We start from the raw sequence: 70,801 nt of genomic DNA, 5'->3' as shown, positions 1-70,801 counted from the left end.
TGTTAGTATTTTTTACATTACACTGTGCCCCGCGCTCTATTGTAGAAGATGACACGGCCATGCCCATAAGGCCTGTCGGCATGTGCACAGGCCTTGTGTTGAGTAAACACCGAGCGTGGGGAAAACAAACGGATCAGAGCGCCCCCTATAGTTCGATCTCCTGCCCAATTGGACCCGAGCCCGACCTTCGACGCGCTGATTGGCCACGAGCCGCAGCCGAACACTGACGCAGCACTCGTGCCCAATCTCTCGCCTCGATCGATCTGACTATGATGACGCGTATGGAGGCCTTCTGTCTAGGTGGTGTTGGTCTGAATTAATGTTTAAAGCTTACTTGGGCAATGTATTGAAAACCGGGGTAACCAGTCTTGCATGCGGGCGCGTAGCGGTGCGCATCCGTCTTCTTTCTCTTCGTTTTCATTGCTTATATAGCGACAAGACTCGAACCTATGTAATCACAATGCCAAGCACTTGACATTCACGATAACAGATTGCGAAAACGACCATCACCACAGAAACCATCTGAGAACATACGCGGCGCCATATCCCATGTTACAGTAGCCATGTCCTCAGGATTTCGACAACAGCGCCACTCGCGGCAGTCTACACTTCTGGCTTCACACGGCCGGTGGGTGCCGCCGACGCTTTTTCCCCTGCCCCTATATTCTAATTCACTGTAACATGGTTAGCGAAAAGGAGCATGTTTTTTACCATGGGTCAAGGATTCCTTTTTCTTCTTTTCTTTGTGCAAGAGATCGTGGAGTGCGTGTTCCTGGACTGTTGGGAGGCTATCCCGCTCTGGAATGTGCTCGAACGCACCCTCAAAACACACCTACCGCTCACGGTTCAAGGTATACGTTTTTGTCTGTGGAGGGGACGTCTTTCCCATATGACATCGTATCTTTACTGGGCCTGCGTGCTATTTGGAGTTGCAGTATGGCAGTTCGTAATGTGGATCTGGATGCCCGTCCAGCACGGTATTATTTCATTCAAAACCTGAACTTGATAGGTGTACCAGAAAATATGTCCGGAACTGGAGTGGTTGCCGGCCTTTGTGAAGCCGGTGGCCGAGATGGCTAGCGCACACCAGCTCGGAGCACGTGGAGCGAAAGCTCGCACTGCAGAACCCAGGGATCCTAGGTTCAATCCCCCCCCCCCCCCCCCCCCCATCTCTGCCCATCTCTATCTGGATGAGCATCGTATCGGCGTGCGGTCGTCTATCACTACTGCGTGATGCACGTTAAAGACCCCAGACAAGCGGTTACCGCACTGGCTAAATTGCTCGCCTACAGCGAGTGACTCGTCGCAACATTGAAATGGCTGACCAAAAATATCCACACAACCCCAATTATTATTTTCGCCATACAAGCTAAACGATAAAGTATGCAGCAATTTTTTTCTTTATTGGGATCCTTGCCTTTTGTGGCATATTACAAACATTTCTTGACATTAAACTGATCTCGGAGGACTTTGAAGCGCCACTAATCATGTCGAGCTTTGCCTTGACGGGTCTATAAGACAGGTCAAATCGCGTTTACTGATGGCTCGTAAGTCGTGTCGATAGTCTCAAGGTCACACACACCAGCAGGGACGTCATCAGGAGTGCGGAGTCGAAGGTGCGGGCATTGCCAGGCTTGGCATCAAGCGGCTCGTCCGGATCACCTGGGTTCTTCACTGCTATCTTCCAGCCGAGATAAAAGTGAGTGAAGCACTGGTAGTACACAGTGTCCGGAGTCTTTTCATCGGGAGTCCAGGTAAACGTGCCTGACTTCACGTTGGGCTCACATTGCAACTCTAGCGTTGTCATGAACTCCGAGAACGTTTTGACGACGTCGCTTTGATCGACGGACTTGTGTTCCCACTCGCAGTAGCGCCCAACGGCTTGAGAGACGTCAGCTTTTCCCTTGGGATCCATCGTGACGCCGGCAAGTAGCAGATGCCCCGGTTTCCCGAGCAACTTCACGTCTTCCTGGGATCCGCCTCCCTTCTTACTGTCCGTGATGTAAAAGGGATGGTAGCGCGCCGAGTTAGATTGGTTGTGGCCGCCTTGGGCTACGAAGGTGTACGTCTTTCCTCTCTCCACATGCAAAACTGGGATGAGCTCGTCGTTGATCCACCAGGCGATACCCCAGCCAGCGTTGCCAGTAATCTTGGCATATCCCCTGGATCCTCCTGTGGGACCTATTCTTGCGGTGAAGACAGTCACGCCTTCTCGCCTAAGGATGTCTCTTCCACCAAACTGTCTTTCGTCCATGGTCTCTTCACGTGGTCTAGATGCCGTCAGGGGTTGGCAGTTTTTCTTAGCTGGCCGGCTGAGCTTCAACGTTGTCTTGGTTCTGGTCACGTACATTGTGTGATAAAGCACAACATCGGGCGGGTCCTCGGCCATGGGGCCCTGGGCAGCAATCACCGCTGTTTCTTCAGTCGGAGTAATAGCTTTGTCGTATCGATCAATGGCAGCCAAGGGCCGGTAGTATACGACCTTCAGAAGTCCGTTTTCGTAATTCGAGGAAACCATCGTCAAGTCGTCTGTGCCCGTCGGCGATGATTTGACGTCGGGGCACACCCCACCGCTGGTGTTAGAACACTGCGCTTTAGAACCCAAGGAGTAGTCTACGAGTTTCGCTTTGTTCAAGGGACCCTCAAGGTAAACAATGGCCACGTCACCCCCAATCATCTGGTTCTTGTCCTTGTCTCCGCTGACTCCAAAAGCAGCCCACTGCTTGGCCACGAGTTTTGTACTGAGCTGAAACAGTACCGAGTTGCTTTTCAATTTCCAGGCCACTTGGATCCTATTGGGTATAATAGTTTCGCAGTTGTCGAAATCTGACCCATCGCTTTGATCCCACTGTTTTTGGCTCTTAAGAACTTCCACTAGGGGCGGCACGTTTGGATTCTTCGGGATTGTGACACTGATGAAGGTTTCAATGTACGTTATGCAGTAGACTGCGAACCAGTCGATGTCGAACACAGTCAGATCGCCGGGTAGGGCAAGAGTTACATCCTCGTGGACGTAGCCTCGAATCACCTCTAGGCTTCCTTTTTCATCAGGAATCTTCGTACCATTCGGGTTGGGGCTTCCTTTCCCACAAAGGAAGAATGCGTCTGGAGCAGATCCATCGTAAGAGAAATTCTTCAGGAAGAGCGTTTTCACGTCTTTCAGCACAACCTCTGCAGCGTGTGTCTTGTGAGCGCCGGACAAAGACGAACCGATGGTCCTTTCTCTAGGGTAGTCGAAGTTGCTTGGTATGGCCACGTCGCCTATGCTTATCTCTGCATCTTTGCGGTAGACGCTAAACCATTTGAAGTCGGTGACGACCGCTTGTCCCGGTACCGTTAGCACAATCGTCTGCTTGCTGTACGCGGGGATTGTACCGTTGCTTCCAGCCTCATTTGCGAAAATTGTGCCATGCTTCGATGGTTGACTAGAAGTTCCCACCATGAAGTAGGCGTCAGGAGCTGTGCCATTGTAGCTGAAGTCCTCTATTACAAAATGTTTTCCCGTGGCGGCGTAGAGAGTGCCAGAAACCCCTCGTTTACCGGCAGTCAGGTCTCCGAGTTTCTTGCCCAAATAAGCCTTTCGCTGCTCGCTCAACACAGGCTCTTTAGAGTCCACTCTCATAGGGCGGAAAACAGTGAGGACGAGCAGGCTGAAACTGAAGATAGCCATAGCAAGTGCGAGAGGGGATAGGCAAGTGGTCCCCACGGCACCAAGGGAGTTCCGAGTTGCCGTCCCTGGGGTACTTTCAGGAGCACTTGTGGGCCTTGCCATCGAATTAGTCTTCTTCAAGTGTAGAGGTGTAGAGGAAGAGGAAATCGCAGAACCTCGTGTGTCGTGTCTTTTTAACCTCGTGCTTCCTTCTCGTGCCAAGTTCCAACTGACTTGGTCGTTGTCGGATCGAGCTGCTAAACGCTTACCTAAAGTCCCTCTTTCCTTTACCTGGTTTCATATAGGTTTTTTAAGGGGGCTTATTGTCACCCACTGTGAGATGTTGAGCCACTGAAGCGGGCGTTGACGAGCCACCACAAAGGCCTATGCTGGGGAGAAGGGCACAATAGCACCTAAAGTGGAAATAAACTGTCCTGCTGTGGTAATGATGAAGTGAAGCGAACTGAATAAGAGAAAAGAAAAACTGGAGGCCGGTTATGGCGGCGCCCATGCTCGGCTGCCTAAAAGTATTCCATTATACGTGTTCTCTTTTGGGTTTCCTGTTCTTACCAAACACACGTGCATGAAATAATAATAAAAAATTCTTCGATGATCAATGGGATTTATCAGATGGAAATGCGTTAGCATTGGTTCTTACCGCCTTTTCGCCCCTTTCCATTCGTTTAGGACCACTTGCCATTCGTTTATCACCACGTTTCTGTCGCGCGCAGTGCTCTAAACAGTGCTCCAAAAACTCCCAGTTTTTAGATCACTGTTAAGTAATATATTGAATTTTACAATGGCAATCGTTTGCATCTGAAGACCAGGGGGGCTATGTTGCACGTTTTGGACTCCCAGGAGACTAGGGAGAAGGAAGTGACGTCAACAACGCTCTTCGGATGTTGATTGGTGGAGTCGCTGATGACGCCTTGCGTGGTGCTGCTAAGATACGTTCATTCATACCTACGTCACTTCCTTCTCTCTAGTCTCCTGGGAGTCCAAAACGTGCAACATAGCCCCCACAGACTACATTGGCAGAATACTGACGTATCCAGCGCACAGAAGTCACATAAAGGTGTCTGGAACCACGTGACCAACGTAACTATAACTCTTGCTGAACTCTGCTGAGCGCGCGCTGACGGCGAGCTTCCACGGTTCTTCTGCATTCCACACCATCAAGATTGCCGGCCTTATACTTCCGCAGACGATGCTACAAGCGCGAGCATGTGGCCCTGAACAGTGCCATGCGCTGCACGAGCGCGCGTGCTTGGCAGGGACACTAAATGGCCCGAGCTCGCTCTTGTAGATTCTGCTACGCTTGAAGTTAAACAGAGTATTGGACAGGGGATCGAAAACTCTTAAGCCCCTGTCACATTGAGGAAGCACGGCGGAAACATCAACAAAACATGTTTCTCAACAGTCGGGAAACATGTCGGCTGTCGGCTGTGTTGCCCGATAAAGGCCCTGTCACATTGAGGAAACACGGCGGAAACATGAACAAAACATGTTTCTCAACAGTCGGGAAACATGTCGGCTGTCGGCTCTGTTGCCCGACAACCCTGTCACATTGAGGAAACAGCAACACAACATGGACGACAGCGACAATGTTGTCTCGGTGTGACTGCTTTTGGCAACGGAAACCTCGACAACTTGTGTCGGACGACACGTGTTGCTTATTTCGGTGGCTGAGCGAATTTTTTTTCCAGCAACACGGCAACATCTATATTTTTCTGTACAGATAGTCGCACGAGAATACTTCAATAATAAAGTCAAGCGTGAAGGGCAATTTCGAACGCGGCTTCTTGCGCGGCGGCAGCTGATCGTCAAAATCATCTGAATCGATGGCACAAAGAAGCACCCTGTCACACTGCGGAAACAGTTGGAGAACTTTGTCCTTCAACACGATGAAAACATGTTTTCGGGGACCCTGTCACATTGCGGAAACAGCAACAGTCCGGAAACATGTTGCTGTAGTCCGAAAACCATGTTTCCCAACTTGTTCTCCGACACTCGGGGAACATCCTGTCACACCGAGAAAGCGTGTTGGAAGAACACAAATTGCCTCCTCTCCTGCGCGCTGCCTCCCTCTCTCTCTCGCCCTCGTCTGCCCGGCCGGCTCGGCTAAGCTACAAGCGCGAGCTCCGGGCTTTCAGCATCCCTGCCAAGCACGCGCGCTCGTGCAGTGCAAGCACTGTTCTGGGCCAGATGCTCGCGCGGCTGCGTCTGGACCGAAGCTGAAACGAAGTATAGGCGGCCAGGCTCAGATCCGCTGGCTCCGCTCGCCCCTTGAATTGAAAAAGAAACGATCTGCTAAAACTGCTGTCCCCACAAGGTCCCCACTAGGGGTGTCGCGAACTTTTGTCGAACCGGATTTTTAGGTCGAACTTCCGGGGTTCGACTGGGTCGAACCGGTTCGACGAACCTTCGAAACTTTTCACCAGATTCGACAGGTTCGACTTTGCGGACAGTGTGGCCAGACCTTGATACAAGCTTGTCTAGGTTTGGAGAATTTATTTTTATGCAAAGGGTTATTTTATTTTATGAACAGGTGAAAATAAAAGAAACCAATTCTAACCACTGAAGAAGTTAATAAATTAATGTTTTTTGTACTGTATTAACTGAAATAACCAATCAGCAGTGCCCTTAATTCAACCCTTAGCCATCGCCATCCAATCCGAAGCCAACTGGCCAGCCTGTCGCGCATGCGCACATGAGTCGAACCTCAATACAAGGTTCGTCGAAATTTTCACTAAAAGTTCGAACAAGTCGAACCTGGTCGAACTCGAACCTCGGCCGGTTCGCGACACCCTACGCTTTAGTTAGTGACTAAATAAAGTGCAAATAAAGCTAATAATAATAATAATAATAATAATAAGGCTAATAATAATAATAATAAAGCTGTTTAGTGACTAAATAAAGCGTAGCTTATATGGTGACTCTAGTGTTTACTAACGCAGCATAACAAAGAAATGGAACCTCGCCATGCACGGCCTGGGCACAAGCGCTTCGCTCTGACCAGTGCTCTGGTCGCATGAGGAGCGGCCTTCGAATCGTAATCTTCGATATCGCTGATCAAAAACAGACAAGAAAATTCGGTTTGATGTCCCGACAGCTGAGGCGTACCGGTAATTTCGTGACTGTTTGACTTCGTCTCCAATACAGGTTTGCAAGTCCGGCTTCAGGGCGCTACCATCTTGGTCGGCTGGGGGGTGCGCTTGGACGAGTCCTAATCCGATTACAAAGTCTTGCTAAGGCGTCGTAATCGTATTATGGCCGCGCCCAAGAGCGCATCCCACTGAGGAAGATGGCGGACCTAACTTGGAAACGCTCATAGCAGCCTATGATTGTGAACTCGTTGTGAGCATGCGCTCTAAACGTCGCCCTCAAATATGGCATAGCTTGTAGCATCGGCGTCGCTTCACATGAGCGATTGACGTTTTAGCGAACAGCGACATTTGAGCGAATCGACGTTTTAGCGAATAACGGGTGCGCGCTTGAACCCATCCGCCGCGCTGCGCTTACGCCGCTTCGCGGCGACAGTCTGCGGCGGCTCATTACAAAAATGTGAACCCATTTAGCCCACCCGAAAACGCCGCTGCGCGGCGTCCGACTATTCGCTAAAGTGTCGTTCGGGAAAACGTGGGCGTTCGCTAAAACGTCATTCGATCAAGTGAGTGCCTCCCGTCAAGCGTCAACACGCACCATTCCAGACCTTGCGTCTGAGCGTTCTCAGCATCTTCATCGCCCATCCCGTCGTCATCCTACGAGGCGCTCTCGCCGCTGCCACTGGAACTGGTCGCCATGGCGTATCAAAGTCAAAATGACCAGCTTCAAACAGATCTTCGTAATAATCGCTGCCGTATCTTGAGATGAAAACGAATATAGTCAGATACAATGCGCCAGAAACTCCTCCCACAGCCTCATCACCGCCAGCTATAGTGTTCCTCCGCAATGCGCGCAAAGAGTCCGTTACCGAGTGTAGTATTTCTGATCAAGCGGCGGCCAGGGGCCCGTCGTTGAAGCTCAAAGAAGGAATGACAACCGCCGGCTGCTGGTCATGGTCTCTGAGTCTCGAGCACCCCGAGCGCGGGTGCCCGGCCCTGTTTATTTCACGCGCGGCATCGGCTTCTTTTTCAGTGTCGGCATTATGGACTATATACAAATACTACATATTCTCTCTCTCCCTTGACAGAAAAAAAAAACAGAAAAAAAAAGAGGAAAATGCCACATAGCATGTTACCTCCTTCCCTTCACAAAAGAAAAAAAAACAAGAAAGGGAAAAAATACCACTACTTCTTGAAAAAAAAAGATTGCACTTCACACTGCACCAAAAGTTTCAAGAAAAGAAAAAAAATTAGTCCAAAGATTCAAATGTCCATGATTTCATGAGATGTGGATGATGGGCTCATGTCCAAGATATTCATGACATAGTCTTTAAATCGTTCTGGTAAACGTATATGACGTCTTGGGCGTCCTTCTACTTGAAATGTCAAGGGTAGAGGTGTTGAAACAGGCGTGGCGAAGCCCGATTCAGTAGGCGTGCTTGCAGTCAGGTGTGGTGGCGATGAGCATGATGGTGCACCAAAAACAGCATCCGCGGTGGACGCGGCAATTGTATTAGGCGTAGCTGAACCTTCGGGCTCAGGACCAGCACCCGAAACACAATCAGGCGCAGAATCAATTGGGGACTCATGCACTGGAGACGTAACGCCTGCATCGGAGTCCACAGAGGAGGGCCGTGCTGATCTGCCGCTTGAACTGGAGTCTGGCAAAGAGCTGCAGTACCCAAGTCCAAGCAGTGAAGAACTTGGACCATTAGATGAAACAGGAGTCGGGTTTGCAGGCCCAAGAAGGTGGCGAACAGCTCCGTCAATGCATGGCGGAGAAGCACGTGGCGGGGATGAGCCACGACCATGAACATCTGGCGCCTTGAAGCCGAACCCAGTGGCACCAGCAACCTGAGCACGTGGAACCGCTGAACCAGGAACCTCAGGAACCCCACGAGGAGGGCAGCCAGGAACATTTACTGCAAGGGGTGAGGGAGATTGGGGGAAAATATTGTCCTCTAGAACCCAAGAATACTTCTTCGAAGGCTGCAGCGTTGTTCGAGTGAGCCTTTCAGCGTTCCACGTTGTTCCATCGTCGAGTTTGTATGTAGACGGACCAATCCTTTCACGGATCTCCTGCGGAGTTGAATATTTATGTCGCATTTTGCCTTTTCGTTTTGACTTGAAAATCTTTACAAAATCTCCAGGTGCAAAAGATGGAACCTTCACGGCTCTGCGTGAGTCAGAGTACTGCTTCATTTTTTTCTGATATACCTGGACCCTATTCGGTAACCCCTGTCGAACTTCAACCTGTGGGATTGAAGGCTCATTGGTATTCCTTCCTTGAAGGTGCAAACGTGTACGATGATTGCGACCATGTAAGAGAAAAGCTGGGGTTTCTCCCGTGGCAGCATGGCGTGTGCTTCTATATACACCAAGATACTCAATGATTGTGTCGTATATAGAACGCTGTTGTACAAGGGCCAACTGAATAGTAGATTTCAGAACTTTGTTAAATCTTTCCACTTGACCATTCGCTTGCGGGTGGTATAACGCAGATTTGGTGTGTTTTATTCCATTTGTCTCGAGGAACTGTGAAAATTCCCTTGAAGTAAATTGAGGTCCGTTATCGCTGGTAATCTCCTGGGGTAGTCCCTCACGAGAAAAAATCGACTTCAGGAAACTGATGACCGAACCAGTCGTGACACTGGAGACAGCTGCCACTTCCGGCCATTTGCTGTGGTAATCCACTACAGTGATGAAAAATCGTTCCTTGGCAGGTGCCTGCTCGAATGGGCCGACGATATCTATGCCAAGCTTGGTCCAAGGATGTAATGGAAACTCTACCGGCTGCAGAGGCGCGGGAGATGACTTAGCTGGCTTGTCGGTCGCTTGGCAGACTGTACAATGCTGTACGTAGTCCTTAATTTGCATGGAGATGTGAGGCCACCAGTAAAGTTCTTTAATAAGGCTTGTGGTCCTCGAAATTCCTTGATGCGTTTCGTGACCAACCTCAATCACTTGATTCCGAAGGCTAGATGGAACTACGATTTTCTCTCCTTGAAAGAGAAGTCCATCGATCACGGAAAGCTGCTCGCGAACGGAAAAGTATGACTTCAGCTCTGAAGACAGCTTGTTATGCTCTGGCCATGATGAAGAAATAAACGTCATAACTTGAGGGAGCACGGGATCTCTAGCAGTTGCTTCTTGGAAATCCTTCTGGTTAAGGCAAGCACAGATGATAGAAACGACCTCTTCTTTAAAAACTGTGCCGTTCTCTGTATCTGATACTGGAAGGCGAGACAAAGCGTCTGCGACGAGATTGTTGCTGCCTTTCTGAAATTCCATGATAAAATTATAATTAAAAAGTCTGGCAACCCAACGGCTGATACGATGAGGCCGGACGCCAGTTCCTTGAGTTGTCATCAGGGTGACAAGTGCTTGATGGTCAGTACGGATGGTGAACTGCCGACCCCACAAATAAACATGCCATTTTTCACAAGCCCACAGTATTGACAGAGCTTCCTTTTCGCCAGTAGAATACTTTCGTTCAGCCTCCGTGAGAGAACGGGACGCGAACGCAACGGTTTTCAGCTGTCGTCCGTGTTGTTGTTGGAGAACAGCCCCTAAACCGTAATTAGAGGCGTCGGTTGAGACTATGACAGGAATGGTAGGGTCGAACATAGAGAGTATTGGTGCCTGCTGAATGCAGGACTTGATATTTTTGAAACTAACAGCTACATCAGGGGACCAGACATAAGATACACCCTTGCGTAGAAGACGACGAAGGGGTTCAACGACCGTGGCACAATGTGGAAGAAACTTACTATAATACTCTACAAGACCCAAAAAGGCCTTCAATTGTGAAGGTTCTGTTGGCTCTGGAAAGTTGAGGACTGCGTCTATCTTCGACGGAAGGGGTGCTATGCCTTCTGCAGACAAACGATGACCCAAAAAAGAAAGTTCATGAACATTAAAAACAGCTTTTCGATTTAATTTCATTCCTGCCTGAGCGATTCTTTTGAGTACGTCTCGCAGGTTATGATCGTGCTCCTGTTGGGTTGACCCATATACAATGACATTATCTAGATAGAACTGGACGCCTCGACAGCCTTTGAGAATTTTGGACATTACTTGTTGGAAAGCCGCAGGGGCGGAAGCTAATCCAAAACAAACACGTTTAAAACGGAAAAGCCCCTCATGGGTCACGAAAGCGGTGAGGTCGCGACTATTAGGGTCGAGGCGGACCTGATGGTAGGCGGATGCTAAATCCAATTTTGAAAAATGTGATGCTCCTCGAAGCGAGTTTAACAACTCGTCGATATGTGGGAGTGGAAAAGAGTCAACGACGATAGCTCGATTCGGCGCTCTCAAATCAACACACATCCGGATTCCGCCGTCTTTCTTTTTTACTACGACGATAGGTGAAACCCATTCCGAGGCATTAACGCGCTCGATGACGCCTTGTCGCTCAAGTTTCAGAATCTCTGCTGTGACCGCATCACGCAGAGTAAGCGGTAAACGACGGAGCTTTGACTGTACGGGTGGAACATGGTGCCGTACAGTAACGGTATGAGTGTGATTTTTAACCAGTCCCAGCTCAGAACTGAAAAGATCTTCAAATTCTTCGAAACCAGGTGGCAGTTTGGAGAAATCACTCACCGAAGAAGACTTTGATTTCTGTTCTGAAGTATCAGAAGAAGGAGCACTTGAAGATGATGGGAAATGGTCGCTAGCGGAACCAGAAGGACTTGAAGTCTTGTAAAATGATGGTGTGAGTGGACTACTTGGAGCATCAGATGAGCTCGGAACTTGTGATGTTGAAGTAGGGGAACCCGCGGTGCGCGGTGACTGCGGGATGTCAGCCGATTTCACATGTCCGTGGTCGGCCGATCGGGAGTCAGCTGCATTAATATAAAAACATTTCAGCTGTACCCCTGACAAAATAAGCTTGAGATCACGGACGGCGTCTGTGCCGAGCAGAGAACGTCCCTTGCTCACAACGTAGAAGAGGATGGTCGCGAAGCGATCGTTGAAAGCGACATTTGCATGAAAACAGCCTAAGACTGGGATGGATCCCTGAAGGTAATGCACCAAAGTGCGCGGTGGTTTCATTAATTGAATTCGACAATTCCTGGTAATTCTTTGGAAGGTGGGTTCAGAGATGATAGATACTTCCGATCCAGTGTCAATTAACAAAGACATCGGGATGCCGTTTACCTGTACATCGGCAATGAAGTTTTGTCGTCGTCGGCTGGCTGGCTGCGGCGACTCATCGTAAGACCCAACAGTGTACACGCTGGGTCGTAGGTCGTCGTCGTCGTCGTCTGGGAACGTCACGATGCCATGGATGGGAGTGCTGGCATGACCAGCTCCGGAACGCTGGTACCGGCGCCCGAAGGATTGGCCACGTCCAGTCGGCAAGGCTAGTTGACGTCGATCGCTGCCGACGGGTGGAGGCGGGTAACTCCGGCAGACGTTAGCGAAATGCCCGGACTTGCCACACGAGAAACACGTTGCCCGCGAAGCAGGGCACATCTCTCGGGGATGGGGCCGACGGCCACAAAATTGACATGGCACTTCGTCACGCGGAAAAGTGTGTGCTCCCGGAGGTGCATCACGCGCCGAACGACGGTCCGAGGTACGGGTCAGTACCCGAGATTGGTGAAAAGGTGAGTAGGAAACGCCTACAGCATGCCAAACCCCGCCATCTTGACTAGGGTTAGCGACGAACTGCTGTGGAGAGCGGCCATTTTGACAGGGCGGAGCGACAACCCGATCAACGGAGGAGGACAACTGTGATGTGCCAGAACGCGAACCGGCTCCTAATCGATGGTACATATCGCAGTCTCGAGATGTCTGCTCGAACTGTTGTGCAAGGGAGACAGCACGTTCGAGGCTCGGTGCGGCAGCCCCCACAGACTCTCGGATCAACCGATCCTGTACCTCCGATGATCTAAGTCCCGTCAAAAACATCTCCGCGATTCGATCGTCAAGAGAGTCACCATAGTCGCAAAACGATCCGAGGTGCCGGAGCGCTCCAAGGAAATCCAGTACGCTTTCGCCGGGCGCCTGGACACGACTGTGAAACTTTTTCCGCTCAAGGACCACGTTCGTACCAGCAGCGAAATAACCGTCAAGAGCCGTTAATAAAACGTCAAACTCTGTTACGTTCTCGTTCACGGCGGGTCCTGCCATGTTAAATGTAGCTACTATTCGCTGGCCCTCCTGGCCAAGCAAGCTTATAAGTAAGGCACGTTTGCGCTTAGCCGAATACTGATCCGCTTCAATAACATCGAGGTAATTCATAAAACTCGATTTCCATGTCTTCCAAGGCTGTATGGGGGTGCCTGGCGTTGGCAAAAATGGCGGGGGAGCTGGGAATGGAACAGCCGCCATGTTGGGACAGGCTCGAACGTTGAGCACGAAGTAAACTTAGCGATAAATGGATTAGCGTACTTGCCAGTGTCGGCCACCACCCATCCGCGGCGCGGAGTTCGTTAACAAAATCCCATCCTCGTCGCCAAAATGTAGTATTTCTGATCAAGCGGCGGCCAGGGGCCCGTCGTTGAAGCTCAAAGAAGGAATGACAACCGCCGGCTGCTGGTCATGGTCTCTGAGTCTCGAGCACCCCGAGCGCGGGTGCCCGGCCCTGTTTATTTCACGCGCGGCATCGGCTTCTTTTTCAGTGTCGGCATTATGGACTATATACAAATACTACACCGAGGCCACCGAGGCGCACGTCGCGCTGACGTCTGTGGGTATCGGTGCGCACTGCTCTTCCGCAAGAAGGACAAGACGGGCTGGACACGGTATGAGCACACCTTTGTCCGAGCAGGCCCAGCAATCGAGAGTTCCCGCCTCGCGCACTCCGGGATGCTTCAATATGTGGTGACAAAGCAGCAAAGAGCAACATGTCCATCGGATGCAGAGCTAAAAAACGACAAGCAAAAAAAAAACAAAAAAAGAAACAGTTCTGGCCCGAATTTTGTGGTGTTAATTCGGTTCCTTTCTTTTCTCCGCCACCACCGTGGCCACAACTAATAATTTTCTTTTTCTTGCACAAGCCACACGTCTCATAACTCGTCATACCCGCCAACTCTTCGGGTTGGTCTGCGAAGCGAATCGATGCCTTGAATGGTACGTGGTGGAGTGTATTTACAAATACACACTATTACTTACGTACCTTGTATTCGACTGTTGTCTGCTCGCTGCGTCTATCAGGAGGTGACGCCACCCACACAATCCGATCTAAAAAAACACTGACACTTAAAAAAAAAAAAATATTTTTTTCATTTTGGTTAGGCGATTTATTATGGTGTTGAAATACTACCCTATTAATATTTTTCGACAGAGTCACGTATATTTTTAATGAAGCTAAAAAACGCAACTGCTCGAAACCGAAACCGAAACCCTCACACCGCACAGAGAAGAGGAGAGGAGAGAGTGGAGTGGGCGGAAGTCACGTGACTACACCCAACCGTGCAATTTTTTTTTTTTTTTTTTGCGCGCGCTGCAGACGAAGTTTGTTGCGGGATCATGAGAGCCCTACTACCCAGAACACAATTTGGGCTCGAAATTCGTTTTCTTTCAGCCCGAAAATCGTCCATCGAGAACTGGCCGGTTTGAGTCGCGCTCACTCTCTTCTCCGTGGTCACGTGCCGTTTTCTACGGTTTAGACACAACCACCAAATGTAGTCAAAGTTGTGGATCACTGGAGGCACACATTCAATGCTAAAAATAGAAAAATAATTATTATACCAATTTTTGTGGCTTCTAAAAAACTGCAAATACGTTAATTGAAAAAAAAGAAGTAGCACAGCCACGTGAATTTTGGCTACGTTCTCCTCTATATTTCTTTTTCCTCCCTAGTCCAGTTTCAGTTTCCAGCAGTTGCCTTTTTTTACTTTATTAAAAAATATGACTGACGCTGTAGCAAAATATTGACTGGGTAGTCTTTTGACCCAATGATAAATCGCCTGGCAAAACAAAACACGAAGACAAATAACTCGACGCTAGCGCTTAAAATGCCGAGAGTACAGGTCACAGCGCCATTAAAGTCTAGGAACATGTAAACATCGACATGCACTAAAAGCAAGTGTTTGGAAATACTTTAAGTACATTGTACTTAAAGTAGGTTTAGAAAACTTGTATTGTAATTACTTGAAGTATGTTCTTTGAGTATGTACCTGTACTTTGCTTAGAGTAATTTTTCTGGTACTTGGCAAGGAAAGTACAACTTCAAAGTGCATTACCTAATTGTTTCTTGCTAAATTTGTTTTGAAAAAATTATGTTTTGTCAATTAGAAAAACAATACTTGGAGGGATATTCTACTCTCACCAGAAACGCGAGCAGAAGAGGCATCGCTCCGCTTGTACTGGGAGCGGCTTTCCCGCAGCATTTTGTACTCTCGCTACTTCGCGCTCGGTCAGCTCAAGCGAGGAGGTTAAAATTTTTAGGAGAGGACTGTCCTCCACCTCTACGAAGGAAATGCTTGCAGCAGCTACGGGGCGGACGTCATGCTCTCTTCTAGCCACGCTCTCTCCATCGTGAAAGATCACGTTAAAAAGTACCGTATTTTCCGGGCTATAGTAAATTCGGGGCCAAAATTAAAGTTCTTGTTTAGATAGTTCGCACCCGGTGCATAGTCCGCACGCCGTGTATAGTCCTTAGTCGACAGGAAAATCTTCTCATACAAATGTCTGCTTTCTTAGCTCACAAAGAAGCTTGTGTTACACATAGATCATCATTAACATACTCTTTCATTCACAAATTCCGCCATGTCTCGTCAGAATGAGCACACGTAGATTGTCCGCACAGCCAGAAATTTCAACTTTTAAGCATGTATAGTCCGCGAAATATAGCCCGGAAACTATGGCGCTTTTACTTGAAAGGAAATTGTATTTATAGCACTTTACTTCAAGTATACTGCACCCAGTGTACCTACTATTTTACTTGAAGGAAATAACCTCTCATTTACTTTGCACTTTTCTTCAGGTACTTTTGTGGTGTACTTTCCCCAACACTGCTAAAAACACACGTGCACTGGCTTAATTGCTTTAGTGTATGATAGGTAGCGTAGTGTACCGTATGATGAAGAATGCAGTGACGTTTCAGTTTTGGCAGTTCGATCAGTTCGTAGCGTCGGTTGCGCTTTCTAGAGCACTATATAGCTCCTTCGGAGCAGAGTAGCGCAATCTAGAACGCCGTCTCTCGGCGACTAGCGGCGAACGCCCGGAGGTTCCAACTGCGGTCAGAAATGCATGGAGAACGTGAGAAAATCGTTGTTTCTTCAGTTGCGTGGGGATGTGCGGAATGGAAATCATTTTTGACATAATAATGAAACATTTTACAATAATATGCGATAAGTTTTGTGCCATACAAGGACGTAACTTGTTTTTAAAAATTGCCTGAGCGGCATCATGCAGCAGACGACACGGCGACGTCACACCATTCACGTGACCCGCTCCGGCCAACCCGAAAAGCCCATCTCCGCTGCGAGCAAAAATCGTCTGCTTCAAACGCCATTGCCTTGGAAATTGCCTTCTCAAAATTTGCACACGCATCCGATATTATTAAAACTTTGATAAAGTGTTTAGTGCTTTACTAACTTCACGACAGACTAGTTTTGAAAAGTGTGAACTCGCCGTTCATTTTTTAATCAGCCGTGTTGTATCGATCTCCATGTATTCTCCCATAGGGCGGGCCGCCTCTTGGAACCCTGAGTACCACGTGACTCGCGCCGAGCCGCTCTGTCGGCCATCTTGTCGGCAAAACACGAGGTTCAAAGGATTGCGCTACTCTGCTCCGTAGGAGCTATATAGTGCTCTAGCGCTTTCTAGCTACCCGAAAACGTAACCAACTTTAAGCAGGGGCGTCTGAGTAACAATATTCAAATAATAATAATATCTTTTTCAACCCTGGAGGGTTGCGGCACCACAGAAAGGCCAAAAGTTGTATCACATTTTTAATGAAATAAATTTAGTCCAGCGTAACACACTTTAAACGGTATGTTAATGCAAATACACTACTTCACTGAAGGCTGCTTTTAATCGCAGGACTCCGCTGAATTTAGCGTTAGTCGACCATTCGTCTGCCTACAATGCAATCAAGATGGCGGCTTGCAGAGTATTTGTTTCTCTATCGTGCTACGGAATGTAAACGGTGAATTTCTGTGTTCTTGCAAAGAAAACGACATATAAGACATCGAACATTAACCAGGAAAGCAGGTGGGGCATATCTGCGCAGGGAAACAGGACTTCCTTCGCTCAAAGCGACCTTGAAAGTGACCAGCTACTCTCACAATGTGATTGCGCTGGAAAACGCCCCCCTGCCCAAGTTTGAGTGAAAAAGTTGAGTGTATTCGGATTGCAGTTGGTAGCTGAGCCTTCTCCATCCGAGGAAACCAGGCGACAAAAACAAAGAAATGGCGTCACTCTTTGATCAGTATGAAGAGGTCACATCACAGTCCGCAGGCTACCTGAGCAGCGGCCGCAGCGCATTCCCCGAGTTGGTGAGTTAAAAACAGAAAGTCGTTACGAAATGCAACGAGTAATATCTCGTATAGATCTCTCTTCCCCTTCAAAATAAAACGAATATTATAAATATTAAATAATTATTAAAAATAAAACAACTTGGATAAAAAGAAAAAAACAACTATGCTTGTCGTCAACTATTTTATGCTACGTTGTCAAAGCTTGCCTAGCTTCCACAGTGCTCCAACGCTGTCAAAGTTAGTTTCGCGAGCACTTGCAAATGAGGCGCAAAAGACAAAGCTACTTGCTCTCGCAGCAGTGCGGGGCTGCTGCAAATTTGAAGCTACGCCAGCTTTGCTTCCCACGAACCGTCAACTTGGTATGACTTGCATTGAAAGATTAAATTTCGCTACAGCTACACAATAAAAAAATTCGGCATTCTTTTTTCTTTAATTTAGTTCTTATTTACAGCACTGGTCTTTAACTTGATGTAGCTGTTTCCTGTTGCATCTGACCTAGTTATGTTTTATGTTTGTACCCAAAAATATTAACCAGACAAGTTCCTTGAAAATGACAGTAAAACGAGCGGTTTGCAGTAATATTGGCCTGCCTTTTTACTCGACAGCAAAATCAGCCCCTCGGTACACAATCATAAATAAGGACTCTTGTATTTTCCACGCATAGATAGCCTTCGGTATGCCTCCATGATATTCGGCGTGTAGCACGCATAATTCCGACACATCCATTCTCCCTTTGCGTCGAAACAACGTACATATTGCATTATATCTAATATTTACACTACTGGCTTTGTGGGTTATGATATGACTGAGACATGAGGTGACATCAACGTGCCGTAAAATACCGGAAGAGCATGCATCCCACTTTCACTGAACACCGGATTAATCTAGACATGGGAGGTTGTTTGGTCATAGTAGGCGCTTTAATGAAGTGGGTGCTTCCCGGTATATTACGGTAACCCTTAGAAGCGCTTTGAGTACATTGTATAGGCAAGTTAATTCATTTTGGCCAAAAACATGATATTTAGAACATCTGTATCACTTTTAGATTGCTTCTTTAGAAGTGTTGTCTTACATATGATGCATGCATTATACATTGAAAAACATGGTGCTTTCTGCCGTAGAGGTGTGGTGCGGTGCAGCATAGATAAAAAAATGTATCCACCCTGCCCTTCTTGAGTTGTCTGCTACGATAATGTGATCCCTGCGAAACTTGCAGAACTTGCAAACGGGATACATCAATGCGTGCCTGGAAGATGAGGCGCCCATGTTCAAGAAGACCAGGATTACATTCACGTGAGCTCTCGTCATTTTTTCGTCATTCATTTGAACAATTGCACACTGAGGCTGGCTTGGATATTTGCGTTTAAGTGGGGTCGGCTGCGTTGCGACTCCTTGCATTCTACTACAATGTGTTGCGTGGATTTCGGTTGCCGTGGCAACCGTCTTATCATAAGCAGTTGTAAGGCAGTCGGCTGCTATCAAATGCAGATGTCTGAACCAGTCTTCTGCATTACAGCCACGCTCAGACAAAAGGGAGGTTTCTGTCGAGAGCTGCATTGAAAAAGTGCTAGTACTATTCTTTCAAAGTAGTTTGAGTTTCGTGTACAGGGTGTCAAGCATGAAATACAAATAGCATTTTTGACCACAAAAGTCAACTGTGCATAGCCCAAGACTTGCACTCCGCCAGAATGTAGTGCCAGCGGTTGCCATGCGATGCCAAAGTTTTAAAGCTCACCATTATTACGGTAAAACATTAGGAGCGAAAAACTGGTTTTGTCTGCTAGAAGATCCCGATCTCAGGTGGCACCACTGTTGTCTGCTCCGGTGTTCGCGTCCACTTGTTACTTCTGTATTCGTGTATGTATATTTGTCGACACAATCTGTTTGAAGCGAGAATCATTAACTAGAGAAGAGATGCCAACACCACCATCATCGTAGACATTGCCACCATCTGAGAGATGCAGTGAAAAACGTTTGCACCCTATCTCTCTTTGCTGCCCGGTGGCATCTTCTCACGGGCAAAAGCCAGTTTTGCACTTCTAGAATTTTACTTCAGTAACCCTTAGTTTCGAAACTTTGGCATCTTATCCCAGCTGCTAGATAGCATCACATTCTGGAGAAGTCCAAACTCTAGACAATGGGCACTTTATTTCCGGGGTGTAAAGAAGTCTTCGCTTCTCTCCCCCAATGCCCAGTAGTTCACTTGGGGTGCGTTTCACCCTATTGGAAGCGTGCGACTCCTAGCGGAAGCATTTTGCGTAGGCATTCTATGTAGCAGCCAACCTTAATTTCTTGTCAGTGTTAGCTTACTAGATTACCTGAGCACAGCATTATACAAAACGTTCGGACCACAGCCGGTGCTAACGGTTTTTTACACAGGGACCCAGAGATCGAGAACACAGATCCCCTCCGTGAGCCGGCAAAAACAACAGCAATCATCTCAATCCCTGTGCGACTACTCTATCCGCCAGTGAGCGAGGAACAATCTGGCAATAAGAAGAACAAGAAATACTTCTCACGTAGATTTCGTCAACGACTGGCTCCGGTGAACGTCGTCCCGTAGTGATTTCTGGACCGTCGGAGCGCACAAGCGCTTCGTAGAGGCATATCTCGGGGCAGATAGACGAAAAACGTAGCTGTGCGTTACCGCCGTCGCTGGGGGAGGGGACACGGTTAAACCTGAGCTCCGAGCAACCCCTGCGAGTCGAACGACATGAGAACGCGTACGGAGCGACGCTGGACGTGAAAAGGTTTTCGAATGTCGGGTTGCCAAATCTTTACTCCGACCGACATACAGAAACACGACCGCGGAAAGGCGCGGACGTGGCCAAGACGCCGCGGGCATATTAGAATGCTTCGGAGCAAACAGGGCTTCACTGCGTGACGTGGCACGGACTCCGTCGTCAGTGGTGACACTGTGAAAAGCTGTTTAGGGTGGCGAAATGCTAAGTCCACCTTTGACCCTAAGTGAATGTTTCTCGGCACTGAACTCTGTGCAGGCCGTCCCAGCCGCTCACCCATCTCGTGGCCAGCAATCAGATGCTGGTCTTGGCGATGGCCCACAAGGTTCTGCTTCGCATAGACCTCAGGGACCCCAACCACCCCGACGGTGAGTGCTTCTTTTTACGTAGGGGGTTCAGCGGTAGAGCACCACCATTAGCAACATTTTCGGCGCACGTGTTTCGAGTCTGCTTCTTTTTTCCACGAAGTGTTGCCAATGGCGGTGCTCCAGTTGAAGCACCACCGTTGGATAAAGTTGAGACTCCTCCAAAATATAGTGCCAATCAGGATCTAGCCAGATGGCATTACTCTCAAAGCACTTGCTCCACAGGCATTGTCTGCTTACCAGCTTCACTTTGACACTATAGAAAGTGTGAGCATGGAGGGATCAAAAAGGACGGAGGGTGCATGGAAAGATGCCGAGGAAAGAATAGAACTTTGCTAGCCCCTTGTAACCAGGAGAACTGCAGTTCATGATCGGCTTGTGGATGCTCAGCAACGGGCAAACGGGCAGCTTTATGCATAACGTACGGATTGCCCACTGTCACTACACCGAGTTCAGCTGAAACGCCCGTCTTAGTCTTGGGTACTTGGTGGACAAAAGGCTTTGGCAAAAGATTGGGGCGGTGTTGGTGCCCCCGGGGAAGACGAGAGATGCCGTTTCTCGAGAAAGTTCGATGACGCCTTCTGTTTCTGTCTGACGAGACAAGGGTGGTGATCCCGGTTGTCACCGTCCCTGCAGAGATCGACCTCAACCGCTCGCTGGGTGACAAGGGCCACTCGGCGAGGATCTACCAGATGTTCCTGGATCCGCTGGGAAAGCACCTCTTTGTCAGCGTGGTTCAGGCCGAGTCGGACGCCTCGTTCGACAACTACTACCTACGTCAGAACGCAGCCAAGGCCTTGTCCATTCAGAAGCTCAAGGTTGGTTGTTTTTCTTCTCTGTTTCTGATTTTCCACTGGGAGAATGGAAGTGCATGGAGTTTAGGTTTGGGAAGGTTTCCGGTGCAAAACAGACTGCAAGTTTCGACAATTGCATGTATCAAGCGTATTTCCCTCGAATGTGCAATTTCACTGGTTTAGTCATTATATTTCAATTTCGGAGGTCAACTTAGTTTTCCTCAAAAATAAGGAACAGAAAACTTTTTTTTTTTTTTTGGTACAGCACAGTATGACAGTCAATAAGGGTAGATCGGTGACTGGCTGTCCCTGCATGTGCTTCCAAAAATATGAAAATAAAAAAAATTCTTTTTTTATTTCGAGCTTGATTGGCTGCCTTCATGGTACCTTAATTTTTATGTTCCGTGGAATGATCAGCTGGAAGATTTCACTCTGGGTCATGTGCCACGCATAATGTCGTGGCACTGTAGGGGTCTGATTTTGGTTCCTGGCAAAAGCGAGAAGTTTCTCGTCTGCTAATTGGTTCTGATATCCCGGCTCTTTTCTAAACAAGCATTTTTTTTCAATTTTTTTTTATTTTTTTTATAAATTTATGATGTGGAAGTATTTTGGTGGGAACTTCTCATCAACCGAAAAATGGTCATAGCGGTCCCACAGCCTGTAATGTCCTTGTCCCAAGTGCTTCTATTTCATCGGTGGATATCCCTTTTTCTATACCAAAAAAAAAAAAAATTAAAATTCGCAATGGAAGAGTGAGTTGTCAATTGCTTTTTTCGTAAATCACTACATGTTCGCAATTTACGCTTTCGTTTGATCCTGTTGTCCGTCATGCTCGATTTGTAGCAGGCTACGCAGCTTTCCTCGACTCCTCTGTTGACGGATAACACATAGAAGTATTTTTGTTTTGTTTTCGTCATCCGCAAATGACACTTTGGAGCAGGCAAACCCCTATTCTTCGCTCCCATTATACTCTACGTTCACCCCCGAAGTTGACGGGGCGGTGGGAGCTACGAGCTTGCCTGACCAATCAACCGCCAGCTTTTCATCGCCCGACCCCGTTCTGCATGTGGGTAGGGGTGGGAGCGTGATCCTATGGCAAAAGATTGTCGTACGATACCCTCCTGCACGTAAGTCGCTACTCGGGGAATGGGAGAGGCTACTCTGAGCTTTACGGGCTAACACATTCCCCCACCCCACCAGAAATCGTTCTCATAGCCCCTAAACGATTTTCCCCGCAATGTCGCTTCTACGGAGAACTTGGGTCCCTTAGGCATATGGTAGGAGGCTGCACACAAACACCGCTAGAGCCCCCTGACCCTTACCTCACCACCGAGCTCCAGAAGAGAGCCTCGGCCAGTTCCGACCTCGAGGACTGGCTGCGGCCGGTCGCGAAAGTTTGGGACGCGACCCGAGCTCGAGGTGTCTTGGAACAAGGACGCCTCCCAAAGCCTCTTTTGGATAATAGAGATGTTTATTCTCTCTCTCCACCACCCTGTCAACTTGGTGGTGAAGAAAGTATAGCGGACATTCCACCACCTAACTATATTCTAGCTCGCTCCGCAAGAATCAAATCGGATTGATCGCTGTCACGGTGGTCGAAATGGGACCCCAATGTGTCGTTGTAAGCATAAAAGCGGATGTCTTTGTTTCCTAAGACGAGCTTGTTCGACGCAGGGCCATGTCGTCAGCGCGGTTGGGTGGAACTACAACAACGCTCCGGAAAACACGTCCACCGGATACATCCTCGTCGGCACCACTAAAGGTAGCGGAAACCACTTGTATCTTTCCTCGTTTCTGCCATAAAAGTCCATGTGTGTGCATCTTAGGTTTGAATGTCTGCTTAACAAACACACACACACTTCGTTGCGATTGTTTCGCAATATTAGAACCTATATGATGTCTAGATTGTCCCAAATGTTTTTTTCTTCTTTACCACTGCCCATGTAACGGGCTCCCACACCCCATCAAGCTGCTCTCTATTCGGAGAACAAGTGCTCCGAAATGCCTCTTTGGGGCGTGGAAATGCAGCGAGTGGCACGCCAATCAAAGGGCAACACAGAGAATGCGCAGCAAACGCGCGACGACGAGGCAGCTTTCACATGTGGGCTCGCCTGCCATTTTTTTGCTAGTCCCCGATTTGTCCGAGGATATGCTAAACGCATCAACAAACATAGCTGATATGGTATCCCAATTATGAATCACTGGCCGACCACCTTTACAGCGTGGATTGGAGCCCCAACTTTTTTTGTCGGGGGGACCCTTCAGAAATATACCTGGAAACTAGAGTTCTGAATTTGAATGAATTCAAACATTCTGAAATGTCTGGTGCTTTCTCTCAGGCTGTACCGACTCGTCTAAGAAAAGCCAAGAAAGCTGCACTAATGCGGTAGGTGCGGGCGAGTTGTACGGCCGTGGAGACACGATATTGGGGGCTAACTGTCGCGGTGAGTTTGTTGGCTAATTAATAAAAATATGGTAATCAACTCTTTTAACTGGGAAAAAATATATGTGGGGTTCTAACAACAAAACTTGCTGAGCGTCGTTGAAAACCACTAAATAAGCAAATAGGGGAGAAACCACGCGGGAAGCACTGTGGACTGCCAAAGTTGCCGCTCTGTGCGACGGTGCACCTACGCGGTTTTTTCTTTTCTCATCGTCCGCGTTTTCTCATCGTATGTTCCACCCTGGTCGTATAACTTAACCACCTGCCTGTTGTCCCCCTGGCTTTACAACTCACCTGAACAAATTGCATTAGTGCTGCATTTGTGGCATTTTTTAAAACAAATCTGTAAAGCTTCAAACGAACGTCCAGTATGTTTTGTGGCTCTCGAGTTTCCGCGGTTGGTCAACGAGTGAGCATCTTTTCAGGTCTTATTTTCGAGGTGGAGCTGGCGTCGGCGGACGACCGTTTCTTTCTCCAAGCTACGCCGGAGAAGTACTGCAAGTTGGTACGTCCTTAGGCCCAGACTTCTAGCAGAGGCTTTTGATCACCACAAACGAGTCGATTCTCGTCGGAGCCTGGCGATTCTCTCGAATCTTTCTTTTTGTTAAAATATTATTTAAAGTTTTAGTGGTCGCTTTTAAGAAATATTTTCACTCATCCATTCGGCTGTTGCCATGGTGTTAGTTTCTCAAATATACCCGGTGTTTGGCAAAGGCGTTAAAAATCCCTAAAAATAGGGATTTTTGGAACCCTTTTGGAAAATAGGCATTGAGAGAAAAAGGAACTCTTTTTGGGAACAAACTGCCAGGTATGGGAGACGTCAAAGATTGCAGAAAGCATGCTAATTAGCTAAATAATCGACTGAAATTTACTAATTATCTTTTTTATTTGGTGAAGATAGACGTATGGATCTGGTTAGAAACATTCCGAGTTTCCAATCGGAACCATGTCAACTAATTTTAGAAATATTTAAGACGTGTACAGTATTTCTATGCGTTCCAAAAGAAAACTCGGTTTGAACTCGCATTTCTAGGTTTCGGTTTTCTATAGGAGCGCATCTTTGCACCCTGCGGTTCTCTCCCCGCGTGGCCGAGGAGTGAAGCTATTGCCTCGCCTCTCTCGTAGGATGGATGGAACCTCCAATCTTTCATGGGAGCCTTACATAGAGTACATCATTGCAAAGGCTAACAGGATACACAAGCAGGATACTGCTTTTGTAGGCCAGCAATATTTATATGTATTTATAAAGTTAATAAAAAAGTGAAAGCCGTTTACAACTCCCTGTAACACCGAACTGGAGCGCAGCTCTTGTGGAGGAGGAGGGAAGGGTACTGAGGGGAGGGTAGACCCCTCCTCCTCCTCCTCCCCTCATTCTTTAATATGCTCCGGGGGGGTCACCTGACCTCGAGGGGGGGTGGAGGGGGGGGGTCACGTGATCTCGGGGAGGGGGCCACGTGACCTGGAGGGTCACGTGACCTTGGGGGGTCACCTTGGGGGTCGCGTGACCTTGAGGTGACCTTAGGAGGGATCACGTGACCTCGGGGGGTCACGTGACCTTAAGAGGGGTAACCAAGGTCACCCCCCCTCCAAAGGTCACGTGACCCCCAAGGTCACCTGACCTTGGGGTGACCTTGGGAGGGGTCATGTGACCTTGGGGTGACCTTGGTTACACCGACGGTGACGGCGACGTCGACGGCGACGGCGACGCCGCTCAAGCCGGAAACGGGCGCCTAAGAGCTGCGCTCTAAAAAACATTATTATTATTATTATTAACCCTCAGTTTCCTGAGTCGACACCTCTACCTTGCAACACGGGACACAATACTAATTGCATACTATTCACCTCTCATTCTACCCAAGCTTGAATATGCATCTGTCATCTGGAAACTGCATCAGTCATATCTAATCGACGAACCGGAAACCACACAATACTGAGCGACTCGCCTCATACTTTGCAACTACACTCTCACAAGCGTTACAGCGCTGAAACAGCAACGTAAGCTTCCACTTCTTGCAGACCGCCGGGAGATGTCACGGGAAATGACGCCCGCCGTGGCTGGCAGTTTGTTCGCACAGTGTTGATTGTTTTTCTCGCCCACTCTATTTCTAGGGACTTTGGAAGTCATTGCTGAAATACCCAGAATGTTACAACCAAAATTAGTGATTGGTGAAGAGGAAATGGATAAATAAATTGTTTAAAAAAAAGTTACATAAAATAAATATTTTGATTCAATGCTTAAGAAGATGTGTTGCTCAAAATATTTTTTAAAGGTGGCTCGACACAGTGGGAAGGCTGAAAACTTGCACCAGTGGCTTGTTTTAGCTCCGCATCAAAAGTGTCAATGAGTGCTAAAATCAGTTTTTAAAATATTCTTGACAGTCTTAGATTTGGATTTACAAAAGACGCTGAGCACAATGGACTCACTTGTACCATTTCTTCGCATTAAAGGGCACTAGCAATCAGAATTCGCTATCTCTTTTAATCTAATAAGCAGCTGAAATGGTCAGTGCAGCGAGAGCCTACATTTTCTGTTCCTCAAACAGGTGTACCAGCTAAGCCAGGACACGAGCATCGGGCCAATCATGGGCCTAGAGTTCCGTCACTTCAACTCCGGAGGGGCGGAGCCAAAGTGCTTTGTCGTCGTCAGCACTCCACGGTAAGCGCTGTCCGTCCGTTATGGCTGGCTCACGCATTTGCATTTCTGTGCCAACGAGTGCATCCATTGCAACGGTTGTTTTGCTGCTTACAACGAGAAAACGTGCTGGCACCACCGTCGGGTGCCATTCTTTCACCGTGCACTTGAAATACAGTAGACTGTCATTAATTCAAACTCCGGGAAGCCACGAATTTTGCTTGAATTACCGGGAGTTTGAGTTATCAGAAATTCATCTAAACATAATGCGAGATGAAATTGTGATTTTTTATATGAATGGCTACAAGCAATGCAGATATTCAATGTTTTTTTTTTTTTTTTTGCATGTCTACTAATCATAAGCAGGTGCCATCTGAAATATGGTGAAATGTATGAGAGCAGTTTATTCATCCCTCAAAATTGTTGTCTATTGTGGACTGTTTAGACACCACATAACACCTCAAAACAAAATTAAGTTTGTTCATCCACTGTTCTTCCAGAGCTCCTTGGTGTTGCTTCTCCTTGGTGTAGCGGTACTCGGTAAGAAGCGCGCTCACTGGGGCCGTGAGAGCAAAAAATATTAATTTCACGAAAACGCTGTTCGAATTAAGTGGCTTTTAAATTACATTGCAAACATAGCAAGCTAACCAAAATTTTTAAATTTGTTTGAATTAAACGGAAGCATGAAATATCAGGGTTTTAATTATCTCAAGCCTACTGCGATTCCGACAATGTTATAAGCAACCATTTCTCATTAGATAGTACATACGTTTGTCTTCGCAAATATTGGAAAACCTTTAATCTAGTCATACGCAGGTTGGAATTGTTTTGGGGCTGCTTGACAGATGGCACCAGTGGTGTGCCAGCGTGTTCTCTCGCTGTAAGCAGTCGCAAGTGGTAGCGTCGCGCTCGGCTACTCCCAAATGCGAGTGTGCGAGCCAACTTTAAGACTGCCCGTTTCATTATGCCGCGTGCATGGCCGAGAGGAAACGCTTCTTTGTACTTCTAGAAGATTCCTGTTTACTCTTACCCCAAGTGTAATAAATAAGGATGCCAACATGACCTTGCTGAGTCAGTCTCTCGAGCTTTTGAACCTCGAACATTCCAGGCTGAATGTTAGAGATAACGAGGGTGAGAGATAAGGAACCCAGCACAGCCTTGCCGATTCACTCTTGCACTCTCGCGCTAACCAGTTGTTGCACCCTGGGAAAATATCGCTGAGCTCCTTAAAAGGATCCGCGCTGAAGAAATCATGTTGCCACACAATGGAAGCCAGCTTCTCGATGCAGGTTGAAAGACTCAGAAAAGCCAGCTATCCGTTACCACTACTGGCTAATGTAGCGGACACCTTGTTGAAAAGGGCAAAAGGCCTCCAAGCCAACAAACAAGATGTAGAAAAGACAAGACCGGTGGTAATCCCGTACCTTCACAAGACGTCACACAATTTAAAGAACGTGGCAGGTCGGTATGGGGTCCGAGTGGTATTTTCAGCCCCGCAAAAAATGAGCAAAATTTGCTCCATAGTCAACTCGCAAGCCGAAGGTGCCACAAGACAGAGGTGCACAAAAAAACATGCTAAACCTTTTGTTCCGTGCACTTCAGGCGTGGTATACAAGATTCCACTCTCGTGCGGCAAGGTCTACGTAGGGCAAACAGGCAGGTGTCTTAACGACCGACTTCGCGAGCATGATTATTCTTTGAGAGCCACAGTGGGAGGCCATCTTGCAACACATTGCAAGGAGTGCAATTGTAATCCGCTGTTCGGGGAAACAATAACCCTAGAGAGGCACAAGGATAAAATGACCCGCGAAGTGGTAGAAGCCTTCTACATCATATCCGCAGCTACTAAATGCATTAGTGTTGCATCGGTAGCCTTGACAAGCAAGGAAACAGACTTTTTAAGACGGACAATGCAGAACTCGCATGAGTCACGGGTGCCGCGAGACATCAGGCACGACGACCCAGCGGCAGCCGACCATGGATGATGTGTTCGTCTCCCCCCTGACACGGGTGACCAGGCGCGAGCGAAGACATGCAAACACACCCTGCACCACGACAACGAAGGCACAGCCAAAAAAGGTTTTAGGGTTTAATCAAAGAACCAGTGTATCAAGCCTGTGCGCGCGAGGGAACACCCAACTTTGTGTTTTATATTCCTGTTTTATATTTCTGCTTCCTCTTCTTCCTTTTTCATCTTTATGGGGAGCTGAACGATGTTCTTTCTTTTCTTCATCTTTGTAAATACAGTTGTGAGTAGCGCTCTTTTCTGTCCCTTCTCTCTTCCTCATACGTGTGCGCTAATGCCGTTAATATGAGCTCCTTAAATTCTTTTCGCAAACAGTGCTGAAAACAGTGTCTGGATACGACTCGCCACAGAGGTTCCGGTGACGTTCAAAGGGTATTTTCTGAAGTGAACTTCCAGGTTTTTGTTTTATGGTTTGAAACACCCATTGATACTCACCAAACCCGTGTTCAGGCTGATGATCCCTTCGTGAGTACAATGTTGAAGAGTCGATGGACCAATCATACGGGTGGCAGTGCGTATGATGGCACAAGGGAAAGAAAATGGGCTCGCGGCGCAGTCGTTGTTGAGGCACGTTTTTGAGATCGTGCCGTGCGTTTTTGACGTTTGCGATTATGTCGGTTTCAGGCGGATCTACCAGTTCGTTGGCCTGCTAGGGGCCCCCGGGGAACAGCCAATGCTTCTGAAGGTCTTCAACACCAATGACGACGTCTTGGGTGCGTTGTAGCGTGGGCTTGAGATCCTCGAGTTCTTTTTAAGGGATGTTTTGGGGTCGCATTCACCCAGAAATATTTCTAAGAATATTTCTGGAAGTAGTATTTTCTTCAGAAATATTTTGCAGGCACTCCTAGGTGCTTCCTAGATTTTAAAAATATTTTGCTGGAACTTGAAAACTCTGGGTAATTTTTGGGAGGGGTGAGGGAATTTAAAAGGGGCTTGTTTGTTATAATCTTTGCCAAAGTGGTTGAGAAATGTCTGAGATAGACAAGAATTCAAATGAGCTGGTATGTTTGGAATGCTTTACTGCGACCTGATCTGCGAGTATCCAAATTGTCTTCGGTTTTAACTCCAGGCAGCCAAAGTCGGCTGGCAGCAAAACATAAATTTTTGTTTTCGTTTTTTTTTTTTTTTTTTGTAGTGGGGCTTGATGTTTGATTTTTCAAACAGAAAAGAGGCATTTTATGGTTGTATATTTTTCTTTCATGAATAAAAAAGTGTCATTTGCTGCAGATTGAGTTTGGATGACTACGAGAGCATCTTTTTGGCTGTGGCTTATCTTCGGATGGCTCAAACAGTATCTTTTTGAATGTGCACCTTGATTTTGGATAGCAAAAAAAAAAAGTGTTTTGTGGCTTTAGCTTTGTCCTTAGATCTTTCTTTGACTGTGGATCCCCTTTGAATGGCTACAATAACCTCTTTGGCTTTAGCTTTGTCTTTGGATGGCGACAGGAGTGTCTCTTTGACCGTGGTCTTGACTTCGGATGACTACGAGAGTCTCTATGACTGCGGCTTCGTCCTGGATTGCAGAACGATGCAAGGAGATTCCAAGCCGGCTGAGGTACAGCGTCCTCCAGCTCTGGAGTCCGAGTCCTCAGGACTGCCCAACCAAGTTTGCCTTCATGCTGGGTGAGGCGAGACCACAGATTCTGTTCTTGTTTTCTCACTCGTCTGCTGTCGAACGACGGTCTGCGATGACGCTTTTACAGTGCCTAGAATGCATCTTCGACTGGTGTGTTTGGTGTCTTACACTGCCCATGCATACAAAGGGATCCCAAAGTGTCATAGGAGCTGGAGTGCCATGTTGTCGGATGTCGCGATTTTGGCAGACAAGAAGTAAGAGCAAATGCGAGTATTGCTGTCGTCGCAGTGTCCCAACTTGTGGCTGCTGGGGCTTTCGCGTACTAGTGCCAGGCTGGAGAGCGAGCCACAGCAGAACATGCGTCCACCACATCCATTGCCGCCATGGAAGGCAACAGTGTACGACACAAGTGTGACATCATCAGGCAGAAATCGAGGGATCACAAATGAAGACACAGTACACACACCTGTTATGAGATGGATTACATAACTCCGGGGTTTTAACTCTCCGCTCTGGTTCTTATTTTCTGTATGCAGAGCCTGGGGTCTACTTTGGTGACATTCTGGTTCCAAGTTTAGAGAAGGATTCCAAGAGGGACTCCAAGACAGTCATCTTCAACCCCAAGCTGCTGGAGTATCCTTTCTTACCTTAAACAGTGTGCACCCCTGCATTTGTTTAATTTAAAGCCAGCTGATTCGGTGCTCCGTTCCTTTAAGGGTAGGGAGCAGCAATATAGAGTGGCATAAAAAGTGCAATTGGCCATAAAAGAGACCCGGAGGAACCGGTGCCAGTTTGTAGAGAGCCCAAATTTGCTCCACGGTTAGTGGTGGGTTTTTACTACCCATCGAAATGGTTTTTTTTTGTTGCATGCCGCCACAATTTTTGCCTTGATCCTGCTCGTTCCAAGCACAAAGATATGTCGTCCTGAACTCTGACGGACAGATATGCGAGAGGTTCCGCAAAGCCAGCTTCGTCGGAGAAGCCGCTTTCCATGGTGCTTACGGAGTTTCATACCATGGTGCTCTTCCACGATAGGCAAGTACTGTAGCAGTAGTACACCTCGGGACGTTTCTAGTAAGCTGGGTTGTCGGGCTAGTTGGTGCATATTTCGGTACAAAGTAAAATGATGCAAAAGAGGCGAGGGATGAGACAGGACAGGCACTAATTTTCAACTAGCTTTATTCAAGATGTTATTTGGGTTGTTATTCAGGTACATAACCACCTTGTCGGTTGCTGGCATTATGTTGACTTGCACAATGGCATGTTTGTAATACTATGTGTACAATTCTCTATGGGAAAGGGACATGGACATTTTTCGTTCAAGCCTTGCAGAGTTTGTAATTCTATTGACTGCTGCGTGAGTAAGTTCTTGGTGATTGTTTATTGGGGATTTGTCTATTTATGAGTGCACAGAAAAGGAACAATTGAGTTGAGTTGATGTAATGGCGGTAGTATGCATGCAAAATGCATCAGGGTTGTCACATGGTCGTTGTCTTGGTAAGGGTGATTTAGTATGATAATCAGAAGTTTGAATTACAAGATAATCATCTAAATATGATGTAAGGCAAAATACTGATTTACTATAGGAATAGCTACACATTCCAAGCTGATCTTTTTACACTTTCATCTACACAGGCCTATTTTTAAGCGCGCATAAAACATTCGTGAAGTTCGAGGCGAGTAGTTATTTTAGCCAAATATTATCTAACTGAATATCGAATAGTTTCTCCGAGCCTTTTACTATCGTTGTACCACACTTAAACGAAAATTCAGCTGAACTCGTGAAATCTAGGAAATTTATAAATCTGCTCACTATATGCAAATATTCTTTCTTTCATCTCGAATTTAACCCTCTCAAAAAAATAATAAACAAGCGCAGATAACGAAAGCAGATTGTACAGACAGTTCTGCTTGCATATTCGTTGCATGTTAGTCCCATCTAAGTTACCTCGATAAACGCTTTGCTAAGTAGAGACAGCGATTGACTTGCCGACACGCTCTCCCACTGGTCCGTGCCTGCGTTCTGCAACCATTTAGGGAGAGCATGGCGGATTTGACTGGACCTCACTTTCGAGTAACGGTTTGATACCTCGGCATTCAAAAACCTACCCGTGTCCAGCGTTGTTGTATCTGGATTGTCACATGACATGACCTCGTACGCAGCCACGATGGGCAAGTTAGGAAGAACACGACGGACGACAGGAGTGAGGGAGGAGGGCGGGGGAGGAGGACTTGTAGGGTTATCTAGGGACGTTAGTTCCATCGAGTGCGCTTCTTAGCGAGCACCTGCATACTGCGCAGAAGCAATGATCGCGAGCTTCATGGGTATGGCTTTCCTGCAGTACGCGGGTGCTCCGTGAGAAGCGCATTCAACAGGCCTAACCCGCCACGATGAACAAATAGTATGAATTAAGCTAAAATGCTGTTTGAATTAAGAGGCTTATAAATGCATCAAAAACATAACGAGAGAACCAAAAATTTTTTATTTGTTTGAATTAACCGGAAGTATGAAATATCAGCTTGAATTATCGCGAGTCCGCTGTGCCATGTTTACCCGTGTAATTGAAGCGCCACTAATCAACCTGCGCATCCACTTTCCTACGTAGCTTGCGGGTAGCCAATCATTGCAGTCGACGGAAAGGGCCCAGCGACGTATGGGACATGGATAATGCACGAAAATGCTGTCCGCACAGGTTGCAGTTCTACAGGACATTGTTTTCTTCGCCTCGTTTCTCGCCGTGTCACTTTTGTTGAACGGGATGATTTTTTGTATGCGTGCCGTGCACAAAAGTGGACACGCATTCCTTGTTCGTAAACAGTGCTTTGATCACTCGAGCAATATACGGCGGTGTGAAGCGATGACGAGAAAGTTTCTTTTACGCGTACGCGCGGAGGTTTAGCAGCCATTTGTTTAACCGCGGTAATGTCCTAAGGCTTCATTATTTTCTTTGAACAGGTTAAAGGTTTACTGCCTGCTGAATCAGGAGCTGGTCTTCGAGGACGTTTTTCCCGAGGTGACCTTCATTCTTCTTTAGGTGGCTTCCTGGGGTTGCGGAAGTGCACGAGTAGCGGATGACGTGAGATCCACGTGGGCCCAAGATGCTGTGTCGTGTAGGCTGAGAGTAGGCCCCTAAGGGACCTAGTCCAACAGGGGCTGTACAATACATCAGCATTTGAGGATCTCTGACCTGCCCCATGCTGCAAACACGCTGAAGTTCAACGAAAGTGTGCGGTTAATTGGCAGACGCTTCCATTTCAGCGGCATTGTCTGCCATCGTTGTGCTTGCAGCGATGCGGACACAGGCTATAGGTGGCACCACGTGAATCCACCAGTGATGAGGTTGAAGGGGGAAAGGTGCAGGCCTTCTCATTTGGGTGGTTGTGCCTAGCCGGGTTTTTTTCACTCTTCGCCGCTGGAATGGCGGCGAGCTTTTTGCTATAAAAGAAAAGTTCACAAGGAGAGATTGGATTGCCTCGGCTGTTCCAGGCATACGGACGGACAATTGGCGTCGCCAGAGATCCGGTCTCGGGAATGGTGTGGGCGTTCTCGGAACTGGTCGTGTATCGGTACAAAATCGAGAGCGAAGACAGGTGAGATTTTTTCGTGTGCTGCAATGCATTCTGTTTCGAAGAGAGGTTGGCCATAGCATTTTGTGTTGTCGTTTTAAGGCGATAGCGTTTAAAAGCTTGTGTTGCAGAAAAGCTGATGTCGGTGGCGTTGTGACGGGAAAATCCGGATTGGTCAATAGGGTCATGATGTCACGGCCACATGACCTTGCGCGGGAATTTCGAACAACCCACAATGCTCACGTGAAACGTAACGTCACGCGTGGAATAAAAGTGATTAAAACAAACGTTATACTGCGAATTAAAGGTTGCTGCATGTGTCAAATGATTTTCACTTTATAGAGTAATTCATTTGACTTAAAAGAAAAATTTGAAGAATTTTAGGCAAGGACGGGATTCAAACCCATGACCTTTCGGTTGTGAGCCAGACGCGCTACCGACTAGACCGTGCAGACATACTTGCATGACTTTTTTTTTGTATTGTAAATTGTATGTCTCGCCTGCATGTGGTTTGATGCACTGAACATCAGAAATATGTTTCATCTTGCAGAAACTGTTGAATGCTGCCTTTGTATGATTCTTGCATTTGAATGTTTTGACAAAGAATTTTCTACAAAGATTGTTGTGTCTGTGTTTGCCAAGCCAGCAAAAGGCACCAACATTTCTTAGCATGCAGATTCTTTTACTTGGAATATTTTGGGGGAGAATCTATTTATCTTTTCCACCATGAACAGTCAAAATGCAAGAACCCTAAGTGTTGGCCTACCTGGAACATTTTATGCATGACCAAATTACGACTTTCTTTCAAGGCACGTGTGGGAGGTGTACCTAAAGGACCGCAACTATGAACTCGCCAAGATGTACTGTAAGGTCAGTTGCACTCTAAAACCTTTATATTCCCCATTGATTAGCGATGCTAAGCAGACTGCCTGACATAAATGGGCGTACTACAACTACCCTCGACTTCCCAAAAAAAGTACCGAGTACTTTGAACAAAGTACTATTTGATGGATCAGTGGCTGATGTGAAGTAAATTTTTGATCGATTGATATTCTGTTTTAGGGTGACCCACAAAAACTGGACCAGGTTTTTACCAAGCATGCTGAAGACCTCTTTGAAAAACAAGAGTGAGTGAAGGTTTATGAGAAGCTCATTAATGAAGAGGCTAGGATTGCCCTTGCATGAAGAATGTTACCTTTTTTTAGTCTGTAGGATTCCCGGTTATGCCTCCATTGTTTTTATGTATGGTGTGCTTGAAGCTGATTCCTTAAATTGCTTCTCGCCTCATAAAACAACAGTTATATGGCAGCAATGCTTTTAGGGTGTAGAACCAGTTCATATTTTTAACTATTTGCTCAAGTAACGTTACTGGCTTCAGTGTGGACAGTTCGCGATCTTGTACATAGACGTAAAAATGACGGCTGCATAGACTATGCACTGTAGCTACAAAACATACCTGTCCATTTGCTTTGCTTGTCTTTTCCTGGGATGCCGACGACCTTAAAGGAATACTCCACCGATTTTTTTAGCTACCTCAACTAACTATATTTTCTGACTCCCCGGCCTTTACTCTCTCCGGTATGCTATTTAGAATCGCGAAATTCATAATAGTTATTGCGAAATCGGCAAATGAAAATGATGCAAAAACCAACATTCAAATATACGCGCGCTTTTCAGGGCCGTGACGTCAGTGGCAGGCAGGCTTGCCAGTCGAGCAAGCAGCCAAAAAATAGAATATGCCTATCATTTGTTCCGTGCTGGAGCGCGGGTACTGCAGCGAGCTTCCCAAGCATTCATTTGACACCATGAAACTGCTTCGAATCAGTTTAAAACAAAATCTACAGCCCAAAGAGTGAACTCCTGCCTTCCACTGACGTCACTTTTTCATTGTTGCCAGTAGAGACTTCGAGCTTGAAAAACACGGTGAGGACCAAAACTGTAAATTCAATAACTTCGTGAAAAAACAATATTTTGACCTAATATTTGGGATACTATTTTCGCGATGTTTGTTGGTTAGTTTAGCAAAATTTCAAGCAAATCGGAGACAATGAAAAAATCGGTGGAGTAGCCCTTTAACACATGCTTCGTATCCGAGCTTCAATTCCAAGTATCCGTGCATAGACTGTCGCAGTGTAAGATCTGCAGTTGAAGCTCTACCTTCAATACAAGGTTTTTACATTCAATGAAGCTTTGGCACGTTTGCAGCCGAAGCATGATGGAAGGCAACGAGTGCATGCTGGAGGGTAGAGCGTTTCCCACGGGTCTTTACATTTTAACAAATTACCTTGAAGTACTGAGCAAATACTCATCCAAAAGATAGAGGTAATTGCAAAAAAAAAAACGGGGATGGACAGTTGTTAGTTCTGAGAATGGAGAAGGGTCACACGGTACGACAAGCTCTTGCCTGGCCCCCGTTTGATTCACATAATGGTGGAAAAACAGTTTAGGGGTTTGGTGGAACACACTTTTTAAACAGCCACACCGCTCTTGTCGACCTGGCTTCATGCCGCCACTCTTGCATCAAGCTTCACTGCTTCGCACCGATGTCCGCATGTAAAGCTTTACCGCTTCCCACCAACGCGCGCATGTAAAGCTTCACTGCTTTACATCGACGCGCAAATGCAAGGCTTCACCACTTTTCGCTGGCATGGTCATAGGAGCGCCTCTGTTTCCTCGATAGACTAAAAAGTTTGCTGGGATGGAAAATTGCCAGTGGTATGCGCAAAAACGTTTTTTCATGGAGAGTGAGGAATGGAGTCGCTAGAATGTTCATTTTCTTGGCTATGCCTCTTCTCTATGCGACTGGCACTCACTTGATGCGTCCTTCGCTTACATTCCAAATGTTCAAAAAAGTAGGAGGTGCATTCTCATCGCGACATTGGCACGTGCTCGGCATTTTACGATATAGGTACTGGGTTTGCTTTGTCGGCATGTGCCGTGCTTGGTTGCGGCTCATCATCATCATCATTGTGAACGCACTTTTTGCAGGTACCTCGAAAGTGCTCGGATCTATGCCAAGACCTGCGCCTCCTTCGAGGAGGTCTCCCTCAAGTTTCTTCAACACGCGGAAGAAGACAACGAGGAGGCGCTGCGGTGCTTCTTGTCCAAGAAACTCGAAGGCCTAAAGGCAAGGAAAGCATTAGCAGAGAACAACTGCTTGACCTCGTCTTTCGAGGAACAACTTTTAAGCTAATGTACTCGAACCCATGCATTTATGGTTAATATTCGAGACAACTCTATGCCGTCCAATGTAATTACTGATTGGAAGAGTACCTGCTGAGATAGTCTTCCTTGCCGTTAACAGAATCGCTTTCCCAGATCTCTTGTTCTAGCTTGAAGAAACCTTGATACCAGGTACTATTTTAATTAATATTTTTTATCCATCTTAGCACAATGTGTTATTGGGCAGGCTCTTATGAGACGAGCATAACATTATGCAAGAGTGTGTCGAATACGACAGCCAGTGTCTTGAAAATATAACGTCGATTTTCTCTCTCTACACCTCTGTCATACGGCCGCTAAGTTTAGCCGACTTGCGTCCCATTGAATTTAGTAAGTCGTGCTAATTAATTATTCTTAACTAATAATAAAAATAATGATTATTATGAGGAAAGAAATAGAGGCATTCTTTCGATGCACGCTCTTTCCTTCCTAACTTCATCCGTAGAATTAAGATGCATATCCTGACGAGGCAGCCGTCAAATTCAGTCCCATTTGATGATGATTATTTTTCTGGTTAACACTGTGTTGTCCAGTGCTGTTGCTAATCGATGGGTTACCTTGTTAGGTGCAGTGTTCCTTACTAGGTATTCACAGCATCACCCTCAAAGTCTCTTGTTCTAGCACTAAGGTGCAGTAAGCGGTTTTTAATATTAAAATACCCCATTTTTCAGTGCATAAGTCACATTTTTTTCCCCAATATTTTTCGTCGGTGCATCTTATAAAACAGTGCGGCTTATATGCATTTTTTTTTTTTAAGTGTGGAGCTTAATGTGAGAGCTGGCCATCGGAGTTATATTTCTCATTCAATTCATTGGTGAGAACATTGAAAATGCCTCCTGTTTGTGCACATATTGCAATCATAATACATATGTGCAGGTTTATCAATGCAGTTTCGCCGCACCCACCAAAAAAGTATATAAATGTGACTACAAAGTTGCAATTTACATACCACGTTTTTGCATAAACGGCTGTTTATACTTACAGACCGGAAAATACGGTAGTTCAGGTGAGGTCAGCATGCATCAAGATGTTCCCTTTCTTCGTGTCTCTTCCTAAAATTCTGTCTTTGCGTTTGTTTTCATCCGTATTCATTCCTTGCCGTCCCTGAAGGCGTCTGACAAGACGCAGACGACCATGATCACCCTCTGGCTCGTGGAGCTGTTCCTCAACCGCCTCGGCATGCTGAGGACCGCCGGGCGGCAGAACGAAGCCACCTACAGGAACCTGGCCGCAGAGTTCAAGAAACTCCTTCAGGAGGATAAGGTCAAGGTCAGTTCAAGGTCGATCCAAGGTCACTGCAGATAGTGCGTTGATTTGGTCTCGCAAATATTGCAAAACCTGCGGTCTAGTTGTGCGCAAATTGGAAGGGTTCGAGCACTACCCGATAGGTGGCGCCGCCAGTGTGTTCTTTTGTCATAAGCCATCGAAAGCGGTTATTGCGGAGTCACTCACAGTTTAGTGGAAATGCTTGAGTCCGGGGCAAAGTCAGAAGACTAAAATGTCTTTGCTTCGTTGCTTGTCATGGAAACTTTTAGAAATGCAGGCCAATGCTGGTGCTGTTTCTGGTTTTAGCTTGTTCGTCTTCAGGGTGGGCTGATCACTTTTGCACATTGAAGACCTGTGCAGGCAAATCAGTCAGGCTCTTGATTTGGGTTTGAACCTGATCTGGGGATCTTGCGATGAAACCCTCATTTGTTTTATTGTCTCGGTTGTCGGCGAAATGACAGTGCTTCCGTATTTCTCAAGGACTGTGTCAGCAACAACAGGAGTGCGGTCTACAAGCTGATCTCCAAGCATGGGGAGGAGAACATCCTCATCGACTTTGCCAACATCATGAAAGGTAGGTTGAGCTTTCGATCACTCCTAGACGAGATTGGTGAGCATCAAATTTGCAAGTCACTGTTAGTTCGCTTTGCCATGTCGTTGACGAAACTTTGTGATTGGTGTGACCTTGTTCTTGCAGACTTTGAGAGGGTCATCCAATACCACCTCCAGAACAAGAACTTTGTGCCTGCACTGGAAGTTCTGATGAGACAGGTGTGACCTTGGAAGCTTGTTAAGCAGCCTTTGAGATGCTAACAAATGTTTGTATGTGTTCTATAGTGCATAATTGTGACCTGAGGTCCACTCATTTTCTGTGATTTGTGCTTGTGCTTGATTCAGTGTAGACGGATGTTTTATTATGCTTTTGTTGAATACATTTCATGATGCGTAAAACGTCTCAGAAAGGACACTACGTCGATGCTATGGCCCATTTCTTCCTTTGTGCAGCTACTGGTACTTACAGTTCTGGATTTTTTACTCGGTGTTCTAGAACTTTTTGGGTTATTTTCTAAGCTTGGAATCTATAAATTGTGTTTTGTTTCCTGACTAAATTATGACACTTTTCGACGGCACAAGCATTCCTATCTGCACATGCGTCTGCTGAAGTTTGCCGAATCTTTGCTGAAGTTGTCTTGGAAAGTCCGGCAAAGTGCAAAATCTCGCAGAACGCAAACTTTGGCCGCTTTGGCTCGTCGCTGCTAAGCAAGCGTGAGGTTTCATCCGTTCCACTTTCCCGTCTGCTTCAGAACGACGTCGAGCTGGTGTACCAGTTCTCGCCGACGCTGATGCAGTGCATCCCGAAGAAAACCGTCGACATGTGGATGACGTGGAACGCGAGAGAGCGGCGGCTGGACCCTGCGAGGTTGATACCGGCGTTGGTGCAAAACGACAACACGCGGGACAAGACGCAGGTACAGTTCATTACTTCTTCCTTAAAGAAACACAGCCATCCATTAAAATCGTCTACATGGTTACCTAATTTGAATTCTGACCGACTTATTTTTAAGTTTCCAGGTTTTCAGTATGCACTGATAAACTCTAGAAAGTAATCCCTCAATTTTTTTTTTTTTTTTTTTTTTTTAAGTTGGGGAGAAGCAAAACTTCAATTTGAGCTGTCCTTCAATAACAAAAATCAAAGCTTTCCAGGAGAAAGAAGTTTTCCCATAGTTTTATTTCGTGCTGACTAAGTTTCTTCAGCATCAACTGCAATAAGCACAGATTTCTCCAAAATCTTCCGAACTCTGAAAACACGGAAGGAAAGAAGGAATTAATGCTTCTTGGAAACGCGGAAGGCTGCATGTTATCATGCGCCCTGATCACAGCTCCCACAGTTGTTTCCGTCAGTCGCAGTCTCCCGAGTCTGTTTATCTTTTAATAAGAGGCACGAACGAGCCATTCGATGTTGCGGTCGTTGCAAAGCGTGCATGGTTACCGGCAGGGCTACGAAGCCATCCGCTACCTCGAGTTCTGCGTGAACAAGCTGGGCAATCACGACGAGGCAATCCACAACTACCTCCTCGCCCTCTATGCCAGGCTGGAGCCCGAGAAGCTGATGAAGTACCTTCTCATCGAGGGACACGTGAGTCTGGCATTTTTCCTCTATAGCTAAAGGTATGCAAAGATCAGATTTTTGACTGTAAATCAAATATAAATATGGGTGTGGGACTGCGAATTGAATTTGAATATTTTGAAATAGAAATACCTTACGTTTGATGTGAATTGAATTTGCACAGTTGGAAATTTTTTCTAGAAAGCATATTCATGAAAAGGAACAGTTTTATTAATTGAGAAACATTCCACATTAAATGAGAAGCATTCTAAGAAATGTATCTATGAAAAGAAGAAGTTTTATTAGATGAGAAACGTTCCACAACCCACAGAATAAAAAGGCCCAGGAAGAAAAGTTGGGTAAGACATAATTTAATATGGGAAAGAAAGCAATGACTACTTTAGCTTTTGAACATGGCTTGAGAATTTATTTTCCAGCACCGCCTTTGAAAAATTGGGGTTGAGCTATAATTTCGAAGAAAGCTAACCTTCAACAGTTAAAAGTTAAAACATTTCTCAAGGTCATCGAGCCAACCAGCACGTTCCGTTTCTCCCATCACGTCAGCGCAAACCAGTGAAGCTTGACATGCGCACGCTGGTGCGAGGTGGTGGAGCATGGCATGAGAAATCTGAGAACTCTGAATTACATTATTCGTAATTTTGGAACATTTTAGAAACTTGATTATTTCTAACAGAAATATGTGCCGCAGATTGAGTGGAATAGTAAACACTATTTGTAAATTATTCCAAGTTTGGAATATTTGACACCTTTTCTTTTGATTCGTATCGTACGAGGCGCTTAGCACACCGTGCTTGTTTTACTGGGGGTCAGTTTCATTGAACAACTTATTTTGTCCAGTGCTGTCATCGAAACTGCTACTGTGATGGAAAGTGGTCACTTGGGACACTAACCTAGATGGTAAAATGTGGCACCCACCCCTTTTGAAGTGAAGCGTGAAAAAGTGCCTGCGTCGTGTTCACGCTGACAGTGTTGCTGTGTGCGCTTGGTGTGACATCCATGTTTGTAGCAGCAGCCAAAATGTACCCTAAAGCAGGGGGCACATGGGCAATGAAAACGGGCACCACACGGCAGTGCATGCCAGTATCCATAGCAACCAGTGCTGGCATCCCTACGTCACTTCCTCGTGGCTCCGCGGCGCTCGAATCTGCTCGATACAGATAAAGCCGCACAATGCACTTGTGGCGCCTCTAGCGGCAAGTGCTGCGCGGCGCCCACTTTCATTGCTCGTGTCTTCCATGCTTTAGTGCCACTTTGAAAGTGCAGCGTATACCAAACTCTGTCCGAAATGAATTGTTTGTTCCTTGTGCTTCTCGGCCACGTAGGACCAGGTGACTGTGCCATACGACCTCAAGTATGCCCTCCGCGTTTGCTCGGAGCTAGGCTTAACGGAGGCCTGCGTCCACATCTACTCCACCATGGAGCTGTATGAAGAGGCCGTCGACTTGGCCCTCAAGGTGCGCTCCCCTTTTTCTGTCTGTGAAAGAGTCACAATTGGACAACCACTGACAGCAAGCGTCGTTTTGCCAAACCAGTTTTTTGGTTGTCGTGTTATATACTTGTTTCGTTTTTAGGGGGAAGTGTATGTTTTTAGGAGCTGGGATATTGGAGGCAAGTGGAAAGTACCACCACAAAAAACTAGCACACGCCCTTTAAATTTAGCGGACGGCGTTCACATCATTTCGGTAACGTGACGCATGGCCCGACGTCATGTGACATACTCACGTGACACGAACCACGTGATGTTGCATCACATAACTTGACGGCACTTGACATCGCTAAATTTGCCGCCTTAACTTTGTGTCCGTGTCGGCACAGCTCAAAAACATGCTTCCCATTCCGTGTCCCCCAACTTGATTTATAAGATGAAGATACATTATTAATTTTTTCTTACTCTAGGTTGACATTGAGCTTGCCAAGACAAATGCAAACATGCCGGGGAACAACGAGGAACTCAAGAAAAAGCTTTGGCTCAAAATTGGTGAGGCTGCAAGTTTCCTTGAACAGCTCAGCAACTTCTAACGACTTGCAATAGAGCAGGTCATTTGTTTTATATTTATTTGTTGAGGCCTGAATAGAATTCTGTTTGCTGCATGTGAACAGGCTGTTCCAGCCCTTTTTTCTGTGAGCACCATTACTTTTGATATTCTCGCTTTTCGTTTGAGCATTGGGAACATTGAGGTCTCATTCCTATGCCAAATCAGTGTGATGACCTGACTTGTGCACTTTGCTATCTACCCTTCTGACAGGACCTAAAGTTAACTTTCTGTACGAGTGTTTATTGAAAAGTGCAAAATTTCCTGTGATGGTGAGATATCGAGTGAATTAGCTTTTGATAAGGTTGTTTTTTTATTTTATTATATTTACTTCATGATTTGGCAGCTTGTCTGACATCAAGCTCCTCCTGATAAACAATTTCAGGGCAATTGTGCCATAATATTTTGAAGCGGTGCTCGGGACTTTTGTCTATTTTCGAGGTTGTCGGGGATATAAGAGGTACCGCACACTGTGTTGACCAAGTTCTGATCCAAACCACATTTAATCTAATGCGTCATACTATTTGGCCATAGCCGTAGACATGGGGAACAGAAATGTGCATGTGAAGTTGCATCGTTTCATGCTTGCCTGCCCCGAGTTTGTGCAGAACGTCAGATTCTAGCAGAAGTTTTGTTTTCGATGGTGGCCACACTGTTTTGTCTAGAAGCTCCGTAGAAATATCGGCAGCATGTTGGGGCTTCTAGGAACTAAAAAACGTCACATAAAAAAATAACTCAATTTTTTTAGTCTTTTTCCCGGAAAAATTGTTTGCGAAAGTCGGAAGGTTTTTTTTCTTGATTTCGGGCCACCATTGTTTCATGCGTGCCGTCTGCTGCTGTGTGCCGTCTGCTTGCGATGCGAAAAAGTTGTCTGTCACATCCAGCCGAGCACGTGGTCAAGGAGGAAAAAGACATCAAGAGGGCCATGGAATTTCTGCAAGAGTGTGACCTCATCAAGATTGAAGACATCCTGCCTTTCTTCGACGAATTTGTCACCATCGATCACTTCAAGGTATGTGGCCTTGGAAATGCCACAAATCGTTTGTCTCTCTTTCTTGTAATTGGCACCGATCTAAAAGGGAAGCTTTTCTTGTCGTCGTTGCAGGACGCCATCTGCTCGTCGCTGCAAGAGTACAACATGCACATTGAGGAGCTCAAGGTGGAGATGGAGGACGCTACGCAGAGCGCCAAGGAAATACGCTCAGAGATCCAGGCCTTCCGCAACAAGTGAGGGCCCTTTGGTCACTGTTGCTGAGCAATTGGCAACTGTACCTATTGCATTAAGGGGTTCAAACCTGATGCCTAAGTCTCAGAACTGACCGTTATCTCTGTCGAAAGTTATAAGCGGTTTTCTGAAAATTTCTGTGGGATAATTGGGCCCATTTTCCCTCTGAAATTTTCAGAAAACCGCTTATAACTTTTGATGGAGAGAACAGTCAGTTCTGAAACTTTACCATCCGGTTCAAACTGCTAGCGCTACATTTGGACGAAAAATGAGCATTCAACAATGCAGAGTTTATTTTTGCGGTGAAAAATATGCTGTACATTTTTTTGGGGGGGGCGACAGGCTGCACTATAATTACAACTGCACTATTGCAGTGTACTTTTTCAGTGGTTTTGCATTGTACGTATTACAATGCAAAACCACTGAAAAAGTGCACTACAATGGTACAGCTACATGAGGATTATTTCATAAATTGTGTTGCTGTGCGCTCTTGCAAATGCCTTGGACCGGAGCATTGTTTCTAGCATACTGCTGCAAGGTGTTCTTGCAGCCATTGCTTTGTTCCACTGATGAATTGACATGTAGATATAAATGATGCATATAAGCTACCATTAATTTTTATTTTATTTTGAAAAAGAACTTTTATACATATATAGTGTCAGATACGTTAAACTTTGGCACTTGGCGAAACTTGGCGAAAAAATGAGAGGGACGGCGAAATCGAATTTAGCTTTGCATTCTATTAAAAACACTACTAGATATGTTTGCTTCATTGAATGAAACTGGGAACTCGCTAATAGATGACAGCTCGACCAAACCCAATTCTAAAGTTTTTTTGACGCTCTTGTCCAGGTTTTCGGTAGTCAGAGCCGACCAGAAGTGTGCAGTCTGCGAGTATGCCGTGATGAACCAGGCCTTCTACATGTTTCCCTGTGGGCACATGTTCCATGCTGACTGCCTCTCCAGTGAAGTGAGTATACCACTTGTTTAGTTTTCTGTTTGCCCTTCAGACACGAAACTCTTTTTTGTTGTCTGTTCCCTCGCCTTTTGGTCTTCGTGGTCATGACAGTCTCAAGCAGGAAAGACCTACAATTTGCGAGGAATTCTGGTGGTCTGTTCTCTCGCCTCTCTGTCTTCGTGGTCATAGCAGTCTCCAACAGGGAAGACCTGCAATTTGCAGGGAATTCCGGCGACACCTTTTAATGAGCTAGGGAATCATCAGGAACTGTATATAGGGAAAGCCTAAAATCCCTAGTCGAGGACATTGGGCATGACTTACCCAAAGCAGCTAGGGAATTAGAGGGAGAGCCTGAAACTCTCACTCTGGAGCATACTTGGGTAGTAATTCAATTACAGTAATTCAATTACTGTAATTTAATTACTTTTCCTGGTAATTTGTAATTGTAATTTATTACTTTTGGCTAACAGGAATTGTAATTGTAATTTAATTATTTTCTAGCGTCAGTAATTGCTAAATTTCAGGCACAATTACAATTACTTTTGCAAGATTTTGCGGCGGCGGCGCTTTTCCCCCCTGGCCACGGAGACGACAGCACTGCCAAAGCGACAGGGGAAAAAGTGACTCCCAACCTGCTCAAAAAAAAAAAAAGGGAAAAGAGGGATGGGAAAGAGACGCTGGGATAGAACGGAATGAAGGATTTTGTAGACTTTAAAACGATTTAATGAAGGATTTGAGAAATAATTTGATAAATGAGGGCTACATTCGCATCCGTTTTTGTTCCTGTCGTAGTTGAATCTGACACTTCGTCTCGTTCGCTACCTGTTACTCCTGTTTCTAATGGTCTTTCTTATTTCTCATTCCCACACGGGGGCATCGGGGGTCGAAGTCGAGCTGGTTGGCTCCGATCACATCATCCGGTCGAGGCGGGGAGGTTCGAGGCTCTCCTTACGCGTCTTCGCCGCTGGCATATTCACTTACATATTTCAGTCAAGTTTGGGGACTTTTTTGTTCATGAAATTATTCTCGTTTCTTTATGAGTTTTTTACGTCCTTCTCTGCTATCTCGTATGCTGGTACCACTAACAGTAAGTCGTGCTACTCTAACATCGAGGCAAAGAAGCAAAGAAGCAGCAGGTCTCATTAACACGACGCACCCTGCCTTACTTCCAACTGTTGTTGCTACACTGCTCTTCCTTCTCCCAATCCTCGTCTGCCTTTTTGTATAAATCTTCATTATTTAGTGTTCGCTCTACCTAACCCTTTCAACCGTTCGTCAGCCTGATTGGACGAGATTCCAAAACTTACAAACCGCGGCTTTAGACTGTAGGGAGCTTGTTTTTACATTTGTTGTTCGTTGAAGGCTTTTTTTTTTTTTTTTTTTTTTATAGAGGGCTTGACTTGCACTTTGTTTTTACACCTCTATCATGACCCTCCACGCGTTGTCCTCTCGTCCTGGCCTGTGGAGCCGTTCCGAGGCGCGCAGTGCTGCTTTGCATTGAGAACCTGGAACAGTCTTATCTACAATGGAAAAGGAAAGGCTGTCGGGGCCTTGTTACGAAAAATTCTTTAAACAGATTAGCAGCAATGCAAAAAATATAATCGTGAGGTGCAAACTCTCCGCACCGTCTCTGAAAACAAATTCAACAAATCGAAAGGCGACCTCCAATTTGCGGAAACATTTGCAGGTTAGCAACTTTTTTGTCACTTTCAATAATACTTAGTTATAAAAAAAATAATAATAATGGCTCGTCTATATCTTCCAGCTGAAACACGCTCAAGTAAATTATGAAATTGAGGCGTCCAAGAGGCCGCAGTTCTGGAATAATTCGCGGATTCTAATTTTCGCGACGCGGTGGGGTTGCACTATAGATTCAAATGTGTTTACATTTTCCGGAATTGCTCGCGGGACTTATTTTTCGCGAATTGTAGGCGAATCGCGAAATTCGCACAAATAAAGTCGTTTCAGGGCATTATGAATTTTTCGAGGTTGTTCTTGCCATGCTAAATTCAAATCGGTCTTCTTTATGAGACGAATAACATCGATACAATCATTGCTATCCTAATGATTAGCTGTATGACAATCCTAAATTTATTATCTATATCAGGAGCTTTTTGGGTGTTAGCGTGCAGTGAATTAACCCAGAATCCCTGGCAATAGAGTTGCTGCTATTGTGACACTAATTTTGTAAAAGCGACCACAGTTCGCGTGCTACGGTTACCCACATCCGGCATGTTAAAAGTCCACAGACAGGGAGAGGAAGCGAATCATCGTGGCTGAAATGTTTTCGTAAGTTGTCGTATTCTTTAAATGTTTGACGTCGTTTACAAGTTTCTCTTATTAGCTATTTTTACGTGAGTTTTATGATACCGTACTGCCGCATATTTGTTTCCTTGTATTATTTTTAAGTTTATTTTTTGTTGGTTTGACTTGGATACCGTTTGCATAAGCTCTAACGAGATTCACATCGCACCTGTGAATTTTGTCGCCATTTTTAGTTTTTGAGAATATAAGAATGCAGGAATTCATTACTCCAAACTATTAAGTTCTGTAATCCATTTAACAAATTTCATAAAAGGAAAGTACAATGCGTGGCATTTATACAGCGGCCATATAACTCGTTTACAGTTATATGGCCCAAAGTGGGTAACTCTCAGAAAGAAGTAATTGTAAAGTAATTGCATTACTTTTAAAAAGTAATTTGTAATTGCAATGAACTACTTTCGCGTAGTAGTAATTGTAATTGTAGTTAAACTACTTTGGGAGCTAAGTAATTGTAATTGTAATTAAATTACATTTTGAAAGTAATTTACCCATGTATGCTCTGGAGCTGTGCCTGTAGTCTCTTGCAGGTTTAGAAAAGCAGGTCAAGCTGCTCCCACAAAGCCCTCCTCCCTTTCTACTTTGGCAAAGCAAATGCTGGAAAGGGGCGAGGGGGGGACGGGGGCTTGTTTTGCTTTTCTTAAATTGCAATAGACTATAGAAAGGTTGGAAAACTTGCAATTGCCAATAAAAAGCAAAAGAGATTTGGACCATCATAATATGCCAGACCTTTCTGATAGCTCATCTTCAGGCGTGTTCTTCGCGTAGAGTGTGGATTTGTTTTTGCCAGAGGCCGCTCGATGCCCGTTTCGTGCAGGTCCAGCAGCACTTGACGCCCACGAAGGTGAGCCGCATCGACGACATCCACCGGCAGTTGGCCTCCCTCGGCGGCCACGACGACAACGTGTCGCTGTCGTCCACATCGGGGATACCCACGCTCAGCACCCGCGACAAGCTCATGGTCAGTAATTCAGTAATGGGGATGGGATAACAGGGTGGATAAAAACCAGCAGGATAGTCGGTACATACCCAAAGCACTAAAGGTGCCAAGGACACGTGAAGGACATGCACCACCATGTGGTGTGTCCTTTTTGCGTGTTCTTGTCTTTGTTTGTTTTTGATTTTTTGGTTGTGATCAGTACTTTCTCGATTCAGTAGGTGACTGCTTTCACACGACTTTGGAATTGATGTGCCGCTTCGTGGCGTTTTAAATAAACAAAGAGCAACAATGAATTTGATATTTCTGGCTAGGATTCTGTGTTTTCGGACAAATTTGAATAACTCTGAAGAACACTTGCCGGTTAAATTTTTTGTCAATTCGGATTTATTCTATAAACTCAGAATTTGAATGCCCCATGCCAGAAAAAAGAAAGGTGGTTTTCTACAATTCAGCTTGATCAGAGCACAGGGTTAATGTTTCTGTAAAAGGGCCAAATCCCGGACTGAAGCTCACCGGACAAGCTCGCCGGACAAAACATCATCAGATTTTTCACAGATCTGGACAAAAGCTCACCACTTTTACTCGTGAAACCGGAAACAAGCTCACCCAGATAACACTGTGTGCTTTTCTAAATGAGCTTAAATAATACAGGCTTGGAAGCGCTTTGCCAATTGCAGCATTGTGAACCATTCCACATTTCGCTGTGCCTTCCTGCTCCCCCAAAAAATTAGTATGTTGCTTGTATATTTAAACAGCCTACATGCTAGTACACCTCCACTGGTGACTTCTCTCTTACCTGTAGATGAGAGGTTTAGCCAGTGCAGTACAACCCCTAACCTGGGGTCTTCAACATGCATGTCACGCAGTAGTGATCACACGAACGCATGCCAGTACGAAACACATCCAGATCGAAACGGGCAGGGGGTGGGAATCGAACCCGACAGGTTCTGCTGCGCAAGTTTTTGTTCCACGCTCCAAGCTGAGACGCATGTTGCACCAAAACTAACCAAGAAAAATTTTTTTGTTTTGCTTTTCAAGGTTATTAAAGGAGTTGATATTTGTTTGGTGAGAACAGGCGCCAAGTGGCTATTTTCATCAAACGAGAATGATCATGATTTATTCCGGACCAGGTAAATAGACGGAGTGTTCCGTTTCGTTTCATGATCTCATGTTGATGAGCTGTCAAGCGCCAGCAGTGCGAGGGAGAACAGCGCGAGTTGCTTGTTTAAGTCGTCCGTTTCAAACGCGAGGAAAGATACACCATATTTGGACGAATATGAACGACACACAATAAAGGTTGTGCGTTTATTTCTGTTCTCCATACCAATGCCTTGTAAGCACTTATTTGGGCGCGTTGCTTTGCGCCCTCAGTGCCACAGCTCAGCCAACAATGGCGTGTAGGTATCTGATTTCCGAAAATGGGATATGCATAGGTGGCTTTGTCAGAAGTACTATGCTAAAATATCAATTCGTTGTTTAACTTTTTTTCTTTTATTATTTTTGCACAAAGGCATTCAGCATTTCCACGTGTATTCGAAATACCGCACGCATTAAATCACGTCTACTGTAATGTCTCTTGTGAACACTCGTCCCCAAGAAATCACCCATCCTGTTCCTTGGGCTGAATATCCATAACATAAAAATTCCAAAACATCGACCCCTCTCCTTTTGATTCCCGCCGGATATCGATTGCAGTGTCCGACGGGAATCACATGAACGTCGCGACCTGCAGTATCAGTATGTGTGACGAGCGTGTTCGCCGCGGGTTCCCTCATGCTTATCGCATCATGACACGCAAATTTGCATCGTCCGCAGTTAGCGGTAGCCGTTCCTGTGACGTGCAACTTCCAAACTCGATCCCGCAATTTTTTTTTTTTTTTTTTTTCTTCCTTTTTTTTGCGATTTGCGCGCGCGATATCGTTTCCCGTGACACCCGACTTCGTAACTGTGAAGCGTGAATGCGCTGCGTCTGCGTTCTGCTGCCGTACCCGTGACAAGGGACCTCATAGTGAATTCCCACACTTATCACACCTGTGCTTCACCAATTTTTAAATGAAATTTTGCTGTCACATCTTCGATTACCCCATATTTTTCGCCATTTATCTTTTCATTTTGGGTGGGCGTTCTTTTTGGACTTTACGGTATATAAATATACCTAGGAGCCTGCTGGCAGGTGTTCACCTATCTAGTCCCTGGGGAAACTGTATGAAGTGGCTTTTTACAATATTCCCTTGTCAGAGGGAAAAACTAAGCTTGCGGCATTTAAAATATGTATATAAAATATAAAATAAAATTTCAATGAAATAAAAAGTAATTATCTTAAAGAGTCATACAAGTCTTTATATGTATACACCACATACGTAATGGGGGAAATTAGTAAAAGTCCACAAGAAGTAAAAACATTTTTTACTTAGTTTTTTAGGTGAAAACGAGCACTACTGAGCTCAACATTGAGATTTTACTGTACCTGGTTTTTAGCACTCTACAATTTCATTGTTTTTGCAAGACCCAATTCGACTTTTTTTTAAGTTGGTGTGCAAATCTAGTAAACATGTTTTGAATTGAGGCACACCCCTACCTTTGATTCTACCATTTAAAAATAAGATGGGCAGTTCTTAGTTTGTTGTAAATAGGGTATGCAAGCCATCCTAGGTTATCAAGTTTATCCATCCTAACCAGAGATTTCCCAGAATGATGCGAGATTAGGTATGATGATCTTGGTGATCTGAAATTTAGCTCTGGCTACTTTTTTTCTTTTTTAATTTCAGAATGAGCTGGATGATCTGATAGCTTCAGAATGCCTTTTCTGTGGAGAGCTCGCAATAAGGTAAGGGGCAAGACTTGCAGAATTGTTGCTTGTGGTAAAAACTCTGCAATTCTGGAGTCGAAAAGAAAAATTTTTTTTTATCTGTTATTTTTTATTGGAAATTCAGTTTTCCAAGGCTTTCACTTCAGAAAACACTGATTGTTTCTTTTCTACTTTCTGTGTTAAGTTTATGCACCGGTTTTGGAGGTGTTTTTATTTTTGGCCTTTCAATTCTGTATATTTTAAGGTTTCTTTTTTTTGGGGGGGTGGGAGGGGGGGGGGGTGGCCAAGAAAATGAAATGGGAGGAAAATGTGCAGGTCTAGTGAACTTGGATTGGTGAAGAAATACATGCTGTATATCATCTCTTAATACAACTCCTCAAGCGTTAAGCAGAATTTTTTTTACAGAGGCAGGATGCTCTTTTTGAATATATACTATATATAGTAGTAGAATTTGTGATCTAAAATTCAACGAATAAATTACTTCTCATTTAAAGTATCCTATAAGCACCTGCTTGTTGTCACAACACCAATCAATTAATCAATCAAATGTTTACTTGATCCAACGATATAAGCAATGCCTCGCATCATGTGTTTGAATATCTACTCACCAAAACAGGCCTCATCTTCTGTTACAACACACATCAGGTGTATGTAAAACAAGGAAAGAAAAAGCCAAAGAAACCTCTCGATTTAATTTATGAATATCTTTTTTTTTTTTTCTTTTTAGCTGGGCAGTTTTTCACCTTTTCTATGCACTGTAGAAACGTCAGTCCAGTTTGTTGTTGGAAATGTGTCGCGAACGTGGAACTAATTTGTCCATCTCTATCTCAGGTCTGTGGACGAGCCTTTTGTAGACCCCGAAAGGTATGAAGAGGTCATGAGGGACTGGCGATAGCTCGAAGCAGTCAACCTGCCGAAGTGTAAATAAAGTTGAGAGGGCCTATCTTGATTGAGTACCAACATTCCCTTTGAAATAAAACCAGTATCTCTAAAGGTGATATTCATGCTTTCCTTTTTTTCTTTGGTCAAAACATTGGAAGTGTATTAGCAATGGGCCTGGTAGGAGACAGGAGAGCAGGTTGCCAACATCTGCACTGCTCACAAAACTCATTTCCACTTTAAGTGTGAGCGAAGTCAGAGTTGCAGGCAGGAGTGTGTTGCCCTGAAAGATGCTTGTACACGACCACAGATGCTTTGCAGGGACGTTGAGAGACCAGAGGTCACTTTTACAGCTTCTGCTACGTTTGCACTTGAAGTGAGACGGAATGTAAGCTCTTTGTGTTTCTACCTGCGGTTCTAAGTTCAGTGCTCCTGAATTTCAGGATTTTAATGGCTGGTATAGCTTAAATTGTGGATTTCTTGTTTGTTTGTTTTTTGTGCTTCAGCATGGCCTATGTAGCTTTTTGCGCCATTAAACTTGATAAACTTTTTTGTTCTTTTTTGTTGTGGTTGTTGTTTTTAAATTGTATATTTTTATGGTTGTTTAGAGAAGTACCTTGACAGTCAGGTTTGTTTGCATTCTAAAGGTTTACAAAAGAGGGACTTGAAAACGGGGGAGACGATATTGAACTTAGCTGACATGCAAGAAAATGAGGTTGGGAACTTCTAATTCTTACGGTGCCAAGTTATCAATTTGGTCGCAATTGATGCTTGTGGTGGGCGTGTGAATTTTTTTTTTAAGGTAGATCCAGGTTATCCAAGTGATGACTTGGATCTATAAAACGTAAATAGAATGATCTACAAGAGGATCTGGGATCCAAGGAATTTTTCTGGCCATGTGAATTTATCAGTGTCCTGATGGTGGAATGCTGGTTGGAAGATAAATTATTGTTTGAACTTGTCAAAGAAAAAACTCCTTGCTAAATTCTTTTTTTTTTTTTTTTTTTTTTTAATCTTTGCATGTTGTGATTTTCTCAATAAAGTACTAATCTGGTTCGTTTATGCTATTAACCACTGTATCCTGTATTCAAAGTGTGTTGTAATATGAAAATGTTTAGTAGAGCCGCTTTATGCAATAAATAATAGATCGGGGGAGTTTTTGAAAGAGGCATCTTCACTATAAGTAGTAAGTACAATCTGAACAAAATGTTTTATCATTTTAATTGTATTTATTGCAACCATCAACAGGAATGAAAATATAATTTATAGTGTATTTATAGAGGGACACTAGGTAATATAATAAATGGCTAGTATAATTAAACTAATAACAAAGATGTGAATGCAAATTGGTAGAGAGCAACTTACTTTTTTATCGTTTTGAACGTTAAAATATGGTAACTTACCCCTGCCCCTTACAAAACACCTTATGAAAACAGTGCCTAACCTTTAGTGCTAGTGAGTAAAAAAGAAATGTAATATAAGAACAAGAGCACAAAAGGCAGAATGGAGTCATTCAAATTAGTCATTTAAAAAGTTTCACCTCCCCTGAAAAAGCAAGTTATTATTATTTTTGTTTTTTTTAATCTCTCGGCCCCATTTTCTCAGGGTAGCGTCGCAGCTGGCCTTGTGTTTCGCAGGGCTGCGTGTTTCATATTTTCCAAATGTCGTTGTACACTGAAAAAAAAAAAAAAAAAAAAAAATTAGAGATGGATGCGCAATGTCATTTTCGGGATGTCTTTCTCCACGCTCCATCGGCATTTCACCAAATTAAACACTACTACGCTCATTTGCATTAGACAGTGCACCTACAGCTCCAAATCCTTCCCTAGCAATAGGAACAGCCCGCGTCCAAAGAACAGATCCGCATGGAGTTGTCCACGCTTTCGCGCCGCGCCGAGAGAGAGGGCTGCCGTCGACGGACCGAGATACCGGAATCGCCAAGACAGCAGAGACGGCTGTCTCGAAGGCTGTCCACGACGATAGACGGCGGCAGCCACCTTTCCGAATTCAAAGGGGAAAACCCGGAGACTACGCAAAAGCTGAAGGCACCAAGGCGATTGGATTTTCGCAGAGAAAAGGCGCGTTCACACTTGTGACTAGTCGCAACAGTCGCGGGGATTGACAAGCGGCCACAGCGCGAGAAAACACAGATTTTCTGCCAGGCCGAGTTCCTTTTCTAGCGCCATTAAAATAAGGGTGGGGTGCTGCTGTAAAGAAGGTTGTTTTTAATAGCGTTTATTGGAACCTCCAACCAAGGCATTGGACGGACATGTAGCAGCATGCATGGTTGCATAGGCGCCGACTACGGGGGGTAAAAACTCGGAAGCAGATCGAAATTTCCCGAGACGAACAGAGCGTTCCTCCCCCACCCTGGAGCGGGTCCCTATCATTTCGTCGAAACTCGTTTCGTGGAATTACGTTTCGTGGACAACTTTTCGTGGACACACGTTTCATGGACACACGTTTCGTCGACAGTGTGACGTTTCGTCGACAATCGTTTCGTCGACAGCACCACCGTAAAACGTTTCGTCGACAAACATTTTTTTTTTTCGGTCCCGAAAGGAATGCCGGAAACTTAAGGTATATGCGCTTGTAACAGATGAAAAAGACGATGCCTAGCGCAGTTGCTCTCCAAGGTGAGCAACTGCGTTATCCTCTCGCTCTCATTCGTGTCAGATAGAAAAGCAAGACCGCGCAGGACTTCGCGCGCTGCCTATTTGGATATTTGCAAGTTCCGATGCCCGTTTATAGAACCGAAAGTTACTGGAAGAAGAAAAGCGGTGGAGAAACATATGCGTAGGCACAAAGCAAAACTTCGATCCAATGGTGGGTTGTGGAAAAGGGCGTAAACACTGTTTTTTTTTTTTCTTCTTCATATTGGTTATTTTTAAACAAAAATACGGCTTGCAGCCTTCCATTGCAACATTACAACCCTAATATTTCAATTGAAATTAAGCATGTTCATTACCCTCAATTATTCAAAAGGAAAAGTGATGCAGTGTTTTACTGGCCAATGCGACTTATACGCGAAAAAAAATTGTTTAGTCACACTCGTTTCATCGTCATTTAAGGGCCGATTAAAAAGACATTACACAATAAGGGGGCTGTAAACATTGTCAAATAAAAATAAATAACAAAAGCACGAAAACCAATAACACTCGCACTACCGGGCGCACGCTGCCCGCGAGTAAACCTAAAGAAAACTACATTGCAATGCAAACAATAAATAAATAAACACGAGAATCGATGACAGATAAATAAAACAGCACACCAAGTTTAGTCGTATTACACAAAGTAAACCAAAGTTGATATCGAATGCGCATGGCGGTCCATATCACAAGAGCGAATGACATTTTATCGAACGGCGACATTTGAGCGAATGGTTGTTTTAGCGAATAACGGGGGCGCGCGTTAACCCTTCCGTCGCGCTGCGCTTTACGCCGCTTCGCGGCGACAGTCTACGGCAACTCCTTACAAAAATATGAACTCACTTGGCCCACCCGAAAACGCCGCTTCGCGGCGTCCGACTATTCGCTAAAGTGTCGTTCGATGAAACGTGGGCGTTTGCTAAAGCGTCATTCGATCAAGTGAGTGCCTCCCACATTATATAGCTTCTCTCGAGCAGCCACCAGATGCAAGGCCTTGGAGGCGGTAGTAACACTAGACGAAATCTGTCGGCAGCAGCCGACTGGTCCTCACACGCGACATTAAATATTTCTTTTATCGATGCCAGCAGACAGATACCTCGGGCAAGTTCTTAGCTCTTTTTATAAAAGAGCGGCTTCCAAATCTATTGTTCTTTGCTCACATATTGGATTATCTGCATGCAAAATTTCAGTACAGGCATAACCTATGCAGAACTATTGTGTTATTCATTATCCAGAAGCTAAATATGCTAAAGACCAAAAATCGTATGTGGTCTGGTAAGTACAGTACGTTGAATACCCAGTGTTTGGAGGAGAAAACAACCGTGTTTTCTCACCGTAAAAGTAAACCACGCGTAGGAAAATGCTTAGTCTCCTTCAAAGTTTATTGCTAGCGGCTAAGACCAGATGCCAATTAGCTTGAGAACCGATTTTATGCCATTTTTAACGGTAGGAAAGCTGTGTGCACCGCAAACAGGCCTCGTTTATTCTTTCAAATGTTCTTTAAAAGCTTCAGTGTTTTGACGTGTGGACTATCTATGCTATGTTCAGATGGCTCTTGAGCATTATGCCAAAAGACGCGACGCGCGGAAAGATAAGCTTGCTCTGGTAATGACCCAGCCACTTTTTCAAAACAGTCGGAGTGACGGCGGCCAACCCGCAAAGGGTTGCATTCGATAACGTACAGACACCTCGATCACGTATGCTGCCGAAAGCGTAGCCCTCAAGAGCAGCGCATATTGTTGAATGTTTTAAAATGTAATTGGAGAAAGGACGCTGGTCGATAGCGAAACTTCCCGGCTTTGACAACGCTTCCCCAAAGGTTCGGGCAAATACACGAGCGAAACCATTCAAATCGTAAGTTCCGAAATCAGTGCAATCGGCGAGCCCTTCCCCCCGCCCCCCCCCCCCCCCCCCCCCCCAAACAAAGAAAGAAAAAAAGAAAAAAAAAAGACCAAGCAAAAAAAAAAAAAAAAAGTTAAACTTGAGGAAGAAAACGAGAAAGGACGGACAAACACAAACTTCCTTTCTCGTTTTCTTCCTCAAGTTTAACTATCAATACCAACCCGCTCGTTCTGTCCCTGCAAAAAAAAAAAAAAAAAAAATTGCGATAGTTTAAGTTGGTGAGGCAAGATGGCTGCGCACTGGTTCACCATACTTGAACCAGTCGACCATCTTTTGTCCATCCCTCCATCCAACACAAGGCCGCGCGCCGCGCAGGCGCAGAGGTCGCCTAGGAGGAGCAGCTGGCAGAGCGAGCTGTCGACGAAACGTCGCAACGTCTGTCGATGGAACGAGCGGGCGCTCGTTTCCACGAAACGATCTGTCCATGAAACATCGCAGTGTCGACGAAACGATTTGTCCATGAAACGTCGTTCGACGAACTGATTGCCACCGCCCTGGAGCTCATGGGGCCACTGGCATACGCACACGGGGGAGAGAGGTTAGGCAGGTTGGACGGATTTCTCGGGCCCCAACCCTCTCCGGGAAATGTTCCGAAAAAGTCCAGGATGTAAACAAACGCGGGGCGCCGCTGATTGGTCCAGCCGCCGGGCGACTTGGCGACCGGCCCGCAAAATCAGTCTATCGCAAACTCAACGATGAAGTTAACTCAATCGGTCGCTGATTGGCTGCCCTTTTGGTCACGTGATGTGACGTTGCGATTGAGTTTTTTCCTACGGATTCCGATGGAGTTCGAGCTATGCTGTTGAAATAATGAAGTTCGCGGTGACGTCAAAATGTCGTCACGATTGAGTTTGGCGATGGAGATAACTTTGTAGTAGTCGGGCAGCAAAAGTTGCCAAAGTCAACGAAGATGGCGACGTTCAAGCTCGTAGACGGGGCGGACCAAAGCGGACTATCGCTATGTTTTTATGTGTTCGCCGTTCAAGATTCGTCAGGGACGTAATCGGGGAATACTGCCCGACACTCGCTGGTGCTGACATTTGCCGTGGAAGCTTTGGCGGCGTCGCGAAGGGCCCCATATGGTGACCGCCGCGCAGCAAGTGCTCTCTTTGAGCGTTGCTGGTGGCAAATTTTGCTGCGACGAAGACGTCGCCGTGCGTCGGTGTGCTGCGAGTCGCATTCTTTGGATGCTACAGAGGCGATAATCGATAACCCGGGGCTGAAGGTGGGTGGGCTTCGCGCGCCAAGTGAAGACGGAAAGACGACGACCAAGAAGTTCAGCGATGCGAATTCAGCGGTGTTGTCGGTAAGTGCTCAATACACATTTTCTCAATGCGCTTGCACGAGAGCTCTCGGTAGAAAACGGGTGCCTCGTTCACCGTGATGAGTGTCGTGTGAGATAGTCGCACGGATTCAAGCTTACTCGTGATTGCATGTGTATCATCCAAATGTCTCGGGCCTCAACATCTGGAAATTGTTCTGCTGCAGCACGTTGTGTACGTTTTCATTTTACGATTGCAGGTTCAAACTGGTACAGTATCTTGTTCTTTGCTTGTGTTGTCTGAAACGTTTCTGCTGCTTTTCTGCCACACCGGGTAGGGCGCCTTGTCAAGCTGCAAGCCATGCAGCTTGACGTTTGACATTATATGCCCCATCTCCCACCTTTGTATATAAAGGAAAATAAAGAGATTATAAACTCAATTGACACCTCTTTGCTCTGAAGGCATAATTTATGGGTATTGTGCAAAACAATTGGAATATCTCCACTTTTTTTTCAACTTTTTTATTATTACATTTTCAGCCTTTTTGGGATGATATGCAACTATCTCCAAGTATGCATTAGCATATAGAATTTCTATCTAGTCTTGATGTGCTTTTGGACAACTGAAAAGGTTATGAAACATTCATGTCAGATACCGCCTCACTGTTATGTGCAGGTGACAGCGACAAAACCCTGAAGCCATGCTTGCACACCAATTCCTCGCAACCCCAATGGATGCTCTGCTGTTCTGAGGCCAAGCTTAACAAAAAGCATTGCTTAGGATTCTGTCGTAGAGCAGTGAATGGGATGCTGAAAAGCAGGTTCCGGTGGCTGCAAAGGGTGCTAGGCACAGCAACATCATTTGACTTTCTGCACAATGCGGGCTCGTATAGCTCTATTTTGGGGCCTCTCCCTTGAGCCCCAAGAGTCCGAACCCGAGGACGGTGTAAGCTTTGACAGCAGAGGACACGCTGTGCAGTGCTGAAAATCTGAGAGGTGGCCACCTCTGCAAGTATGTGCTGCCTACCAGGGTCTCCCTGCTCAAACTTGAAGCCTGGCAGCTGTTGAGGCTACTACGAGCTTTGTCTCTCGTCACATCTGCGAAATATACTTGTCTGTATCCGCTTGCAATGTTTTGTCATACTTTGTAACTTGGCAAATCAAGTAGACACGGTAAGTCCGTTTGGCTGCAGAGTGGTCTACCTAAAAGACAGTTCAAGTGGAGTTTTGGTATGGCACCTAAAAATGGAAGTTTGTAATAAGGTGATGTTTCTGAAAAAGCTTTTTAACACAATGTTTTTGGCAGGTTAACCATGCAAACCGCATAAGTGAAACGTCGAGGCATTAGAATAGAGAATAAAAGAGGGCCTCCTCATGGTGGCATCTTGTTTCCCATTGACTGCATAAGCATTCTGGCTCTAACAGTATATTGTTCCAAGGATAGAGGAAGAATAGGTGAACAATTAACTGTGGTTGCTGGCATCTGGACGATTGAACTTGCACCGCCGTGTCACCGTTAATTGTGAAATTTCTGGTTCCCTGTATATGAAATATACATCGACATCTGAAGTCGAGATACGAGTCCCGGCACATAAACAATTGCACCGAGATTTCCTGACCCAAAATTTGTATTCAATGTATGACAATTTTGTTGGGTATGACCAAGGTAGTGCTGCAAACCTTTTTTCCATGCTATACTGAAATCATGACAGATGCAAAATGGTGCCTAGGGAGCGTGTTTTATTGTGCATGGAAATTCTGCACCCCCATGAGGGGCAGCACGAGTGTGGTCAGTGAAGACGACTGCTGGCTATCTGCAGCTGCTTGTCCCTCCACAGCCTGCAAACAAAGTACACGAAAAGGGTGAATGTTTATAAAAACAAGCATTTTTAAAGACTATGTTACAGAAATTACATAGAACAAGAGAATCCCAGGGGTGTGGTGAGCAGTAGTGTATGGCATACCACTGCTTTTATCTTCTTTTTTGGAACTCTTATGCAGTGCTGGAAATATCAAGAATGCGAGACTCCTGAAAGACATTTTGTTTATGCGGGCACCTTCCTAACCAAGGAACTGCTCAGACCAGCAAGCTCATGCTGTGGGTCTTCCAGTACAACGCGCAACCTATGAAGCAAGCAGCCTTGAGCAATGTGCACCTAGCATGATTCAATTACTTTGCAGCAGACAGGCCTGCTCTGTCCATCACATGAAAAATGGAAAGCGAAAAGTTGGAAATCACTCACTTCGAAACACAACACAAGGTCCGAAAATGAAAAGGAGCGAAAACAGAACTCCTGCACTCACTTTCCTTTATGCTATAACTGTCTGTCATAACTGATTCCCAGTGACAAGTTAACTGTTGTTCCCGTCAATGTTTTTGGTGCTGTGGAAGTCCAGCTCTTCTGCATTGCATTGAGCAAACAACAAAAACTGTGAGCCCAAGCTGCTCTGGGTGTAACTCAATAAAGCAAGGACGAAGAAACTTGGCCTGGAATAATTCATTAGTGCCATATGACAGGTTTTCTTTCGACGGTTCTCCAAACAATGCTTGCCAGCCAATTTTAGATCTTGACTGCACTTCTCTACATCTAGGGCACTCATGCTGTAATGTTGGGTGCCCAGCAGCATGTGCAATGCAGCCAGCTGCTCCCGCTGAGTGGGCGAGAGGTCCTAAACAGTGCAGCTGGGGGCAGTTCAGGCCCTCACCATCCAGTGTGGCAGTGTACAGCTGCAGCTGAAAAAGATTAGCACAAGTGACCTATGACCGGAGTAGCAAAGTTGCGACAGGCAGCGCTAATGTTCCCGAGCGCGCCGATAGCAAGTGCCAGTCATGTTCCATGTCTCAACGTTGGTGGCTGCCAGAAAATTGAGGGATAAGATAGCTTTCGGAATGCAAGCTTTAGGATGGGCTGCTTTGTGCCGCCCACCACCGTGTGTCGCGATTTTGCTGCTCCGGTTGTTGGTCGCTTGTGCTTATCTTTTTCCGCTGCAGCTCTACCTGATGACTGGTGCACAGCTGACATGACACAGTTTCAGTAGCATGCATAAATGGTTTGCAGGTAATGTCATGTCAGTATAAAAGACAAGACCTTTGAGTACTTCCAAGGGCACCGTGTTGGTGACCACAACTTGGTACATGTCAGATGTGGTTAATGGCAGAGGCTGCTCATATTGCCATGCACGTCTCCGAGCAAGCTTGCCCGTGGCCGAATGGTTATTGTGCTTAGCTTGCACACAAAGGGCTGAAATATGATGCCTGGCTGCACATGCACCTTTTTGTTTTTTCTGTAAATGTTGCATTCTGGTTTAATTCAAGAATCCCATTGCTTGTTCAAAGTCAGAATGTTCTACGCACCGAACTTTCTATGCCGATTGTTCCAGAAGTCCACGCATATACATGAGGGGCTCTGCGTGGCGATAAAGAGAGAGTCTCGCTCTTGCGCTCGATCGTGCTACTCCGCCAACCTTCGATGCCTGTGATGCTACCTCTTTGTATTTTTGTTTTTGGCACAAGTTTGCCAAATTAATCGTTTAGTTTCTGTTCATTCGTCACCTGACCATCTGTCATTCGCGAAATTTTGGTGGATGTGTGGGACATTAACAAAAAGGTGCATGCGCGGCCAGAAATCGAACCTTGGCCCTTTGTGTGGGAACCACGTACGAGAACCATTCGGCCACGGGCGCACTTGCTCGGAGATGTGGGAGGAGATATGTGCTAGTGCAGGCACTTGGGCTAAGCCTAGGCAGAAGTTTAAACCGTCAAGTGATGATGACAAAGTTTGTCCGTGTTTGTCCAGTTCAGTACGCAGAAAATATTGCTCTGTGTGGTGGCGAGAACCATCTGCTACTTACTCTCAACAGTGACAGATTGTGATATCTAGCCAGAGGTGGAGGACGTGAATACCTGAGTGCAAAAAATGAAGAGAAGTATACGAAACTGCACGCCGATGATTTTGCCGAGTTCGACAGGCAATGCCCAGCCAGGTGCGTCCTGCTTCCACAGCCCTTTGCAGCAAATAATTTTAGAAGTGGACCTTTTATATAAATAGCAGACACCGGTTTTGGAATTGGTGAGCCAGTTTTGTCTTAGTGTCATTTCCTTGTCAATTTCAGGGCAGTCGGTAGATGTGGTGATGCCGGGAATGTTCGGTGGAAGCAGGTCACTGTTGGGAAACAGGACCGGAGGCACCGTCTTTTTCCTGACACAGTCTCATTAATTGGATCTGTGTCTTGTCCGACACAAAACTCAAGTAACCATGAGTGGATTGTCTCTGCACCATGTGTACACTTAAGTTTTTGTAAGTCTTGCTGAGGTGTCACCTTGCTAGAAACATCAACACGGTTGGACCTACAGTCACCTTGGGAGCTACCGACCAGGCACAATATGTTAATGACAGCATCTTCTACATAGTTATGCACAGTGCAGGTCATGTTCACATTTTTGTGCAATTGCTGAGATGGGTACAAAAGCTGTCACTTTGGGCCACTGGAGCCAGCGCAGTTCACCATGATCACAAAGCTGCAACCCCACAACATCAATGGCCACCAGCATGAGGCTACCGACGGCACTCATGCATAATACATGTCCTGACACAGGCGCAAACTACGTATTATGGAGATGAATCCAGACTGTTTTTTATACCTACCATTTGGTGGTGGTGGAGCTGCCATCTGTGCTGGGTCCTCACTAGCACCTTTGGCCACAGCAGATGAGTCCTGCATCATTCAATCAAACACAAGTTAACGCACAACAAATTGGCAGCCTTTCTGGTTCCGCGTTGATGTAATGCCCAATTGCCTACACTTTAGAATTCAGGTATCGGAGTGCCTCATGCACAGCTCTAGAGAAATTAACTCGTCAGCTTGAGCGCTACGATCCGAGCTTTCAAAGAAACATCACGAGGCAGCACACTCGTGCAAAGCCAATAAGACCAAAAACAACACAGTGTCTGTTTACTACAAGTAGCAAGTTTTAGGAGACCGTTACCGCGTTCTGCGGTGGCCACGGTACGGCTGGTAAGGCTTTAAGCGCGCCAAAAAGCATGCTTCAAAGTTACAGCGCGAGCTCCCAGTAGCAATTTCGCTGCGCACGGCAACGGTACGCTAAAACCGCCCATTGAGATGCCATGCACTTACTTACCGACACTGCAGCCGAGATGCCGAGTGGCGACGGACGAGGCGCGTCCGCCCTCGAAATCATGCGCCTTCTTCCGTGTCTTAGCGAGGAACCTTTCTCATATGGGCCAAGATTCTGTCCTACTCCTCGAGTTCAGCGAGGACACTTGGTTCACGTCCCCCACCAGACTGCCGAGTGGTAATCGCGACGTGAAAAAGCCCGACTTGACAGCAAAAATTCCAAAAGTGAGGCAAATCTTCGTACAGACACACGAGCACCTTTCGTGCGACATCCACCGTCGGCCATGACGATTCATCACGATCGCGATACAGCTTACGCATTGCGATCATCTAAATTGTTTCACTTACGTAAAAAGACATGATTCATGCGGCCTAGACTTGACACCGGTAATTATATTTAGATTGTACCGCATTATATATTTTCAGAAGTTAAAAATGTTGCTTTTACAAGAACCTTCGATGCGGCGTTGCGCATTTCCCTCTAGGGACATATTTTGGGGACAAATCCCGATGAAGTTTCAACTCAATCGCCACTCTCCGTCGACGTCATCAACGCGCCGCGATGAAGTTCCCTGCCAGTTGAGTTCGCCGCCGATTGAGATTAGGCTCCGCCCACCGGCGACGTCACGATGAAGTTTCTTCATCGCTTTTTCCAGCATAGACAGACTGGAAGCGACTCTCCGGAACCGGTCGCTTTTGTGACTCAACAAAAAGCTGTCGCGCGACGGTTGCGGCTTGCAAGTGTGAACGCGCCTAAACCCATAAAAAGAAAAAAAAAAAAAAACTTTTTTCAACAGTCTGCATGGGACACGCGTGTTAAAAAAGTAATTTTCCGCGAAAAAAAAATTAGAGCGATTTAGTTGGCAGTCACCTCCTTTCCACTTGTTTTCTCTCTCGGCATTTCGGGCTCGTGGAGGAGAGGTGGATCCGTTTCACCTTCAGGTTGAGGTGGAAAGAGCGAATGCCCGAGATGGTCATTCCGGGATGACCCGTGACGTCATGGACTTTGCGCGCAGAATTTCAAATAAATCTATCGCCGTCAATATTGCCTTAAATTTTGTTTTTTCGCGTAAAATTTATTTCTCCAGACGCGTGTCCCAACCAGACTGTTTAAAAACCTTTAAAATGCTTTCCTTAGTAAAGTATTTGCGTTCACCCTGAGCAAACCGTTTGGGAGATGAGATGTTTTGCCTCGCAAACAAACCACACCTGTATACGCTGTATCACTAGAAGGGTCTAAACACATCAACAAAATCCACATGAAAAGCTGCTCACCCATAAGGACCACTCCAAATGCCACAGCGACAACCATCGTCAGGATGAACACGAACAGAATGTGTATGGTGCCGATTCCTCTGCCGAAGCTGGAGGAAACATTCGGGACATAACAATCAGTCATGCTGTTGTACAGGCTCTTGAAATGCACCAAACTATGGTTTCCGATTAAATTCCGAGGACAAAAATGGATCAGAGTTGGTAACACGACCTGAGACTGGTGCGGAAAAATTAAGAAACTTGTCGAGGGAAAAGACAACAGTAGGAGAACGTCTCAAACTCAGCTAATTTCTTATATTTTTCTATACACTCTGTGAACACAACATATCCTTGATGACAAAGGGTGGTTAATGTCGACACCCTCTCTGCGAGGGTATAGGGGTATAGTAACTTATATATATTTACTATATGCGATACTAGAGTGGTAAAGCGTGAAGCGATAGAAGGCAAGCTGTATGCATAAGCATAAGTATGGCATAACGCTGCGTCAAATAAAAATGAGAAGTAAACCTGCTTAATATTGGAATCGCAATCGCATTTACTTACTCTTCTGGTGGAGATAAAAATAGAAAATTATATTTCTAACAGCACATATCTATACTGGTTTTCACGCCAAACGTCTAACGCCAAAAGCATCACTCCCTCCGACAATCAAATATTTTAAGAACTAAGTACTTTGTGCGGCGTATAAACAATGCGCAAAACTTTTTTTTTTCTTTTGCTTTTTTTTTTTTCTTCTGGAGGTGAGAACGAGTATATTTGTGTGTAAATGCGGGATGATGTAATATGCAATGTTTTGTTACCGTCTTCATCATTTGGTGACATCTCATTATTGAACACACCTGCGGGAAGAACATACATGTTATTACGGCTGTTTTGGTCCCCAGTTCGGTTTAAGTTCTCTAAGGGGACCCTTCGATCATTTGTGACTTTATTCGGTCGTGCGTGCACCAGACGGTGGTGTAGGCAGCTGCTATGGAAACCGAAGTGTGGTTAACCAAAAAGCGGCCACCAGGGGTTTACGCGAGATTCCCAATCACCGGCGTGCACTGTTTTTTCTCGCTACCAACTTTCCGCTTTACAGCGGAGCTGTTAAGGGCTAGGTTCCCCAGGATTGTGTCCGTGTATGTCGACACAAATTTACCTGGACAGCTACCGCCATCTATAAGCGACGGCGGCACAGAACCAGTATGGTTTCCGCCGTCGCTCGTAGATGGCGGAAACCCTGTCCAGGTATAATAGAAGAATTGATACTTGAGCACGTTGGTGGGAATTCATCGTAGGAAACAGCGCGAGAAACAGACGGCGGCGAAGAAGAAGCACACAATGTATCGAGCACAGCTCCGCTGGTCTTCCTTCACAAAAGTAAATAGCATGAATGATTTTTTTTTTTTTTTAAGTTAGAACTTTGAAAGACCTGCAACGCTGGAAACTGCAGCTAAATGTTAGTTTAAAAAGATATATATATTGCAGGCTTTTTCTTTTCCAAAAGCGCGCGACAAAAGAAATGAACACCCGTCGTGCTCGATGAACATGAAGAAGTTATTCCGTTATTCTATGCAAGCCATGCAGCTAAACTAAACCTTTCTTACTACAAAAACCTGGTGGAAGTCGTTTTTTGTATTAAAAAAGGCAGAAAAACAAAGTATGTGATTACCTCGTTTTGGCGTTCGTTCTATATTCTGGGTTTTCTGCATTGCAGTGACAACAGAATTGATCGCGCCACTTGCAAGATTTACTAATTAAGAGAACAAGCACCAGGGGAACTCATTTTTTGATTATTATTTACGATAACCGAATAAAAAAAATTGCGGTGGCTTAGCTCGGCTATGCCAGGATACACGTAGCGTGAGCTTATGCGCACAAAAAGAGAGGCGCTATCAAGCGGCTCCGGTGCAGCGTCAGACTTGGCTACTGCGCAACGGAGGCGCACAGCTGGCACGCGGCGGCGCCAGTGCGTCTGCCGCGGCTATGACGTCACTCCTCTGGAATGCGCAGACCGGCGAGGCAAGCGCGGCGGCGGCGGAGTGCGCGGCGGCGGCGGCTCCGGCGCGCCAGCTGTGCGCCGTGTGACGTCGCTGCTCCTTGCGCATGCGCAGACCGGCGAGGCGCGCGCGGCGGTGGTGGAGCGCGCGGCGGCGGCGGCTCCGGCGCGCCAGCTGTGCGCCGTGTGACGTCACTGCTCCCGGCGCTTGCGCAGCACGGCTCTTTGGGAGCAACGCGAAACTGCTCGACCTCGGCCATGGAGCTCACGCTACAAAAATTTGACAGTTTATAGCGATTAATATCATCGTTATAAAGCTGGTGTAAGTTTTGATATAACTTTTTTTTTATGTTGTGGACGCCATGCACATTCTGAAGAAAAAACAAACATGTTTTGCGCACACGTGGGGCATGGCGACACGTTTAAAAGGGCCTGGTAAAATAAGCTAATTCGCTCCTTTTAAACAACTGAGTGTAATTAAAACAAAAATAATGTATGCAAGCCCTATTTTATCTTAAAATAATTGAAAATCGCAAAAATGCTATTTTCAAAGAGCTAACAAAAATATTTGAAACTTTTTATACATAAAATATATACATTCTAAGTCTAACTAAAGCCAGATAGCTGCATTCTACATAATCTACAGCATAGGCATGCCAAATTGGGTTGTGATAAAACAATGTTAAGAACACAAATTCTTGTATGGAAACTGTGTTCGGATGTTACCACAGATATGTAGCGACTCTTTCGCGGCGAGAAAACTTTCTTTTTCATACTTTTTTTGTGGGAAATTGAAGCTACAGAATGCTGCGATGAAGAGGAGATGGCTAGGCCTACTTAACATAAATGTGATGGTGGGTGGCACCACAATTTGCAGAACCGCGCAAACAGTAATGCCTCAAATGGTTGCCGTTCTGGGTTGCCAGTTCTTCAAATGCTTATTCGACTAATTTTGCAATCCTAACCGTTCCTTATTATTTTATTCATAAAATATGAAGATCCAAAGATAATAAAACACTAATAAGGTGGTGAACTGGGCCAGTTGGTTGACGTTATACATGATGGTGAAAACAGCTCAGAAAACACTGGCTACGAAGAAGAAAAAACACGACAGGACAGCATTGTCCGGTCGTGTTTGTTCTTTGTAGTTCGTGTTTTCTGAGCTGTTTTCCCCATCATGTATAACAAAACACGATAAAACCCAAAGTCGCTTTTTTTTTTTTCAAAATAGGTTTAATTGTACATGAGAACTGACTCACAACTTCTCTGGCCGCGCAGTGCAATATGGGCAATGGGTCAAACTTGACGTGGGATACCTCCCCCACCCCCCCCACACACACACGCACAAAAAAAAAGAAAAAAAAAACACAAAAGAACTCGTAAGGTTTAAGATCATTGAGTTCAGAGTCTATTCACATGCAAATAATTGCCGCGCGCGTAGCATATATAACTTCGAGAGAGGGAGAAAAAGTGAACTGTCACAAAGGAATGAAACTACATGGGGCCCTCCCCAGTGTCGCGGCATATATCATCCACTATATGAATACTTGCCATCGCCTCTGTCCACTGTATACATAGTTTCTTCCTTCGGCCTAACTGGAACGAGTGAAATCAAGAAAATATAGTTCGGCCGTTACGCATCTCGACGTAACGCGTGGTCAAACGCAGTCAGATGTTACCGTGTGAAGGGACCCTATAACGTCCCGAAATAGGACTGCAAGGAGACAGACTTCTGTGCTTCAAGCTTGCTAAGCTGTCTGCTGGAATGTATCTTTTTTGAGAAATGTGCCGTGTACGCCCTCCGCGGCACCGAAAAAGATTGCTGAGAACGTTCTACATGTATATAGAACCGGTTGTAGCACACAACGGAGGTGACCCTGGCAGCGACGGAGGAAACGCAGAGGTACGAGCAAAGCAAACGCGAAAAGCCGTATAGGGCTGAATTTTCCACCTCCCCTTCTGGAAATCGCGTTCACTCATTCAAAACTTGAGTCCCAGACGGACGTTAGAACAGCATTCGAGCCCAATATCTAACCAGCGCTGGCTCTCTCACTCTTGCAAAAAAGGGCATGTATAATCCTCCCTAAAGGGAGGAACGGTCTTATAACCTATGTTCCTCTAGAAAGAGAGAAACTTTCGTCCCTGAAGCAGGGGAGCAAAGTTCCTCCGTCGGAGAAACTTTGCTCTCCTGCTTCGGGAGGGCGGAAGCTTTCTCCCGTCTGCCTGGAGAAGGAGAAAAATGTCTCGTTCCTCCCTTCTTCTCGTGTCCGCTTGGGGGCGCGTCAGTAGAAGGGAGGAAAATGCGCCGTTGCTACCTTTTTCCTCCATTTTTTCCTTAGAGTGCAGTGGGTGACTCTAAAAAAGATCAGCGCTATGCTTTGTTGGCGAGGGCACGCACACAATTGCAACGCCCTCCATCTCGCTCCCACCTAACTGCGTACATTCAGGGGGAGCCCAGACTGAGGCACCCTGCTCATATTCTTTGAACTCAATAACGTTTTATCTCTCTCTCCCTCTCGTTTTATCCAGTGTCACTGCTTCGGGTGCAAGGAGGAGCATGCAGGACGTTCCCATAATTCGCTCCGCGAAGCGCGCGGTCTTCTGGGATTTTTGCGAAACAAAAAAGGTTTGCTTCATTCGAAGCACGAATAGGGTGGCTGAAGGGGGAGGTGCGCTCAGTGCCTGCATCGATTCAATCTAGATCCAGGACGGAAGTAGATGGCGCAGTCATCTAATCTGATTTAAAATTTCTGCCTAATCGCGCGCCTTTTGCCGCGCCGCCGGATATGCTGGGATCATCTGGTATTGATAACGATCAGCAGAGTTCTGGGTGTCGTGGCGGGTGTCGGGGTGTGTTGCGCGACGGCGAAAACGATCTAGGAAATCTCCCTAATAAATATGAGAGTAAAGCAGTGCGACTGAAGGACTACCCAAACGACCTGTCACATGGTGCTGTCTACAGCGCTCTTCTAAAAAAAATATGAGGCCTTCATAAAATCTTGAAGTGTCTCGACTAATAACGTTGATGTGCCCCTCCAGGCAATTCTCCTCGCTCTGTGCCTCCAGGTATCTTCACCCCATTTGACTGCTCTCCACCCCCATTCACTTTCCCCGGTAAATTTAGCGGGAAAACTGAATTTGTGTATCGGTCACGTGACATGAAGTCATGCGCCATCATTTTCCCCGCTAAACTTCGCGGGGGAAGCTGAATTGGCGTTTAGGTCACGTGTCGTCAATTTTCCCGCTAAATCTAGCGGGGAAACTGAATTTGTGTATTGCTCACGTGACACGGTCATGTGACATAATTTTTCCCGCTAAATTTAGCGTGGAAAATGAATTGGTGTTTGAGATCGTGTGACGTCAATTTTCCCGCGAAATCTAGCGGGGAAATAAGGGGGTTTGTTTTCCAGGTTTGTAGACGGGCTTCGTCTTTTGGGTGTAGAGAAGAAAAAAGTGTACCTGTGAGGTTAGGTGGCCGGGCTCTCACCCTGGCGCAAAGCGGGGCAATGAATCCGCCATTTCAGACGTCCTTCATCAGCACGCTGTAACCCTTATAAACATGTGTTTGTACAAAACCTTTGGTATAGTTTTCCTCGTATTTCACTTTGGTACTGAATGGGCCAAAACAAACACCACCTAGGCTTCGTCAGCGTTTAAATAGCGAGCAAACAATCTCCCTCCGAGATTCGATGATATCGTTCGAGAATGTTTAGGGGTAACTTAGACAGTGCGGCCTGATTCTTAACCCGAGATCTGTAATGTGCTCCACGCTGCTGTGATTACACGACCGCACACCTCTGCGATGCTATCGTCCATGTCAAAACAAGTAGGGGCGCGGCTCAGGTAGATGGTCGACTGAGCAGATCTATATGACGTTTGCATCAGATTCTATCCCAGCCCTTCTTAAAGTGGCCTAGGCGGAAGTGTGCGGCCATAGCTGGGCCAGGGTTTATAAATCGATTCATTGATATGCCGGAGCCTGCCCAGTGCGACGAGCCTAATGCGACGGGATTTAGATGCTCCTTATGTTTATGCGTCAAAGACTCCACGTCTATGAAAGCTCTGTCTGTACACGCGGGAGTACACACTAAACATTTTCACGCCCTTATTGGTGTAAATGGCATGGGTCACAACTCACCCCCTTATTGGTGTACAAAAACGCCCTAGAAAAATGGTGTTATTTGTCACACCCTCAAAAACCGGTGTAATCCCTTACACCCTACACAGAAAGGAGTGATTCTGCACTACACCTATTTATTAGGGTGTGATGGCAGCAGTACACCCTACCAAAAACGTGTACTGCAGCTAGAAGAGCATGGTGGGTAAACCCCGAGACTAGTGACAAAAAAATTGGGAAAACACAATACTGCCTCAAAATGTCTTGAGACGTGTTGTGTTGTCCCGATTTTTTGTCCTAGTCTTGGGTTTTTTTCATTATGATCCTTCACCAGCCCGCCTGCGCAGTAACTCTCACTTCATTCAGCTACAAGAAGTTATACTAAATGTGTAACACAGCACTTCATCAAAAAGTATTTACGGAGAAATGATTGCTAACAAATTGAAACATGTGGAACACTTTATTTTTTGAATCCAGAAAAAACGTGCATGGACCTCATCTTCTTCTTTCGCGAATTCGCGAGAAACCCATGTCAAACCTCAAATGCTGGCCTTTGTGACCTAGTGTTAAGTTTTTGTGACAAAGTTACAAAATTCTTAGAGGCTTAAAATAAATGCACTCAAACTTTAAATAAGGCTTTCCTTCGCCTAAACCTACTTTAAAGCTTTCTAGCTCTGCTGACGTAGGCAAAACTCGAAAGGCTGGCAGAGACGGAACGACCGGGAGCTGATTGAGGCGTAAGCAGCAGTTCATGCTTGTAAACAGTAAGATGGTCTATTGAGACGGAAGCAGGACTACTACCAGAAGCATGCTTGCAGAGTACTTACAAATAAAACACCGATCTCATGTAATCCGTGATAGTTGCATAATCCGGTTCGGGCACCACAGAAAAATTCGCAAACACAACGTCCAGGATGAAGGCGGTTGCTCACATTCAACGGAACTCTCGCCGTCGCCGATGAGCAGCTCTCTCTCGTGATAGATGCACAATCCGACTAGGGCAGCACAAAACTACGCAAACACAATGTCGAGGATGAAGGCGGTCGATCACAATCAGCGGAAGTCTCACGAGCGCCGACGAGCAGTTAGTTTTTTGTCGAAACGCGTCCAACAAACACAGCACAATAATTCTATGGACTCCGACGAAATTCACAAATATTACCAAAAAATTAGTATGAACGTATTCCGGCCGTTCAAGACGAAAAACCACGGCTGCGACTGCAACGCACGAAAAACAGAAGAACACTGACGCCTGACGGAAGCTTTTTAGAAACCGGACCTACGTGGCCCCTACACTCACCGTAATTTGGAATACGGCAAAGACTTCGGCCCCAGTGAGCCCATCAGCGCGTCGGAGCGA

At 45.8% G+C, this 70,801-nt stretch overlaps 4 protein-coding genes and 1 long non-coding RNA gene across 6 annotated transcripts; 1 reads left to right on the top strand and 4 right to left on the bottom strand.

The window, feature by feature from the left end:
- Positions 1-1,430: 1,430 nt before the first annotated feature.
- LOC8030169 (protein Skeletor, isoforms B/C-like) lies at positions 1,431-3,670 on the bottom strand. Its single transcript, XM_029985810.4, has one exon. The coding sequence runs from the start codon at positions 3,668-3,670 to the stop codon at positions 1,535-1,537; it is 2,136 nt and encodes a 711-aa protein (XP_029841670.2). The 3' UTR covers positions 1,431-1,534.
- A 4,508-nt stretch (positions 3,671-8,178) lies between these two features.
- On the bottom strand, positions 8,179-11,439 carry LOC120848513. Its single transcript, XM_040220501.1, has 2 exons — positions 11,359-11,439; positions 8,179-8,675 (listed from the first exon to the last, which is right to left on the bottom strand). Exon 2 carries the CDS (start codon positions 8,670-8,672, stop codon positions 8,199-8,201), a length of 474 nt encoding a protein of 157 aa, XP_040076435.1. The 5' UTR covers positions 8,673-8,675; positions 11,359-11,439; the 3' UTR covers positions 8,179-8,198.
- A 979-nt stretch (positions 11,440-12,418) lies between these two features.
- On the bottom strand, positions 12,419-13,065 carry LOC120848518 (the record flags this gene model as incomplete). The annotated part of the gene is made up of 2 exons (XM_040220505.1): positions 12,419-12,432; positions 12,516-13,065. Coding segments are annotated over 2 exons (564 nt in total), but the record flags the coding sequence as incomplete, so codon positions are not given.
- A 3,708-nt stretch (positions 13,066-16,773) lies between these two features.
- LOC8030168 (vacuolar protein sorting-associated protein 18 homolog) lies at positions 16,774-51,232 on the top strand. 2 transcript variants are annotated; one of them, XM_040220524.3, is made up of 30 exons: positions 16,819-16,987; positions 17,069-17,210; positions 18,409-18,485; positions 20,192-20,301; positions 20,935-21,116; positions 22,767-22,854; positions 23,961-24,040; positions 26,079-26,191; positions 28,818-28,906; positions 29,718-29,816; positions 30,306-30,402; positions 30,712-30,804; positions 32,726-32,783; positions 33,257-33,360; positions 34,146-34,206; positions 34,399-34,463; positions 36,325-36,463; positions 37,669-37,827; positions 38,305-38,398; positions 38,522-38,595; positions 39,129-39,293; positions 39,821-39,961; positions 41,275-41,406; positions 41,849-41,930; positions 42,870-42,997; positions 43,091-43,212; positions 44,063-44,180; positions 47,308-47,451; positions 50,199-50,257; positions 51,071-51,232. In XM_040220524.3, the coding sequence occupies exons 2-30, from the start codon at positions 17,124-17,126 to the stop codon at positions 51,132-51,134; spliced, it is 3,024 nt and encodes a 1,007-aa protein (XP_040076458.1). In that variant the 5' UTR covers positions 16,819-16,987; positions 17,069-17,123; the 3' UTR covers positions 51,135-51,232. The 2 variants fall into 2 exon arrangements, with proteins under 2 accessions (XP_040360506.1, XP_040076458.1); XM_040504572.1 differs by having other exon boundaries at positions 16,774-17,210.
- A 1,476-nt stretch (positions 51,233-52,708) lies between these two features.
- On the bottom strand, positions 52,709-64,180 carry LOC115325099. Its single transcript, XR_003919420.2, has 3 exons — positions 64,144-64,180; positions 63,341-63,429; positions 52,709-52,792 (listed from the first exon to the last, which is right to left on the bottom strand). It is a non-coding gene; the product is annotated as an uncharacterized LOC115325099 (long non-coding RNA).
- Positions 64,181-70,801: the final 6,621 nt, after the last annotated feature.

Source organism: Ixodes scapularis, unplaced genomic scaffold (assembly GCF_016920785.2).
Source record: "Ixodes scapularis isolate PalLabHiFi unplaced genomic scaffold, ASM1692078v2 PGA_scaffold4__175_contigs__length_147842914, whole genome shotgun sequence".
NCBI lineage: Eukaryota > Metazoa > Arthropoda > Arachnida > Ixodida > Ixodidae > Ixodes > Ixodes scapularis.
This window is presented reverse-complemented; position numbering and strand designations above follow the sequence as displayed.

Coding starts and splice junctions, on each gene's coding strand:
- LOC8030169 (XM_029985810.4), bottom strand. CDS start 3,670: ATGGCTATCTTCAGTTTCAGCCTGCTCGTCCTCACTGTTTTCCGCCCT.
- LOC120848513 (XM_040220501.1), bottom strand. CDS start 8,672: ATGTTCCTGGCTGCCCTCCTCGTGGGGTTCCTGAGGTTCCTGGTTCAG.
- LOC8030168 (XM_040504572.1), top strand. CDS start 17,124: ATGGCGTCACTCTTTGATCAGTATGAAGAGGTCACATCACAGTCCGCA. Junction 37,828..38,304: donor TTCAGGAGGATAAGGTCAAG/GTCAGTTCAAGG, acceptor GTATTTCTCAAG/GACTGTGTCAGCAACAACAG. Junction 39,962..41,274: donor ACCTTCTCATCGAGGGACAC/GTGAGTCTGGCA, acceptor TCGGCCACGTAG/GACCAGGTGACTGTGCCATA.